The sequence below is a fragment of the Marmota monax genome, unplaced genomic scaffold (assembly GCF_021218885.2).
Source record: "Marmota monax isolate L192 unplaced genomic scaffold, Marmota_monax_Labrador192_F-V1.1 WCK01_AAM20220418_F8-fsc00047, whole genome shotgun sequence".
Classification (NCBI taxonomy): Eukaryota; Metazoa; Chordata; class Mammalia; order Rodentia; family Sciuridae; genus Marmota; species Marmota monax.
In genome coordinates, this window is record NW_026692072.1 from 10,116,156 (window position 1) to 10,186,039 (window position 69,884).

The window sequence follows — 69,884 nt, forward strand, 5'->3', positions numbered from 1 at the left end:
GAGAGAAAAGGTCAGAGACAGAGACCCAAAGAGAACACGGTGTGTGTGTGGGGGGGGACATTAACAGACAATAAAGGGAAAGACGGAGTCAGACAGGTTGCCGGGTGGACAGTGACGTAATCAGAGAGAAAGATAAAGAAGGTCCAAGAGACAATGACCCAGAAAGAAAGGAACGAGAAACAGGGGATAGGACAAGAGTCAAACGCAGTCAGAGGAAGACAGACAGAGACACAGAGCCACCTAGGACAGGAGGAAGGTGACCAAGCAGCCCAGAGAGAAGGGCTGGAGAGACAAGGCCAGGGTGCGCAGGAGGAGGAGAGGGCCGGGTGGGCTCGGTGGAGGCTGGCCTGGCACGCAGGAAGCCCTGGGTCCTGTCCCCAACACTGGAGAGTGACAGGGGACAGCAAGAACCAAAACGATGGAGAAAACTCAGCGGAAAGGCGCGTCGGCTACCCGGGGGGGGGGGGCCCTCTTGGGACCGGTGGCTTCTCTGTGAGGGCAGCACGGAGGCCAGGGGCAGTAGCTGAGGAGCTGAGCCCCACACGCCCCAGAGGGCTGCCGGGGGCCGGGGGCCGGGAGTGATCCAGCGATGGCAGGTCTCAGAGGGGGTGGCCGGACGGGAGCGAGAAACCCGCCGTCCTCTTGGTGAAACCAGAGTCATCCGTGTCCAGCTCAATCTCAGAATCAAGCGAGAGCCCCAGGCCGGCCGCACACGCTGGGGCATCGGGACACCGGGACAGACACACAGACCCGCTCAAGTTCAACTGTGGGAGGCGGGATGGCGCTGTGAGGCAGAATGGCTCCCAGGGGGGAAAGCTCGCGCCTCATGGGTGGAAAGACCCTGTATGTGTTCCAAGAGGCTCCTCTGGGGGAGGCGGGTGGAAGGGTGGAACGGCAGGTGTCACCCTAGAGGCTGAGCATGGAGCGAGGCTGGGTGGCTCCGGGCTGGCCGGCCTCTCAGCGCTTTGTCTTTTGCTGGTGATTCGCGTCCCTGCTTCTCTGGGTAGAATCTCGCCTTCCCTTCTGTGTGAGTCTTTGCCCTTGACTTTGGTCACAGATGACACTGTGTCTCCCTTACAAAGGTTCCCACCTGGCCTGGGGTAGAGCTTAGTGGAGAGCACAGGCGCAGTGTGCACCAGGCCCTGGGTTCCACCCGCAGCACTGAAAAATAAAAACATGAGCTTCACCTGGGAGTAACGGGCTGAGAAGCACAGTGTCATGGCAAAGGTCTGCAGTCCCCGCGGCTCAGGAGGCTGAGGCAGGAGGATGGCAAGTTTGAGGTCGGCCTCAGCCACTTAGCAAGGCCCTGTCTCAGAATAAAAACTATAAAGGGCTGGGGATTTGCTCAGTGGTTAAACGCCCCCTGGGTTCAATCCCCTGCAGTAAAAAGAAAAAGATAAATAAATAAAGGAAAACCCAGTTAATAGGAGCTTAAACTATAAAGTCATTTAATAATCTCTAATAAGAACAAAATCTAGAAGCAGAAATTTCTGACTTTCGTATGACAACTCAATAATGCCATCAAAGACGCAGATTTTTCTCATTCTGCTGGTGTTACCGGGCTGGTCTTTGCCTTTAGGCTTATTGCCTGATGGTGGCAAGATGGCTGCTGTGGCTTCTGTATCACGCATGCATTCAAATAAAAGGGATGTGAGAATCTTTCTTCGGGCCACCCTGGCTCCCAACAGAGAGAGAGAAACCTTCCAGAAGGCGCCAGCATACTTCCTCTCCCAGCTCGTGGGCGCTAACGGGAGTCCCAGGGCTGCTCCTAGCTCTGAGGGAAGCTGGAAAGTGGGTGTCTGACTTTTTCGGCCTTCCGCACGGGAGGTGGGTAAGGAAGAGGGGTGATGGCTAGGTAAGGAAGGCGTTTGCCTCAGAAGGACGCGGCCCGTCCAGTCTTCAGTGGTTGGTACAAAGAGCAATCGCAGGGCACCGGGTCCTGCCCAGGGGGCTGCAGGGTTGGACTCTGTCACTGAGGCCTTCTCCTTTCCCTAGGGCGTGGACTGAGTGGGTCTCCAGTGGGAGAGAAGGAGGCCAATACCAGGCGGAGCAGAGCAGGAGGCGGGGCTGGGGCGGGGCTGCCTACAGCGCTGAATTTCTCAATTTCCCTACAGAGCTTGGCCTTTGGATTTCCTGTGCTTTTCTTAAACACATTAGAGTTGAGTCTTTATTACTCCTCTGTGCCGGCCAGGCCCGCTGTAGCTCAGCTTCTTAAGCACAGGTAGCTTCTTGCTCCCACGGGCCACAAGACAGGGGTGGGCGTCTTCTGGGCTCTTCAGAAGCCCAGAAAAGGACTTGTGTTGAGAGCCACAGCCAAACGGGCCCCAGCAAACTTCCAGCTGCCGGCTGATGATTGGCTCACAGCGGCCCCAGCAACATCTAGCTGATTGGCTCCTCTGCGGTGATGCTCATTGGGCTGTTTCCCTGCCCTTTCAGACCACGGAGCTGCTCATTGGGGGACTTTTTTGGCTCCGCCCACGTGACCCAGCCAATCGGCCTCAAGAGCAGGAGGATTGTGGGAGGTGGAGAGAAGCTGGTGTGGGAGAGAGAGGCTTGTGGGAAGCGGGTGGTGGCAGTTGAGGCTCTGAGGGTTTTTCCTGAGAGGCTGTTTTGTTTGGCGTGTGTGGTTCTAAAAATGAAGTTAGTTTCTTTTGACAAGTGGCTCCTGATTGTGCCCAGCCAGACTGCGGCAGACTTGCCTGAGGCTTGAACCCACAGTCAGCCCAGCTCAAGCCTAGGAGCTGCTGCCTGACCCCTGTGGGGCCGGTCAGTTCCCAAGTGTGTCTTCTTAGGCCAGACGAGGTGTCCATTGCCAAGGTGATCTGGACAGTCTCAGAGTCCTGCTTGGTCCACCTTATGAGTAGAATAAAGCAGCTGGGTGCAGTAGCACACACCTATCACCCCAGCAGCTCAGGAGGCTGAGATAGGAGGATCGCGAGTTCAAAGCTGGCCTCAGCAACAGCGAGGTGCTAAGCAACTCATGAGAACCCGTCTCTAAATAAATACAAAATAGGGTTGGGGATGGGGCTCAGCGGTTGAGTGCCCCTGAGTTCAATCCCTGGTACCCCCCCCAACAAAAAAAATAAAGCCGACACTTAGAGCGTGGTTCCTAAATGCCACCTACCTTTATTCATTTGTTTAATTCTTACAATAGTTCCAGCCGGTGGCTGTCACGTTAACAAGGAAGAAATTAAGGCCCAGAGAGGTTGTCGAAGGTCAGCTCGGAACCTTTCTCAAGTCTTAATTACTTCAAGAGCTGTCTGTTTCTCCAAGCACTTGAAGCACATGTGTGAATTGCGTGTGTGTGTTCGTGTGTACAACTTGTCATACATAGTACTGTGTGTTGTGTATTTTCCGGGTTTCATAGCTCAACAACTGTAATCAACATCTACATGTCTGTCTAAACCACAGGTGCACAGGTGTTCCACCTGGACTCCTTATTTTTGACATGGAGAGTTATAGGTAAGAGTCCCGCAGCCCCTTGCCCATGGAGGAAATGAATTCTCCCAGAACCGTGTGTGTGTGGGGGGGGTGTCAAGAAGCCACGGGGCAGAAAAGGCCAAGAGCTGGGTGGCTTCTCTTAGAGAGCTTTTAAAATAGGATCGTGTTGGTTTCTGTTGCTGTGATACAAGTTCCACAAACTCCGTGGCTTAGATGATACTCAGGGGCCTCTCTCGGGGCTCCACGAGGCTCAGCCAGGAGAAAGGGGTGTGGCCGGAGCAGATGAGCTGGACTGGTGGTGAGCAATGACAGAAGATGGCAGAGACTCACGGGCCACAGATGGGCCTTGGTGACTGTAGAGTCTACCCGGCTCTGCCCCTCCTGAGAGCAAACCAGCAGGAGGGGACACCACAAGACACAACTTCTACTTAGTGGCTGTGGCCTTTGGTCAATGACCTGGACTCTCTGAGCCCCAGTTGACCAGCAGCCATCGGCTTCCTACCTGGTGCCAGGGGCCGGGCTCCATGCTGCGCAAAGAAGCATGGCGGGGCTTATGTTCCAGCCAGGGAAGTAGATTCCAGACAGGAGCACAAGTAAAAGAAGTTCAAATTATGACAAGGGCTAAGAGGGGATAAAAAACCAGGGTGCTGCTAGTGTGATTACAGGTGGGACTTACCTTGGCTAAGTTACAAGGCATCTCTGAGAAAAGTGTACCTAAATCATGACTCAGAAAGAAAAGCCGGTGTATTTCAAATGAGGAATGAAGAATTGAGAAGAGATTGGTTTACGACCGTGGGGCCTGGCACATAGGAAGGGCTTATCGGTGGGGGCTGTGGTTTGTATTGGATTCCACACTGGGTAGATGGTGACCTAGGAAGGTCAATGGCAACTGGCCACCCCACCCATTCCCAGCTGGGGGCAGGGAAGTGGACTTTAACCTGGACCATTTTGTTACTGAGTCTGTGTCCTTGTTGCTATGGTGACGGGCTTCATGGTCACAGGCTGGGCACCACAGGAACACAGTGGTGGCTTTGGTGGCTGGTGGCTGGGTGTTCCCTGGTTGCCTGTATGTCCCTCTCACTCCTCCTCAGTCCTCTCCTTTGGCCTCTGGAGCCTTCAGACTCCAGAAGGAGATAGAGCAGCAGATCACAAGGACACCCCCAGGCGAGCAGCACTTGACAGTTTATGAAGTCCCTTTGGGTCCCTCCGCCCACTGGATCTCAGACGGCTCCCAGGGAGAGGAGGGGGTGGTCTGCAGCCTCCCTCAGCACCCAGCTGGAATCAGCATCTCCAGAAGGCCAGGCCTGCCAGGTGCTCCCGTCAGAGGGTTGGTCCTCCTGGCCAAGGGGCCCAGGAGAGCCTCGTCCCCTCCATGGCTCAGGTGTGCTGAGGGCGGTGGTGAGTGCATGGGGGTGGACGGTGCCGAGGGCCGACACTGGAGAGCTCGGCCTCATGTGAACCAGCTGTGCTGGGCAGATCCCGGTGCCTGTCCCCTTGCCACCATCTGCAGGATGACAAGGACGTTCTTCCCCATGGATTACACACCGAGACAGGAAACCAAAGGGGTTTATGAGCTGACGCAGCAAGAGACACGGCTTGTAAACTGGCTCCTCGGGGTTCCCTGGAAGGCGGCGGGGAGTCTCTTCTCCAGTTCTGCTTCAGTCCTCTCCTGGTCAAGAATCCGGTGCCTTTGCCAAGCTCCTCGGGCTCCTCCGGGACCTTTCGCCCTTCCTCTCCTTCCCACGGGGGCAGCACTCAGGAACCTCATTCACTCCTTCATTTCTTCTTTCTTCCCTCCAGTTATCCATCCATTTACCCAGCCACCCATCTATACATCCATCATCCACCCACCCATCCACCCATCGATCGATCGATCCATCCATCCATCCACCCATCCACCCATCCATCTACCCATCCATCCGTCCATCTATCCACCCACCCATCCATCCACCCACCCACCCACCCATCCATCCATCCATCCACCCATCCACCCACCCACCCATCCACCCACCCACCATCCATCCATCCATCCACCCACCCACCCACCTACTCATCCACCTACCCATCTGCTGCAGTCCAGCTGCAGCAAAATAACCAGGGGGGGGGGTGACGAGCAACTTGTGTAGATTGATACAGCAGGAGTGGGAGCCGTTTATTGTAGGACAGGAGGGGTATATATACATTCCACACAGCTTATCTAATTAGCATAAACTAGATACAGCAGTCAACCAACAAGGAATCTCCACACTTAATGTCTCGCTGGTGTTACTTCACAAACCACTCCCTCTGGCAAAATGCCAGGCGCCATCTTGACTTGTTTACAGACCCTAACAGCCATCCACCTACTCATCCACCCACGAATCTACCCTTCCATCCATCCCTCCATCCATCCACCTATCACCCACCCACCCACCCAGGCATCCACCCATCCTTTGTCCTCAGGGCCATTCCTGTGTGCAAGGAGTCTCAGGGTGAGCGAGGCAGGCCCTGGCTCCACAGGCCGGGGATCCCGTGACTTGTCGAGTGTGGGAATGAGAGCAGGAAGCGTCGGGCAGAGAGGGCGATGGTGGTGGGAGAAGAGGCTTCGACGTTGGGCTTTGGGCTCAGTCTTTGCAGGAGGCACTGGAAGTGGAAAGGCAGGAACTCCCCCTGATGGTCCCGGGGATTGGCTAGGGTGTCCCAGACATCTCTTCTGAGCGGGCGCCTTTTCTCTAGAGAAGAGGGGTTGGACTTAGAGATGTTCTAGTGTCTTGGAAAAGGTGGGGCTGGTCTTTGGATATGACTCCTAACTAGCCTCTCTCTCATCATCTGTCCTCCTAAAAACAACCTTAAAACAACCCTCGAAGCAACCTCTGAGGGGTCTTTATGAAGCACGAGTCTGATCACCTCTCCTCTGCTCAGCGACTGTCTATGGAGCTGCACTCCGCGGCGAGTTTTTTTTTTTTCAGAGTAGAAATTAGAAGTTTATTAAAGGACAGCAGAGGAAGGAGGAAGAAGGGGACCCAAGAGGTGGAATCCTTTTTTTTTAAAAAAAACAGAGAGTGAGAGAGGGAGAGAGAGAATTTTAATATTTATTTTTTAGTTCTCGGGGGACACAACATCTTTGTTGGTTTGTGGTGCTGAGGCTGGAACCCGGGCCGCACGCACGCCAGGCGAGCCCGTGGTGAGTTTTCAGCCTCGTTTTCTGCCCACTTTCCTTAGACCCCTGTGTCCTATCAGCCCCCACAGCCCCCAGCCCCACACCTTGTCTCACTGTGTCCTGATGTAAGAAGTGTGCTGCTAAACTGTTTCCCTGGAAAGTGAAAATATAAAGGCCCTGAGTTGTGGCCTTCGCCAGTCTCTGTGGTGTAAAACTGTCCCCGTGGCCAGTTGCAAGCCCCCAGCTGGACAGGGCAGAGTTGGGGGGAGAGGCAGAGGGTGGCTCTGCCAGCCCCTCCCCTTTACCCGAGGAGCGGCGCTGCCAGCGCGTTCAGAGTGGCGAGGTGGGGCAGCCCCTCCCAGCCCCATCTCCCTTCTCCACGCTGGGGTGGGGGTGGGGTCACCTTTCTCATGGGACACTGTGACAATGGCATGAGAAGCTGCAGCCCGGGCCTGGCCGCGTGAGAGCGCCATCACCGTGGGCACCACCCTCCACCCCTGAGGCCCCTCCTGGCCTCCCCTCCATCCCACCCCCCCTGAGCCCTGGGGGCTCCTCCTCCCTGGGGGGGACTTTTCCCTTAATCGGGACCATTGGCTCTGAAGCCCCTGGTGGATCTGTGCCCGATTCCCGCCCGAGTCCTCAGAGCTGGGCAGAGAGCCTGGCCCGGCGCGTGTGCAGACCCTTCTCTAGGAGGGCGGTGAGCTCGGGCAGGAGGCAGGAGCAGCGGGAGGCCGAGCAATTGGAGGCCGAGCCATTGGAGGCCGAGCCTCGGGGGAGGGACGACACCTGGCCAGGTGTGCGCACCTGGAGGCCCAGGCGGCCCTCCTTCCTCCCGGCTGAGAAGTCGGGCCTGGCAGCCGCTCTGGGGACAGGCTTGCCTGCGGTGGCAAGGCCAGCCGGGTGGCCGCTAGGAAGGGCCTGCGGTGGGCTGGGCGTGGTGGAAAGGAGTCCCGCCGCCAGTCGCGGTTCCAGTCTGGGCGAGGTAACAGAGCGACTCCGGGGTGGTTTGGAGCCACCATGGAGGGGCCCGGAGGGAATTTTCTCATAAAACCTTAATCAGTGTTAGTCACTTCTAGTGATCATGGGGACTTAAAATAGCCACCGGCAGTGAGCCTAAATGACATGCCCGTGGCTGCTCTGTTTGTCCCTACAGGGATCGGAGCTTGTGACAGACACGCAGCCTCCTCCCTAGGCCTCGGGGACTCTGAGCTCACCGAGGGCGGAGGCTGGCCCCTCTGCGTGTGGGCAGGATGTCCCCGGGCCAGGCTTTGATTCTCATAACTGGGGCCACCACGGGGTGAGGGTGGAGTGGTACCAGCACCTAGCAGGTGGAGGTACGAGAGGGACAAGGAGGTCCCCACAACCAAGCCACCTCCAGCCCCAGGTGTCACCAGCGCTGGGATCGAGCGCCCCCCCTGGGCACGGGAGATTCTGAGTGCACCGGACACAAGGCCTATGGTTCTTTTCCGAGGCCGTGATCACACCTGGACTCCGGGTTGACAGACCCACCTCTGCCTTCTGCTGGGACAGCACTCACCTCATCCCCCGAGCTCCCAGGAGAAAGCTGGGCCTGGCGGGCGGGGCTGTGCCCGTGAGGATTCAAGGGACATTCGAGGAGGTGATTCTATGTCCAGGGGACCTCGGGGGTCATGCCTTAGGCCCTTCTTCTGCCAGCAGGTGGCTCCTGGCCACGTTCTTTCTGCCGCTTGCTCTCTGGCCGGTCAGGGCTCTGGAGAAGAGGCTCATGTGGTCAGGACACCAGGGCACCAGGAGCCCCGCCCTGGCCGCGGGACGGAAGGTCTGGAACTGCTGCACAGGGTCAAGGCCCGCTCAGCCCCTGGCCGCTTGAGTGAGCCTGGGTAACCACCCCGTGCCTCGGTTTCCCCCCAGGAACCTGCCGTGAGGATGAGATGACTGTGAAGAGGGCTGTGGTCAGACCTGGGCGTGGCATCAAAGAGACCTGGCTCTGCCTGCTCTCTGTGGCTTTTGAAAAGTCCCTGGGTGTCCTCACTTTCAGGTGTAGGGGGCTCCAATGGTACCCACGTCCGAGCGTCGTGCTGGGGACTGAGAGATGAGCCGTCTGAAAGAGCCCTGCCCAGCGCCTGGCACTCACAGCACCGCGAGACACCCTCCCCTCGAGGGTCAGTCGGAGCCTTGTTCTGCTCCCAGGGCCCAGCGGGGACCCCCGGGCAGAGCAGGTGGTGGGGGTGCTGCTGATTTCTTCCACCCTTGCCCTGGCCAGGCCCAGTCCCCCGGGGAGCCATTGGCCCTTGTGGGGACCTCTCTGTTTGTGCAGCCGGCCTCCCGCCCGCTGTTGCCTGGTTTTTGGTGAAAGGGCAGGGTCCCCAGGTCAGGGCAGGGCCTGCGGCAGGAGGGGCCTTGGCTCTCGTTTCTGCGCCCCCCTCCCCTTCTTCACCCGCGTCCCTCCTGCTTCCTGGCCGCCCGGCTCCTCCTCTTCCACTGTCGGGGTCCTGGGGTCCTCCCGACACCACACAAAGGCCCCTGTGACTCCAGACGGCCCCAGGGCCGGGTCTGTAATTCAATTATGGCGAGGGGCTTTCTCCTCCCCCTTCCTCTCCCTTCCTTTGTTTCTTTCTCTTTTCTTTTTTCCTCTTCTTTTTTTAAGATCAAAAAAGACACGACAGACCCTGTGACCTCAGAAGACGCCCTCTCACCTGGTGATGAAGCCCCGGGGGTCTCTCCCCCAACCCGGGAGCACCGTTTCGACGTGTTCTTTGTTGGGGACTCTTTTCTTGGGCCTCCCACCCGCTGCTGGGGACCCATGTAAGTTTCCTGCCCAAGACATAATGGCTGTCCCCTGTGTCCGTCCAGTCCAGCCCTGGGCGGCTGCTGGGTGGACGCCTGTCTCCAGCAAGGCCTTGCTCCATTTCTGAGCCTGAAATCTGCCGAGGAGTCGCTGGCTGGAAGACTGCAGGCCAGATGGGGACGGGGCAGTGGCTGGGGGCGAGAGCCCAGGTGGCATCTGGTGCTGGCCCTCTGCCCTGTTGGGGTGGAGCCCAGGCCCCTGGTGGGGTCTCGCTGGCCTGCACGTGACGGTTCTGTTTTTCAGGTGTCTTCCCTGAGTGTCCGCCAGGTGCCTGGGGCGCTCCTGGGCCTGTGGACAGACAGGGAGAGAATGTTCTCTGGGCTCCAGGGGCTTGGAGGAGGTGGTCTTGGATGCCACGGGAAGCCAGGTGGCAAGGGCAGATTTTTCTGTTACCTTTTTCGTGACTATTTTCAGAACAAATAGAGTCTTTGAGGCACAGACTCTGTCCTAACCCCAAAAAGCCCCTCAGGAACATGGGGGTAAAAGCTCCTCTCCCCAGGGGACGCAGAGCGCAGGGCCAGGCGTCGGCCTCCCACCCGATCCTCCAGCGACCCCGGAAGGCCCATCCCCCCCAGGACCTCACAGAGGCCGCCTCATCTCCAGGGGAGCACGGGATCCTGTGTCCGCAGGCTCTCCTTCCCCACCTAACCCCCGTCACCGTGGCCCTCAGTCCCCATTCCTGGGGTCCAAGAACGAGAAGAGGATGATGACGCGCTATGGAGCAGAGAGGGACACAGAGTGACACTGGAGAGCAAGAATGAACGACTGTGGGGTGGTCTAAAGGTCCAAAAGAAGGCTGGTGGCCCAGACGGGGACCTCGCTGGAAGTCCCTCAACAGCTCGGAGGACGGCAGAGAAGACGGGTGCTGTTCCCCCAGGCCCAGGGAAGAGAAGGTTCCAGAGACGGGGTGCTCTGCCTTCCCCACCTTCCTGCTTTTGCCCACGCCCCCCTTCCCCGAGTGCCCCCCAAGGCCCCACGCCCCCGGCCTGCCCATCCTTCACTACCCGGTCAAGGGCGGCTCCTCCATGAAGCCCTCCGGGTCCGTCGGCCCTGGGAGCTGCTTGCCCTCCTTCCCACCCCTGTGCACTGCCTGGTCTGCTCCTGGGAGGTGCAGGGCTGTCCCGCTCCGTGTGGGGACAGAAACACTGGCTCCCAAATCACTGGGTCAGGACTGACTTCTTTACTAGGGGACCCTCTGTACATAGCACCCAGCACCCACTGTACTTCCATGAGTGGAATGAACGAGCAGAGACCAACAGCAGTGGCCGGCCCCATGCTGGGGGCTTAAGTGCCTCGTGTCCTTAAATGAAGCCTCACAGAGCCGGGAATCGTTTTGCAGATGATGAAACAGAAGCCCAGAAAGTGCGGCTACCTCCCCGCAGTTGCAAAGCCCACTAATTGCAGATCTTTATCTTCTGGGTGCCCCTGAGCAGCGGGCCTTGCCTACGCGGCCAAAGCAGGGTGCTTTAAATGCTCGGTCCGCATACATCAGGGAGATATATATATATATATATATATATATATATATATATATATAGTATTGTCAGGGATCGAAACCAGAGCCTTGCCCACGCTAAGCAGGTGCTGTATCACTGAGCTACACCCCCAGCCCCTGCATGGAGGATGATTTAAAGACTTATAGTGGTCATCTATTTACATGTGGTAGAAAAAATACAATCCACACCGTCACCCTGTTATTTTATCAGTATTTTTGCATAACACAAGGCTAAAGAGGTATTTGAGTTTTTAAAAACATACCAGCACATTAATAGGAATGAACTTAAAGCAAATACTAATTAATAATACCCATTAAATAATCGTTTGCTAGACATTGCAAATGTGTTTCAGAGATGTCGGGGTATCTGGGCTGCACAGCTAGAATTTGAAGCTTGGTCCATCTGGGTCTGAAGCTGCGGCCGTCTTGACTGTCCCACGGCCCCTGCGGATTTGTGGTTTCATGTCACTTTGCTTTTGAGGTGCTGGGGATGGAACCCAGGGCCTTGCACACACTGGGCAAGTGCTCTATCAAGTTCCCTTGTAAGAGTGTCCTGGGGGTACACAGAGTGCCCCATGGCTAGATGGCAGAGTCTCGGATATATTGATAATTTACAGATGGAAAGCTCGGAGTTTTCCTGGTTTCAGTAGAGTCTGTGCAAGCTGATTTTAGCAAACTTTGTAGCAAGGTTAATACAAGTTTTATATATATATATCTTACATTTATATATAGTATATGCATATTTAATATAAGAATACATGGCTGACCTTAATAGCAATAATGAGAAGAAGACAAGCAAAGCAGACGCTGAGCATGTTCTCTCTTTACAACGACCCTTAGTGGCAGGAACCCTTCTTTTATCCACTTTGGAAATGAAGAAAATTGAGATTTGGATTGAGTAAAGGATTAGTCCAAGTTGATCCATCTTTGTATCACAGAAGGGTTTCCTAACAGCCAAGGCAAAAATGGAAACAGAAGGCCACATATGTCATTATCTGTTGAAAGGAAGCATGTTGACATTTGGTCTGGGGAAACGTCTGACTTCCCCAGCAAATTAAAGTTGTTCCACGGATCATTTTATAAGGAATCCTGTGGAGTGTGGGACTTTTATAAGATCTTTCATTTTGAAATGACCTCAAGGTTATGAAGAGTTGCAAGAATAGAACAAACAACTCCCGAATACCCTTCATTTGGATCTGCCTGGTGTCACATTGCTCTTGTTTTCTGACACTCTTTTTCCGTACACATGTGGCTGGTAGTTTTCTGAACTGCAGATGCTAGTCCTCATCCAGATTTCAACCAAGACTCTCACGTTACATTTAGTTGTAACACCCCTTCAATCCAGAATAGTTTCTCAGCTTTTCACTGATATTTTTTGAAAGTAGACGGCTTACTTGTAGATTGCCCCCAATTTATTTTCTTTTTATTTTTGTACCCAGGGTGCTTTACCACCGAGCCACATCCCCAGCCCTTTAAGTTGCTGAGGCTGGATTTGAACTCGTGGCCCTCCTGCCTTAGCCTCCCAAGCCGCTGGGGTCACAGGTGCTCGCCACCTCACCCAGAATCAATGTCTTTTTTCCTGGTGTTTCTCCCTCAAGCTCTGGGTCACACGCCCTGCACAGCAATATCTCCTGGGATGCGCATCCTTCTCTTTGCCTGTGTACCCATCACTGTGGGTGTTGATTTTTTGCTCTTGAGTAAGGGGGATCCCCGCCAGGTTACACCCATGTGAAGCTATTTTCCTTTGCAATCCATAAGTAACTGTGGGGAGATACGTCGAAACCGTGGAAACAGCCTATTAATCCTCAAACTTTTCCACACTAGCTTTAGTATCTGTGTCCTTAATACAAATTTTTCTAGCAGTGGCTTGATTCATGTTTTTAAAAAAAATCTTCCCAAGACAATTTCTTACGCAGAACCATCTGGAATATCACCTCTGCTCAGAGACATCACTTTCGACTCAAGACGGATGGAGGGTCCTCGATGAATCTTTCCTGCTTAGTTGACACAGAGGGAAGTGGGGGATACTGGGAAGCTTTGGGGGGGGTTCCCAGTATTTGGGGTGAGCAAAGGCTGCTCCTCTTACTGTTGGGAGAAACAGGAGACGGGGAGGGGAGGGTCACCCCTGGAGAGCCAGTCAGGTGCACTGGTCTGTTCAGGTTGCCATAGCAACACCTCTGTGGGTGGTTTTACTACAGACGACAGCTCCCCCGCCCCCATTTTTGGAGGCTGGAATTTCAGGATCAATGGCCCCCCTCCTCGGCTTGCAAAGGCCACCTTCTCCCCGTGTCCTGCCGTGGCCTTTTCTCTGCACCTCTTTTCTTCTAAGGCCCTCGGTCCTGTTGTATCAGGGCTCCTCCTCATGCAACCTTCAGGCCCACGGTCAAGACTCTGTCTTCAGGTACCGTCCCATTGGAGGCCAGGGCTTTGGGACATGGGAATCTGGGGGACTCAGTTCAGCCCATAACACCTGGTAGGGAAGGAATCAGGAAGGTGGGGGGGGGGCTGAGGATGCGCAGCTCCTGCCCAGCCCCTCCCCCCGGGGACCCAGGGGGCCACTTATGCCCACTGTGAACGAGCAGCCGCACCAGGACAGAGCTCCATGTCCCGTTCTCCAGAGACAGCGTCCCCAGAGCTGTGCAAACCCCTCCTGTCTCCTGACGCTGCTTTCCGGAAGGTTCTTCCATATCATTCTGGGTCTAGGAAGAGACATGACCGGGGGTCCCTCGAGGTGCCTTTCAAGGAAGCAAAGCCCTGGCCTGGGATCTGCGCCCCACGTCACCCGCTCAGCAGCTTGCTCAGACGTGCCCGGCGGGCCCAGCCGACAACATAGCAATCCTGAACCTACAGGGGCCGGTTCTCTGAGGGCTCCTTGGGACTTCCCTGTGCCACCGAGTCCCTTCTGCAGAGGAGAGGCCACCGACGCAGCCACAGGGCGCTTTATCCGTTGCTGGAAAGACCTTCTTCTCTAAGCTCCGTTCTCGAGGGCTCTCTTGGGCCACGCTGGGGAGGGTCCTCCCACATTGGTGGCTCCGTGAGCCTGAAGGGCCCCCGTCCCTCTGTCCTACTGTCTTGGGTTTCCCTTTCTCCCCCAATGACCTCAGTGGCAGCCACCTCCGGCCATTTTCCCTGCTTCCAAGTCCTGTGGTTCTTGCCTCGTCTTCGTGGAGTCTGACGCAGGAAGCCGGAAACCCACTTGGGAAGCGTCCCAGGAGCCTCTCTCTTCCAGACCCTCCAGGGTGGTGCCAAGTGGGCGGAGGGGGTGCCATTCTCCGCCTTCCTGCAACTCAGCAAATTGCAATTTATGAGCTTCAATCCACATGAAAGGGCCCCCGATGGAGTCTCTCTGGATTTATTTGGAATGTTGAATTAATTTGGAAAACAAGGGGAAAAACAACTTGGTTTCAGCCCAGCGAGGGACCATGACATTTTGCCCAGTCTGGTGGCAGTTTCTTCATGTCCGCCCTGAGTACCGCCCTCCAGACTAACCGCAGGTAGGTGGAGATGGGGATGGAGTTCTGTCCCCTCGCGAGGTCACGTGGTGGGGGTCATCGTCCACACGGGAGAGTGGAGAGAGGTCTGGGCTGGGTGCCAGGGACCGAGATTCCAATCTTGGTGTCACTGTCCCTTCCTCGGACTGATCAGGTGTGCGGGGTCTGAATCACTTCTGAGGCACCGCGAGCGAGCACGACAGCCGCGACCCACAATCCCTTTCTCCAGCCCCACCCCCTCTTGGAGTCCCGTACCCCGGTTGGTTCCCTGAGTGGCTGCTGTGTGATCTTCTGGAAACGCAATTCGGATTGTCATCCCACCCCGCTGCTGCACCCCTGGGCGACCCTTGTGGCCTGGGAGTCCCGGTGTGACCTGTCCTCTGTCCCCCTCTGCAGCCGCTTCCTGAGCCACACCCCTGGCCCTCTGCACACCAGGTCTCTGCATTCCGACACTCACAGGCTGACCCCAGTGTCGCGGGCTTGGCCGAGTCTGTGTCATTGGCCTGGACAGCACTTGGTGGTCCCTCGTTTTTGGGCACCTTGATGTCCATTCTCCCTTTAATCCTCAGCTCGGCGTCTGATTCCTTGGGGGGGCCTCTGGGGCCAACCCAGATGTTCCCTTTAGTCCTCCTCCTGGCGCCTTGAAGCGGTTTTTGGTTATCAGGAGAGCCATTCTGCATTTCTGTGTGGGACGTTAACTTCTGTCTCTTGCAAAGGCCGGGACCATGGTTTTGCTTTCGTCGTTGAATCCTGGTGTGAAATACAGCAGCGGAGCTCAGGAGGCCCTTGGGAATCAGTGGTGGCTGCATAAACGAATGGAAGAGCCCCAAAGCGTGGACACTGGTGTCCCTTGTTCCAGTCGTTGGTTGTGAATGACCGCGCACAGCTCTCTATCAAAGACGGGACGGGTCCTGCCCAAGCAAATGGGGGTTCCAAAGGCAGGTGGCTGTTTGCTCGGTGGGTTAGCAGCCGGGTCAATGCCATCTCCTGGGAACAGGATGCAAAGCCAAGACGAGGACCAGATCTTGCTCATGGGTCAGCTGGGGAATCTCAGAGTCCCCGTCCTGGGACTGCTGAGGAGATAGATGGGAAATGACGTGTCGACATTTACTCGTGCGCAGTTTGAGGAGTATCTGCTCTCAGCTTCTCCTCCCCCACGCTGACAGCTGGCTCATCCCTCCCCAATGTCCTGAGGCCAGGACCAAAGGCCTAAAGCCGCGTATCATTTCTTCTGTCCTGTGGGCTTTGTTAGCTGGGCTCTTTGGGGGTCACCATTCCTATTTGCAAAGCCTGCTGTGGGGTCCCGTCTTTTGTGTCCAGGTAACGGGGAGCATCACTCCAGATGAACAGGCAGGATGTGGCAGAGGGGGCTGAGCAGTGACTGGTGCATATCCCGGAGGCTGGGCCTCCATGTGTCTCTTCAGAGAGAAGGTGAGGCTCAGGAAGTAGGAAGTACATTTCCTGAGCATTGGCCTTGGTGATTGGAGTCGGGTGACAGAAGGTCCTCTGTGGGCACATCAGCCTCTGCTCGCTCACCTGGGTTCACATGATCTCTATCCAGTCCGGAGGCAATCACCACCGGCCACCGTAATCCTTCTCCCCGTTTCTCTGCCTTTTCTCCCCACGCCCTCGTCAGTTCTCGAGGCAGCAGAATGATGGCTGTATTTCTGTGTGGTGCTGAGGATGGAACCCAGGGCCTCGTGCATGCGAGGAGAGCGCTCTGCCCCTGAGCCCCAGCCCCAGCCCAGAAGGATCTCTCTAAAACGGAAATCAGAACACAGCTGCCCAGCTCCCCACACTAGGACACACCCCAAGTCCCCACCCTGGCCCTCCTGGGGGTAAGCCTGAGACCAGCCTCCTCCCTGGCCTCCTCCCCTCCCCACCCATCCCCCATCTTCCTGCTCCAAACTCTCCCCTTCCCTGTGCCCTTCAAACCCCAGACTCACTTACTATTTTCTGGAAACTCCCTCTGCCTTTACCTTCTGGGCATTTAGGTGTCAGCTCAAATGTCCCCTTTACAGAAAGACCCCCATCTGCCCATCATTCAAAGATGCCCTCCCCGCCCCTCCCCCGCCAGCCAGTTCTATTTCAGAGTAATTCACCCAGGTGATCTGCTCTGTCTCCTCGTTTCCCCTTCATCTCCGGCCTTCCCCGCTGGAAGAACACAGGATCCTTTTTGATCTTGACCACTCCCGCATCCCCAATGACTGGAAAGGCCCCTGTTGGCTCCACAAATGTTTGTGGAATGAATGAATGACCCAGGAGGGGCCAAGGGAGGGCAGCAAGGCCCTGCATCATGAACCTGGGGGGTACAGTCCAGCTGCTATAGCAAGGACACTCCCCAAACACAGTGGCTTCACACCTGCAGTTTCAGGATTTTCCCTGTAACAGTCCAGGGTGGGCAAAGCCGTCCCCAACAGAGGACGTGACTCCCAGGGGGCTCTAAAGTGGCTGTACCAGCTCCAGCCACCTTCCGGCCTATGGGGTGAAGCAGGGGCAGAGCCCGGGCCCAGGGCCCAGGCCTTTGGAGGAAGAGACTCTAAAGAGACTGTTCCCTTTTATTAATTCTTTAATTTAAAAATTTCCATTTTTAAAATTCGTTCTAATTAGTTATTCATGACAGCAGAAAGCATTTTGATTCATTGTACACAAATGCAGCACAACTTTTCATTTCTGTGGTTGTACATGATGTAGTGTTGCACCCTACGGGCAGTCATACGTGTGCCTAGGGTAATGATGTCCATCTCATCCCACCATCTTTCCCCGCCCCCTCCCTACCTCTCCCTCCCTTTGCCCAATCAAAGCTCATCCACTCTTCCCACAACCTCTGCCCCTCATTATGGGTCAGCATCCTCGTATCAGAGAGAACATTATAGCCTTTGTATTTTGGGGGGATTGGCTTACTTTGCTTAGCATGATATTCTCCAACTCCATCCATTTACCTGCAAGTGCCTTAATTTATTCTCTTTTAATGCTGAGTAATATTCCACTGTGTATATACACCACAGTTTCTTTATCCATTCATCTATTGATGGGCACCTGGGTTGGTTCCCTTGCTGTTGTGAACTGAGCTGCTATAAACATTGATGTGGCTGTGTCCCTGTAACATGTTGATCTTTCAGTCCTTTGGTTGTAAACCGAGGAGTGGGATAACTGGGTCCAGGGGTTCCGTTCCCAGTTTTCTGAGGACTCTCCATCTGCTTTCCACAGGGGCTGCACCAATTTGCAGTCCCACCGGCACCGTATGAGTGCGCCTTCCCCGCATCCTCGCCAGCACTGACTGCGGCCATTGTGACTGGGTTGAGATGGAACCTCAGAGTGGTTCTGATGTGCATTTCTCTAATGGCGACAGATGTGGAACATTTTCTCATGGAGGCAGGGGAGGGGGCGGAGGGCAGGAAAGATGGTGGAAGGAGACGGACATCGTCACCCCAGGTACATGTGTGACTGTACAAACGGTGCGACTCTACCTTGTGTGCAACCAGAGAAGTGAAAATCGGTGCTCCATCTGTATACAACGAATAGAGGTGCAGCCCGCTGCCGTGTATAACTCCTTAGAACAAAACAGAAAGCCCCCCTCCCTGACCTCCTCCGTGCTGGGAAGGAAGCCTGCGGCTGTGCTGCTGCATTGACCCGGCCTTGCTCACCACAGAGGGTGGATGGGCGCAGGAGTCCCTCGGCAGCATCTGCCAACCTGGAACTGTCCCCACCCTGGCCCCTCACTGTCCCCAGACCTATCTGAAGGGCGAGGAGCGGGAAGGACCCTGAGGCTGCCCCTCCCCGGGTTTGGCAGCCATGTGAGGTGGGGGCCCAGCCTCTGTCTGCAGGAAATGAATCCATGGAAAATCCCAGAGTGGTGTCCCCGCCTCCCGAGCCTCTGGGAGGCCGCAGCCGGGAGCCTCGAGGTGGGAGGCGGGAACTGGCGGTGGGACTGGAGCCGCTGGGATCAAACTGACTTTTTGACACATTTCTGTGGGAGGGCGTCCCCGAGTGTGAAGCCGGCCTCCGGAGCAGCCAGGGACCTTTCATGTGGTACAGGGTTGGTGCTGACCCCCTCCACAGGACGCCAGGGCCTGGGGGACATCAGACAGTGGGATGGCAGGAAGCCCCAGGCCCGGGCCACAGGGAAGAGCCAAGTCCTCAATGTTCACCTCCAGGAGGGAGGCTGCCTCCGGCGTCTCCAGGCTCCGGGACCACCGCACCTGAGGCAGGGCAGCCTGTGCCCCGGGCCAAACTCTGGTCCTGGCATTCACCGGCAGAGTCACCTGGTGAGCCAGTCAGCCCCTGAGCTTCGTCCTCATCCGTGGAACAAGGACCAGCAAAGATCAGCCAGTAGGTGAGAAAGCTGCTTACCCCCACCCCAGCAACACCCAGGCCCCTACAGATTCTGTCATCTCATTCAAATGTATTATTTTATGCAAAATGATTTTATTATTATTATTATTGAATCAAAATAATCCTGTGAGAGAAGAATTGTTAAGCCCATTTTATGGATGAGGAAACCGAGCCCGGGGCCCAAGGAATACCCAGACTCATTGGCGGACTTGAAGACACAGGGCGGTCAGCCTCCAAAGCCCACGTCCTTTCCCCTGGAAGGAGCCTCGGTTTGTCCTTAACACCATCCCTAGGAAGACTGCTTCCTGACCACCTGGAGCACACAGCACCCAGCACCCTCGAGGGCCGTCACTGGGGCCACAGGACACCCCATGCAAATGTCCGCATTTCACAAGGGACAGGGAGGCTCATGAGACTAGTAAAGGAGCCCAGGGAGGGAGGGTACGCGCGTGCCTTCGTGGGGGTGCAGTGTCCAGTTTCTTCTCTTCTGGGACCAATCTGGAGTGGCCGCCCTGCAGGTGCCCATGGCTGGCCGACCAGTCACACCCCCAAGGGCTTTCCCAGCTGCCCTCAGGTCTGCAGGGCATTCCCGCCAGCCTCTGCGGTTAGACGGGGCCGATGGTCACTTGTCCAGCCTGAGTGCAGGGAGCCAGGACGCAGGGTGGCCCGAGCAGCTCAGGTTGGAGTGTGGCCACCTCTGGGCCATCTGTCCTGGGGTCCCCAGACTGCTCTGTCAGAGCAGAGACGGACAAGCCAAGGCCCAGGGCTGCTGGGCAGGTGAGGACACTGCCCGGGGAGGTGACAGAACCGGCCTTGAATTCCAGTCCTGCCATTACCCGCTGTGTGGCCTTGGGGCGGGGGTGGGGGACACACCCTGACACTCAGCTGCTTCTTCTGAGAAAAGGGCCCACTATGAGGCCCCCTTCAGAGAGGCGTGGGAGAGCCCAAAGGAGGCACTGCTTGTCGTAGGCAGGGAGAGGGCTCAGCCGGCGGCAGACACGAGTCGGCTGCCACGTTATTGTTGATGTTGTTCTCATTCCAGCCCAAGTTCCAGAACCTTCTTCCAGCTGAAAGTCACACACCAAGGGGGGTGCCCAGGACTCATTTGATAAACGAGTGGGTCTGCAACCCCATGTTCACTGGGGGGTCGGGGGGTTCCTGATGGTCAGTTCTGCCAGCCTCTGTCCTTATCTGGACCTTGCTGACCTTGGCCTTGGGGGTCTGCCCTATGTTGATGGCCAGGCCTGGGTGGCGCTAATGGTCCATATCAGGGAGCTTTGCAGGAGGGTGGAGGGCTGGGGTGGACTTCCACTGGAGGCAGTTGGGATGGCAGTGCTGGCCAGCAAGACCCTGTCCTCCTGTCTGAGTCCCTTCCTCAGGGCAGAATGCCGGGGCCTGGTGCTCTCCAAGCCGAGGCCCTGTGATGGAGTTTTGGGGTTTGGGTTTCAAATTTTCTAACCTGTGTGGCCTTCTGCCTAATGGGTACACTGAGGCCACTTGGAGGTCATGGTCACTCCTCCTCCCCTCCGGGTGCTGGACTACTGTGGGGCTGACTCACAGGGGGTCTCGGCCCCCGGGGTGTGGGGGGGTCTCTTCAGAGCTCAGCGCTCCTCTCGGAGAAGAGGGTACAGAATTTCTGGTTTCCTTTGCTTCCTTGAAGAAGAGAAGAGGTCGCCGAGGCTGACCTTGGCTGGTAAGGGACCCGGAGGATCTCGGGACGAGCTCCTGGCTTCCCCCGAGCCACTCGGGACCCCCAGGGCTGCGTGCGCCGCAGCCTCGTCCACGCAGCTGAGGGTCAGCCACCAGCACGAGGCCTCTGCCGGAGCTCTGCACAGCTGCTGGAGGCCCCGCTGCCCAGGAGAGGCACGAGCCTTGATTAGAGTTGTCAGGGCCTGAGTCAAATCACCAGAGTCAATTTCCTCCCCTGGTTCTTGCTGTCAGAATAAATTGGACGCCATTGACTAACGCTCAGCCGCTTTCCCAGGGTTTATGGATGCTCGGGGCTGAGGGGGGACAAGGAGGGGCCTTCAGAGCCAGGGAGACGGGGACCTGCCTGCCACTGCGGCTTCAGGAAGTCTCAGACCATGACCCTGCCCACCCTGGTCATGTCCTCACCCAAAGGAGTTACTGGAGCATTTTGACCCAGCTGGAAGTCGGACGGTTCCCTGTTACCTCCATCTACTGGTGGCCACTCTCAGGGGCCTCCTGGTGGGGCAGCAACTGGAGTCTTCATGGTCCTCAGTTCCAGAGAGCCCGTTTCTCAGTCTGAAAAATGGGGACGAATCTATCAATTCTCTCTCTCTCTCTCTCTCTCTCGTATCCATCCACCTGCACACATAGTATATACATTTTAAAAGCTCAGTGGACGGTTGCTTTGGGGAGAACATGAAGGGAGAGGACAGAATGGGGCCTGGTAGCATTCAAAGTTGTCCCCATCCTTCGTCAATGTGTACATCGCACAGATTCACTGAGCTGCACGCTTAGGACTCGGGGACATTACTTCACGCACCTCACCAGTGGAGTGACCCGGAAGCAAGCCTCAGTTTGCTGATCTGTTCAATGGGATGTGGCTGCTTTGGACCCAGCCGCCCTCAAGACTCTCCCTAGGGACCACACCAGGGACTCTGGGCTCTTCGTGTCCAATCCCCAGGGCCTGGGACACAGCAAAGGATGGGGGCTTCATACCGACTTGTTAATACACCTGGGTGACCAGGGAAGTGCGGGAGAGCCCTCTGGGAACTCTGAGACGCGGCCCACGTTGAACGTTGTCCCCTTCCTCTCGAGCCGGTGGAATTGAGCTGGAACTTAACACAGATGGGCGCCCCCCTCTCAGTGGGTAGCGGGTATGGCTGGTGACCGGGCATCTCCCAGGCAGGAGGAACAGCGTAGCAAAACCCAGATGTGGGAAGGAAACCTCCTACAGTGGAGGGCGTGTGTGTGCTGTCACCTGCTCCGCTGAGCCCTGTCACAGCCGGGAGTCCAGCCGCCATGCGGCCACGGCCACACCCCTATTGCATCTGGGAGGCCCAGATGGCTGGTCTCGCTGAAGGTCCGACCCGTTCCCAGGGCTTCTCAGGATTGCCTAATCCCCCAACACAAGCAGCCTTTAATTTATGGGGACACAGTAGTGGCCCCGGGGCTTGAACTAGGAATCAAAGTGAGCGGGCATCACTTACCATAAACGGCCACTCCCAGCGGGTCCCGAGGCCCAGGCACAAGGAAGCCCCGAGATCCTCGGGCACTCACAATAGAAGCCACCAGCACGCTGGCCGCCGTCCAGGGCTCTGACCTCAAGGTCCCTCGGGCTCAGTCTTGGAGGAGCCTCTGAGGAGCTGGAGGGGGGTGGACAGCAGGGGGGGCCCTCAGGCTGGAAGGGAACAATGGGTCACGATGGGCTGGGGAGGTGCCTCAGCTGTCCCCGAGCAGACCTGGGGTCTGGGGAGGGAGGAAGTCCCACCAGGGAAGAGCCACCCTGAACCTCTCAAGAGGGTGGGTTCTGGCCTCGCTGAGCCCCCGTCCCAGTTCCCGGGGACCGTGATGGGCTCGTGATTGTGTGACGAGCAGCACTGGAGGGGACAGGGCTATCACATCGCAGGGCCTGCTGGCTCCCAAGGTGTCTGTGCTGCCTCCAGGGGCAGATCTCAAGCCACTGAGGTGACATCAGTGACGGCAGAGCTGCAAGAGGCGTGTGGCGCTTCCACTAGAGCGAGCCCTGGAGGTGAGTGACCCGGGCAGGACGGTCACGAGGCCTCGATGCCACGGACACATGAGCTTCGGGCTTGTTTGTGCTCCTTGTCATTTATGTAGTCGTGTGGCCACGTGACTTAATTTTTAATAACGGCTGTTAATCAACCGGCTCGTGATCAGATGTGACACATTGGTGTGAGCTGGCCCTGGCAGGGACACTGCCAACCACAGGGGACCCGAGTGGGGCCCCTCACGGCCTCCTCTGCACTCTCCGGCTGACCCTGGGCAGCTCATGGCCTTCCGAGAGCTTCAGCCCCACCAGCTGGTGGCACCTGGAGATAAGAGCGTGCCAGTTACCTGTCCCCAAGTGAGGTGGGGACACAGTGTGGGAAGAAGAAAGAGAGAAGCCGCAGGTGCCGCAACAAGGAGGGACATTGTCCCCAGTTCTCGGTGCCGGGCCTGCTGCCTCCCAGCGCCCAACCTTGACGCCCGATCCTCATGGCCCAGCCTTGGTTTCCCCTGCTGTGGAAGGTGGCGAGAGACAGTCCCCAACGTGGGGATGAGCGTTCATGGTCACAGATTGTCCTCATTAGTTTCAGGAGCCAGGTCACCTGGTCCCTGTCACCTCGGCCCCCATGGCACTGCGGAGCAGACTGCTTCTCCCAACTCTGCCAGCAGACCCCGCCCCCCACCCGGGGCCCAGGCCTGGCACGGCTCCCCGGCTCCTGGCCGCCTGGCTGTGCTCACGCTGAGGGCTCCTGAGCGCGCCCGCCCCGGCGGCTGCACATTCCCAGACGCGGCAGGGCCCCGGCTCTGCGTTGGATCACTGCAGAAGGCCTGACACACCCAATCCAGGTTTGGAGCCCGACACGGGAAAGATCCCCAAGATCAAGTATCAGGCCGGGCGCTGCTGCCGGGGACCCAGCCCGGCCCGGGAACAGGGCCAGCCTCCTGCGCCAGCCCGGGGCTACCCCACCGACACAAAGCAGGCCTGACAGTGGGTGAGGGTGGCCAGCAGGCCTGCCTGGCCGGGTGCCAGCGAGGCCCAGGGATCTCCTGGGCCACCCCAGGATCTCTGCCTCGCCCTGCCACCCTCTGCCTGTGAGGCCACATCTTTCAGTGATGGGAGCCCGGCCAGTGACAGAGACACCTCTCCCTTCCCCTCCTTGGCCAAAGAGTCTTGTGTCCCAGGAGCCGGAAAACTCCCTCTCGTAACTTCCTGTCCTCTCAAAGTCCTATCTGCCCCTGGATGGCTTTGTGACACTGGAGGTTGAGTTTGAGCCACCCACTTGGCCACCTTCAGGAGATGACTGGAGGGCCCACTTCACAGGTGGGAAAGTCGGGGCTCAAGGAGGCCCCGGGGGCTTGGCTGGCGGGGGCTCGGCCGTGGGCCCCCATCTCCGCTCTTGGTTGGGGTCTTCTGCACACTGGGGCTCTTCCTGCCCAGCCACCGTGGCTCCCATGAGCGTGACGGGTGTGTGGCATTGAGCAGAGGAAAATTCCTTCTGTCTCTTTTCCAGAGGGTCTGCGGCCACCCCAAGTCTGGCAGCTTTACAAAAACAGGCTTGTAAACTCAGCAACACCCCATAATCCTTTTTATGGGGCCTGCTGTGGTCATGGACACTCATGGGTTCTCCCAGGCTAAGCCGAGTGGGTGCTGAGGGTGAGCAGCCGTGGGAGCCGGGCCCCCCATAGACCCACCCAACCCTGCAAATGGCTCAGGGCAGAGGCAGGACCCCTGGCTTCTGAGCAATACCAGGACTACCGCCAGGGGGCGCTGTGTAGCCAGGGCGGGAGACTTAGGCCCTGGGCACAATGTCCCCCCATGGGCAGCTGCACCCCCAGGACCCCGGGGGGGTCCAAGAGGAGGGGAAATATTGTTTTGAAGTCCCAGGCGCCTCTCCAAACCTCGTGGGACTCGGAATCTCTGAAGAGGGACCAGGGAAGGGAAGTACCTGGGTGTGAGCGGGAACTTGCCCTGGCGGGAAGGGGGGAGGACTGGGACTCACTCACCACCCGAAACACCTGCAGAAGCCCCTGCTGTGGGACAGGGGGGCTGTCCTCAGCCTCCACAAGGAGAGGGTGACCCCAGACCCTTCCCTTCCCTCTGGTGGCTCTGTCAAATGAGACGACCGTCCCTCTGTCCCTAACCTTTTGTCCCTCTGTCCCTAACCAGGAGAGCCTGTTGTCCGTAGCATTCTGGGCTCCCAGAAAGTAGAGGGCAGGTCTTGTGGGGACCTTAGGAGTTGGCCCTGCGTCTGTTCACCTGCCAGGACAGAAAGAGCCTGGTGGTCCCTCGCTGTGCCCACGCTCAGTTTGAAAGGGCAAGCAACAGGGTCTGGACACTGAGTTCACCGTCACTTTGAGGCTCCTAAATGACAACGCTGCCTATTGGAACCTTGTTTGATTGTTGTTTTTTTTGGGTGGGGGGTTCTGATTTAGGTTTTTAACAGGTTGCTAAATCATGTGTACTATAAACACACACGTTTTTAAACTATGGATGAGTGTGTGTGTGTGTGTGTGCGCGCGCACGTGTGTGTGTCTGTGCACGTGCAGAATAAAAACCTAGCTGGATGCTTCTAAACTTAAAAGTAGGTCTCGCATTCCTAGTCGTGAAGTGGGAATGATAGAAGGACTTACCTCCTCCAAGACCTGTCGGGAGGATGAAGTGAAATAACCCACGTGTAGCCCTAGAACGGCGCCTGGCACTCAGCGCTCCACACCCGGGGCTATTTACAGGGCACTTTCAAAAGCTCCGCCACTCCTGAGATCTGTTTGTGTCATGATTTACTTAATGGAGCTCCTCGGATGCGCTTCTCCGATTCCTTTTCTACCTGAAGGAAAGGTCTTTGGAAGGGAAATGTTTCATCATCACTGTGAACAGAAGCTGGTCTCCACTGCACGAGGACACGCAGCAGTAAAAGATTTCACGAGGAAAACAAGACAATTCCTAAATCCCTAAAACGGAACCTCCTGGCTTGGATGTTGTGCTACACTTAAGTGAGATGTTGACGTCAGGGAGACGGGGTGAGGGCCACCCACGCGAGAACTCTCTGGAATATCTTTGCAAAAATACTCTATAATTATTTAGAAATAAAAAAGGTTTAAAAAGTCCTAAGGACACAGGGACTCTTTGCTCTAGCCCAGGAGGGGGCCTCTCTCTGCAGAGGGACTGGCACACGCTGCTGTCAGACATCTTAGCCCCGTGCCAAGACTTCTCCTCAGAAGGGAGGAAACGTTCTGAAGGGCACTCGGCTTTCGCGCTGTGGGAGTGGAAGTCAGGAATCACGACCATCCCCACAGGCTGTGCGTGGGGCGTGCCCAACTAGGACAACACCGTCCCTGGTGTGGCCCCTGTCATCGGCAGGTAGACCTGGAAAGTCCTTCTGGGTCACACTTTCTCCATTCGTCAAATGGGGGCCTATGAAATAGCATCAGGGGCGGGGCGCAGTGGCGCACACCTGTAATCCCTGGAGGCTGAGGCAGGAGGATCACAAGTTCAAAGTCAGCCAGGCACCAGGTCACCTCAGCAAAAGTGAGGAGCTAAGCAACTCAGTGAGACCCTGTCGAAAGTGAGACTAGATGTCGAAAACTTAGCGAGATAAAAAAGAACGTAGGAGAGTCACGTGCGTTTTCACGTTGGTCATCTACCGCAATGACAATACTTGAGCTATGACGGGTTACATAAAATATCCTTTAAATTCATTATGATTATTATTTCAGGGGAACGGGTACCGGGGATTGAACTTGGGGCACTCGACCACCGAGCCCCATCCCCAGCCCCATTGTGTATTTTATTTAGAGACAGGGTCTCACTGAGTTGCTTAGGGCCTCGCTGTTGCTGAGGCTGGCTTTGAACTTGCGATCCTCCTGCCTCAGCCTCCCAAGCCTCTGGGATGACAGGCGTGTGCCACCGTGCTCAGCTTAAGTTCATTATTACGAGGTCCTGGTTTCAACCCCCAGTACCACAAAAATAAAAAGTGAGTAAATAGATGAATGAAATCCATTTGTGACATTATATTTCTATTAGGTCACGCTGCTCTGGAGCCCTCAGCAGATTCCCAAGGGTGATCTGTGATCCCCAAAAATTCCAGCCCCGGCTCCCCAAATCCCTTCCACGTTGGTGACGGTACCTGGGAGCGTTTCTCGGTGGTGCCTGGACAGGTCTTCATGGAAGGTACTGGGGCACCCTTACCTGCAGGTATGGCCCCAGATGGCCCTGCCCTCCCCGTGACGCCCCGCCCCCATCCTGGTGCTGATGGGCTTCCTGAGAGGCTGGGCCTCCGCCCGCTCTGCGACATGTGATTTTCATTTGTCTAATTGAAGCTAATCTGATAAAGGCAGGAATTGCAGAGATGCGTTAAAGCCCCAGTGAGCGCAGGTCGAGGCCTCATGCAAAGAGGGGGCCTTTGTCTCCCAGCCCCCAGGCAGTGACCAGCCAGGCACCAGGTCACCCAGGGGAGTGGGCAGAGGCAAGACCAAGACGGGCTTCTCTTTGGACACGCTGGACTCCCATCACTGCCATGGCCGTTTGCAGACAGAGAAGCAGGACGATGGGAATGTCACACGTCCTGGGAAGAACGGGGTGGCCCCCAGAGCGCCTCCCAGGGTGGGGTCCTTTTGGCTGTCCCTTCGCCTGTCTCCTCTAGGCAGTAGCAGCTGGAGGAGAGAAGGGCAGGGTGACGGCCACTCCTCCAGGCAAGCAGAGGAGGCTCCTGAGCATGGACACTGGGCTTTCCCAGGGCCGTGGGGTCTCCCAAATCCACCTCCCAGGACGCCCCAGAGAGACCCTTCTTCAGGAGCTAGAACCCTGCCTAGCCCCGTCCCCGACGTGGGGCATGTGACCACCACACCCACTCCTTCCCTCGACTCGCTGGGGCTTCAGAGACAGCTGGACAGGGCTAGGATACCCAGGTTTTCCTGGATGTTTGTGCTCTTTAGTTTAAAACCCCTACTTCTTCTTAAGAGAGAGCCGGGCACGGTGGCGCACACCTGTGATCCCAGCGGCTCAGGAGGCTGAGGCAGGAGGATCAGCAACAGCGAGGCCCTGAGCAACTCAGTGAGACCCTGTCTCTAAATAAAACACAAAATAGGGCTGGGGATGGGGCTCAGTGGTCAAGCATTCCTGGGTTGAACCCTGGATACCCTAGAAAAAATAATTAACCTTAACTCCAGGGAGGTGGTTTAGGGGGAGAAGACGCTGCCGAAGAAACTGGCTTCCTCCAGAAGGTCCCACTCTCCTGGGGGAGGCCGAGCCCAAGTTCAAGGGCAACTAGAAAGTGATATGGAGCTTCTCAATTCTCACCCGAGCAGGGCACAGCCAGGGCTCTCAGAGACGAGAAGGGGGACCGAGCCAGGGGCCGCGGCATCGGGCGGAGGGGGAGCTCGGCTGGGCTCACGGAACGGACAAGGCTGTTGGAAAGGGACCCGAGGGCCCAGGGGAGCCGTGTTCTTCTTGGGCTTCTTACAGTGACGTGAACAACTGGACAACCCAACCCTGTCCCAGGGCTTGCCTTCCCCAGCCGTGCTACAGGGGAATGACCAGGTTGGCATCTGAAGCCTCAGAGCACACTGGGTGGGGGTTCCAGGTGTAGCGCAGTGACAGGGCGAGGCACAGACTTGTCCCGGAGGGAGTGTGGTCACCACGGTGGGAACGACTCCCCAGAGCTGAAGGAGTGACCCAGCGGCCTCCCTCACTCCAGCCTCCCAGGGCAAGGAGGCCTGTGGCCTCCGGGGTCCCAAACAAGTGAGTGCATTGTGTGTGCCCAGCTGGGTGCCGGCCAGGGAGGTGTCCTGGGAACTGCTCCTGCTTCTGGGGAGAGAAGCCTCTGGCCCTGGCCTCTCCTGGCGCCGCTGTTCTTGGCTAAAGGACTTGGGGCAGCTTCCCCAGGGCCCGCCCCTGGCCTGTCCAACATCTTCCCAAGGCCGCAGATGCCCAGACCAGCGCAGGCGGTGTGGGGAGGTGGGGAGGGGAGGGGAGTTCCAGAGAGAGCTCGGGGGGCGTCTGCCATGTGGGTCGCATCCGCATTGGAGCCCCGTCCCTCCGCGGCCTTGGCCACAGCAGCTCGGACCCGGCTTCCAGAAGCCTCCGAGGAAGCTCAGCCCTGGACACAGCCGTGGGTCTGTTTCCTGCTTGGCTCTTTCAAAGGCTGACCTGGAAGTGGTGGAGAGCGGCCGTTGGTGTGGGGCTGTGGCCGTGGTAAGCGAGGACAGCCCTCCCCGGATGGAGGAGGTCTAACCTTGACCTTCTCCGGGCCCATCTTCCGTGGAGGGCGCCTGGGGCAGCGTGTCCCCCTGTCTCCCAGCTGGATCTTCTCTGGACTCCTCACTATCCAATATCATCTCCCATGTCACCAGTGTCACCCCCCCCACACACTCAAATGCTAGCTCGTGACTCCCTGGGGAGTGGGGACACGGTCCCCACTGTTGACTGCGTGTCCCTGGCCCCTGGAGGGACGGCAGTGGACCCTGGTGAACGAGTGTGTGAGAAGGGCTGCTTCCACCCAGAACAGCTTGGCACGGGGGCAGGAAGGTGACCCTGCAGGGCCATTATTGGGGCTGGTGTCAGCCTCCCGGCAGGCCCTGGGAAGTGGGGCTCACCTACAAGGTGAACAGAGGAGTTTAATAAAGGACCATCAACAAAGGATGACCGGGGTCAAGGGAGATGGGGAAGGACAGAGAAGCACAGGCAGGGTCAGAGGAGTGTGTCACCCTCCTGGACCTCAAGGGCAGGGAGGGGGTAAATGCTGGGCTGGAAGGCAGGTCACCCAGCAGGGACGGCCTGGCAGGGGGCAGGGGCCTGGCAGGGAGGGACCCGGGAGTGAGTGAGTGCCCATCTCCCTCTCCTTCTCCCTCCCGCCTCCCTGCAGCGCCCCCTGTTGGCTGGACCCAACCAGAGCCTGGGCTGGGGGGGTACAGGGGAGAGGGTGGAGAAGGCCAGGTGTGTCCAGGCTGCCGAGGGACAGACGGATGAGCAGGCTCCCGGTCACCTCCCCGCAACGTCCCCGCAGGAGGAAGGGCCGTGGCGCTGCCCCCGTGGGCATCCTGGACCACGGAGAAAGGCCCAGAAGGCTCCTTGCTCAGGTCGGATGGACAGTTGGCCATGAAAAGCCAAAGGAGGGTGAGAAGGGAAAGGGCCAGCGCCCAGAGCTTCGCGGGAGCCGGCTCCGCCGCCATCGCACAATCGCACGCACCAGGTGCGCTGATAAGACCCCAGCGACGTAAGGACCCCACATCACAGATGGGCAGGCAGAGGCACAAAGCAGGCAGAGGACACGCAGATGGCAGAGCCCCGAATGGCACTGGGCGAAGCCAAGGGAGGCAGGGAGAGGCCAGAGAGCCCTGGGTGGAAGCAGAGGTTAGACTCCAAGACTGACAGGAGCCTGGGGGTCAGCGGGTCTGAGTAGGGGTTCTCAGCCCGCTGTCGCCAGGCCTTGCTGTGTCAGGGCTGGGACTGGTCTTCTGCTTGCGGCCTGCACCCTGGTGGGACACTCGGGGCGCTCATTCCATGCCCACTGCCCTGGGGAGGGTGGACACCTGCCCTGGGGAGGGGCACAGGAACCACTGAGATCCCAGGCTGCCCACGAGGCCTCCTCCCTGGCCTGGCCCTGCCCTGGCCTCCCGCTGGCCCAGCTGCACTCACCCCTTTGAGCCGAATGGACAAGGGGAGGGGACAGCAGGAGGGGACAGCAAGCCCCTGAGAGCACTTCTGGGTGGTTGGTGACGGGCACGTTCTTGCACTGGATCCTTCCCCAATCCAGGTGGCCTCGTCCCAGGCTCATGTCAGGTACCACCTGGTTCCTGCCACCATCTCCAGCCCTCCTTGCCGCGGCTCATCGCCGCTGTCTTCAACACCCACGTCACCAAATTCTGTCTTTATTGAGATTTTGCTGGTCTTGACTTTGGCTTGTTGGTTTAGTTATGGTAAAAGAGCCACGATATAAAATTGATCATCTTATACCTTTTGTGACTTTCAGTGGTGTCCACTCTGTTGAATTGTGAACAGCTCTCCAGAACTTTCTCACCTTACAAAGCTAAAACTCTGCCACCAAACAAAAACTCCTTTCTTCCTCCTCCCAATCCATGGCAATACCCACTTTACTCTGGGAACCTCACATAAATGGGACTGGATAGTATTTGTCCTTTTGTGATTGGCTCGTTTCACTCAGCAGAATGGTCTTAAGCTTCCTTCGTCCATGTATAGCGTGTGTCAGAATTTCTTTCCTTTTTCAAGGCTGAATAATATTTCATTTTGTGTGCATAGCACATCTTGTTTATCCATTCATCTGCCAACGGACACTTAGGTTACACCCACCTATCGGTTATTGGGAATCATGCTGAGAGAACTCAGCTTTGCACAGAAAAATGGATTTGTACTACAAGAAACCCAGGGAGACAAGGGCAGGGACCCAGAGAGCCCCTTGGAGAATTTTGCTAAGTGACTAAGAAGCAAAATTCTCATTTAGCAAAATGTATTCATCTCAAACCAGGTACTTTATATTATCGTCTAAAAGAGTATTATTATCTTTCATTTGCAATGGAGAAAATAGGAGCTCAAGAGGTTTATGTCACCCTCCTAAGCCCCACAGCCAATAAGTGAGAGAGCCTGGCTTTGAATTTGAATCTGTACCAAGTCCTGCATTTGGCCTCTGCCTTCTACTGCCTCCTTCTCTGGAGGTATTTGATTTCTCTCTCCTTGTGCAGGTGAGCTGTACCGGTTGTATGTGCCCCCCTCCAAGTGTAGCGGACAGAGCTCATGTGGGATAGGACAGCCTAGTGGTTAAGATCAAGGACTCTGAATCCAGGCTGCCGAAGTTCAGAAGGTGACTCCTCTCCTCTATCAGCAATCACTTAGCCTTTGGTGCCGTGGTTGATTAGCGATGTCTGCCCTGGGATCAGGACAGGGCACAGATGCCTGGATCTAATGAAGCCACACCCTGCCCCCCCCCTCCTTCCAGATTCTGATCTTGCAAACAATGTCTGCTAAGGAACTGCAGCTGTGGGGCGGGTGGAGGCTGGGGTCTGAGGCAGGAGCAGCTTTGGTTTCCTTCAGGACAGGAGCCCTCCTTGGCTCTCGGCCTATTTTCCAGAGGCAACAGGGTGCCGAGGTGTCCGCATTCCTAGCAAACAGCAGCAGCCACTGGTGGGTCCCTGGGCAGCGCTCCAGGTGGGGGGTCAGGTGGCGGGGCCTTGTCCTCACGCCATCCCTGCACAGACAGGGTCCAGCCGGGGTCCTGGCCTGCTGCTCCTTACCCGGGGCCTGCCCACATTTTGAATGCATTTCCGAGGTCCCTAGCGGCCCCTCTCCCCAGGGCTTCCGAGGCCCTGGACCCTCTCTGCGGCTTCTCCCGGCCAAGTTTCCATCTGAGATCCTGGGAAAATGGTGGGAGACCCTAGCCTGCTGTGTCCTGGGGCAGGACGTCCGTGACCCCAGGCTCCGTGTGTCAGAGCAGCGGGCTGGCCTGCGGCAGGGCTGGAGGTGGCACATCACCTTGTGGCCATGGTGACAAAGTGACAGCGAGCTGGAACATGGATGGGTGGTGGTGTGAGGGGCTGGGACGGGAGTGGCTGTGGGTGGTGGGGAGGGCGGTGGAGTGGGTGACCCTATAAACGTCACCGTGAGTAACCGACAGAGTGGGCAGGCGGGAACCCAGTGGGCGACGGTGCCAGCAAGGATACCCTGGGTGACAGGGCTGGTGGCGGGCAGGGGTGTCAGGCTGTAGGTAGAGGGGATGGTGGGGGGGGGTGACTCTGGGACCAGAGCTGGCCAGAGTCACTGGGGGGGCTCGGGGCTTGTCCCCTGGGGACGCGGTCCCCTCCGGGAGGGGAGGACGCGTGGGTTTTCTCTGCCAGGGGACACTGATTGCCAGCGAAGGCCTCGCCCGCGGCCGGGGAGCCGGCTCCGCGTGTCAGCGATGATCTTTCGCAGATGCCGCAGCGCGAGGAAGTGCAATTATGGGAAATTGCGCTCAGGCGAACGAGGAGCGCCGAGGGCTGCCGGGCCCCATTCCTCACCTGAGCCCCCTGATTGTGGCCGACAGCCCCACATCTGTATGTGCTTTGCAGCCCGAGGAGGGCCGAGCGGGGGAGCAACCCTGGCTCCGGGAGGAGGGGAGGGAGGGGACCTTCAGCTCCCCCTGCCCACTGCGCCCTGCGTCCCCCGGGAGGAGCTGGGGAGGCCGAGGCCTGGGGCACATTCCTGGGTTCTGGGGCGATGGGGGAGGTGGGGCTGGCTTGGGGGAGTCGGGGAGAGCGGAGGCTGCTTTTGCTCCTGCCTTCTCGCTTTCCGGGCAGGGAAACTGAGGTGGGTGACAGCTCAGGGCCACACGGTGAGTTCAAGCCCAGGCAGAAGGAGTGCCTCCGCCCTGACCCTGCAGGGCTCGGCCAGCACCCGGGGCAGCAGGTTGGAGGGCCGAGGTTCCACCTGGGGAGCAGTGGGGGCTCCTGCCTCCCCACCCCGTGGGCCTCTGCTCCCGCTCCAGGGTGGCTCTGTCCGCCTGCCCGGGGCTCCGAGGTCCTGGCATTCCTCCCTCATCTTCTCACTCTGGCTCCTGCCCTTGGCACCTCCCTGATGGGGGAGCAGGAAGCGCCCAGCAGACGGCCTCCAGGGCCTCTGCTATGGAGGCCGGCTGACTCCTCCGTGGGCCTCCTCAGGCTTCTCCTTCCTGCTCCTGGGGTCATCCCGGAGTGTGGGGCAACCCCCTCCTCTCCAAACCCTGCTGGCCTACATTGAGAGTACCATGATGCCCGCTGCTCCCGGCAGAAGGACCCAGCCCTCCTCCGCAGACACCCTTCTTCCCACCGGGCACGGTTTGCTCCATCCGTGTGTGAACAACTGCCCTGCCCCAGGGTCTCAGAAGCGGCACCGGCAGACACAGGTTGGGCCAGTTGTCTAAAGAGACAATTGTCCTCTTGGCTTCAACACTTGGGTCAGAGAAGCACGTGTGACACCCCTTCCCCCCTCAGGACCGGGCACTGTGGCTCAAGCCTGTAATCCCAGCTCCTGGGGAGGCTGAGGCAGGAGGATCACAAGTTCAAGGCCAGCCTGGGCACCTTAGTAGGACTCAGGCTGAAAATGGAAATGAACAAGGGCTAGAAGTCTAGCTCAGGGGGAGAGCCCTGCCGGTACAGTCCCCAGCCCTGGAAAGAATTAAAAAGACCCCAGGAGCTGGGAGCTGGCTTTGTCCCCAGGCAGGAGAGAGACTGGGAGGCTGTTGGCTTGGGAATTATCATACAGAGAAGCCCACCTGCAGGAGGGGAGCGCGAGGCCAAGCAGAGGCTTTGAGGTGACAGGGTGCAGGGAGAAATGGATCTGCAGCATCTCGTAACTCTCAGTTTAGTCCTGCCCCTTCTCCATGTTTCTATTCCATTAGCTGATGGTCCGACTCTGCTTGGATAACCAGGGTCCCGTCCCGTCCTGTCTGCCAGGCGTGCACGTGGGCCTCTGTCCCTGGCAGCCAGAACACCTGTTAACTATCGCTGCCTCCGAGCCAGGACGAGGGTATCCTGGGAAGAACGGGTGAGTGTGGCGGTCAGGGGGAGCAGCACCTGTGTCGGGGAGTCCGGTGTCCTCGCCGGCCGGGGATGGCTTGGTGGGAGCGGCGTGGCATGGAGAGCTGTGCCCAGGGGTGAGTGAGCACCAAAGATTTAACAGAAAACCCCAACGCGCAGTGAACGGTCAGGACCGAGGTCCAGCTGCAGCCACGGGGGGAGGCACGTCTGGGGAAAGGGGAGCACCCCGCGGCCTGGAGCAAAGGCCATCGGGGGTCCCAGGTGAGATGCAGCCGGGGCGAGCCTGGGGCAGAGGGGCGTGGAGGAGCTGGAGCCAAGTGGGCAGAGGGCAGCCCGGGGACACGGAGAGGCCCCCGGTGGGAAGCACCAGCCCGCAGCCCATGAGGCCCCTGAGCGACGCACTGTAGCCACTTTACCTTCCCCCAGGTGCCCCTCTGTGCCTTTTGGTGAACTGGCAGTCCCCAGGAGAGGTCTGCCTGAGGGCCCGGTGGGGGCTGGGGAGCCCGGCTTGGCCAGCTCAGGCTGGTGCTCAGTGGTGCTGGTTTGGTGTCGTCCGGCACCTGGCCCAGCCACGCCTCAAGGGATTCCTGTAACCCAAGGAGCTGCTCAGGCCACAGCCAACAAGGAGCGAGGGAGGGACCCCCAGAATGTGGCCTGCAGATCTCTGTACGGTGACCTCATTTCATTCACACGTCAGAGACTGTGCTCCTAAGCACCATCTCATAGATGGGAAAACTGAGGCTCAGAGGGATTAAGGGCTGGGCTCAAGAGCTTTGGGCGAGAAACCGAGTCTGTGCCTCCCAACCCCCAGGTCCCCCCATGCACTGGCTCTGGAGACCCCCCACACACATTGTGGAAGGACACGTGGAGATTCAACCCCTGCTCCAGAGTCAGGATCTGCAGAGCTGCCCTCTGTGGGGGTCTGGGATTGGCCCGTCCCCTTGCCCAGGGTCAGTGTGGTCCTTGGCGGGTCCTGCAGTCCCACCTGAGATCTGCACCCCACCTGCCAAGAGATCACTGGCTGCTGTTCCTCAGAATTCAGAGTCTCGGGGGAGGGGCTCCGCCCCAGGACACGATGGTGACAGCACTCACTCGGGCAGCTTCTGGTTTGCTCTTGCTGGGTCCCGCTGGGCAGCCGTGTTGCTGGCCGAGAGCTCTGGGCCCTCGGACTCCCTTCCCCGGCCTGCCGCATGCCCTGGGCTCCCCAGGGCGTAGGGCGAATGCTGACCCCCAGGAAGCCCCTCTTTGCCCCTCAGCCGTATGTGGCTCTGTTTACCCACTTTCCCGAGAATCACATCTTGTGACTTCCTTGCAGCCAGCTGCCACATCAGCTCCTGTGACCACATTGTCCCCCAGAGACTGCTCTCTCACTCAGGCCTGAAGTAGGCTGCCTGGACCCTGCCTGTCCCCTGCTGGCTTGTCCTGGGAGCCCCAACCGCGCTCTCCCCTGCTTTCCAGAGGAGGAGACGGCTACCCTGGGCCGGCTGCTCCCTGTGCTTGTCTAGGAGCGGGGGATTGCAGGCACAGAGCGCTCCAGCCCGGAGCCAAGCCCACACTGCTCGCACCCCTCCCACTTAGGTCCCTAGGGCCCGCCGTGTCCCCTGTGCCCCCTTGCTGTTGAGACTCCTCCACCCACTGTGACCATATTTGTGTTGCCTTGGTGGGTACTTTCTGCTCAGTATCTTGAGTCCCCCCCGCCCCGTAAACTTCAAAGGGACCATTAAAATCCATTTCATAGAAGAAGAAACTGAGGTTCCGAGGGGTGATGGGACTTTCTCATTATCCCACCAGCTAGTGACCAAGGCAGCCCTTGGCGCCAGGCCGGGGGGGGGGGGGGGGGCTCCGCATCCTCCAGCCACATTCCAGGCAGGCCTGAGTGGCCGGAGAGGCCCCCCTGCCTCCCCTGCCCTCCGCGGCTGCTCTGCATCCTGCTGGATTCCTGAGGTGTCAGGCCTCATTAGAGCCCCGCGGCCGGCGGGTGTGGAGAGGGAGTTGACAGGTATACAATCCACGCGGCTCCCTTCAAGTCATCAAGCTGTCTTCAGGAGAGCGTGCGGGGAGGGAAGCCGGGCAGAGCCTGGCGTGGAAGCCTAATCGGATGCACATTAAAACCATCCTTCGGTGCCTCCCCCTTGCTCACGCCGCTCTCTCGCTTCTCTCTTCCTCCCTCCAACAGGAGCTGACGCGGGTCGCGGGTCGTCAGCTGGGCCGACTCTGCAGTCCAAGCAGGGGCCACCAGGAACCCTTGACGTCTCGGTGTTGGGCCAGCATCTGAGTGCTTGTGACAGAGGACCGCAGCCTGGCGAGTCCCCCCGGGACCAGTAGCTCTGCCTCCCTCCGCAATCCTGGGGAATCAGAGAGCCGGACTCACGACACGGTCAGAGCTGGCCAGCAGGCGGGACGCGAGGGCGGGCACCTTGTTACCTTGGGGAAGACCCTGTACCGTGAGCTGCGTGCAGAAGGGGAGAAGAGCCACCTTCCCCCAGGCAGCTGAGAAAGCTTTGTCAGGGGCCCTGGCCACCAGAAGAGGCCATGTGACCAGGGCCAGCCAATCCAGTGCTCCTGCCCAGGCCTGGACTCAATCCTGGAGCAGGGGCCAGTGACCCAGGTAACAGGGGTCTCTGAGGGTGCCTGGGGCAGGAGGTGGCTCAGGGGAAGCTGCTGGGGACTCCATGGCACGGCTGGGGGTGGCTGCAGCTGCCGGTCCCCTCTCGCTCTGCATTTTCTCATCGTGGGCTTCTACCTTTCCTGGCCACTCTGTGCGCTGTGCCTTTTCTGCTGAAAGCAGCCAAAGACGGCGTCAGAGTTCTCCTTTTTAGCTACGAGCTTCTTCTAGAAGGTTCACAATGGCTGTCGGAGCCTTACAGCAACCCCTTGAGGGAACTTGGCTCCTTAGACCTATTTTACAGACGAGGAAACCGAGGCAAGGAGAGGTCCATGCACAAATCCCCCAAGTGTGAACACCGTGGAAAGGGGGGGTCTGCAGACGGAAGGCGAGGTACGGATCTTGAGATGGCCCAGGCGGGCTCCTACACAGGGGTCTTTATGAGGAGGCCAGAAGGGGGAAGAGCTTCAGAGCTGGCTCGAGGACAGAGGAGGGGCCAGGAGCTGAGGAACGCAGGCGGCTTCTGGGATCGCACAGCCAGGGGTGCGGATCTGCCCCTAGAGCCTCCCAAAGGACCGGCCTCTGATGCTGGACTCCTGACCTTCAGAACTGCAAGATTAATAAAATTTTTTTCAGCTGCTGCACTGCTGTGATTAGTCAGATGGGAGATGGGAAATCATACAGGCCCATAAAAGTTCACACCCTTTGTGATTCTCGAGGACGGCAGGCTGTGGAGAGGCGGGAACTCGAGAAAAGCTGTCACCATACCCCAGGGCCGAGCCGAGTGCACCTCAGGGTTGTTGCTCCACATACCTCCGTCCAATAAAAGCACCAAGGACAACGGGATCCCTGGTCCCCTGGAGCGCCTGGCAGCCAGGGAAGAGGGGGATTCAGCCTGCTAGCCCTGAGCCCAAGGAGGGGACCCAGGAAGCCCCAGAGGGTCATACAGGTGGAGCTGAGCCTGCAGCTGACCGAGTCACACCGTTCCCCTCCCTCAAACCACAGCACCCGCGGCCCCACTCCCACAGCAGGGGAGGCCAAGAGAAGAACCTGGCGTGAGCTGGCTGGGCCATGCCGCCGGTCCCCGGGCCGCGTCCCCGCTGGGATGGTGAACCTGGCGGCCAGGGTGTGGCGCCGGCTCCTGCGGAAGAGGTGGGTGCTGGCCCTGGTCTTCGGGCTCTCGCTGATCTACTTCCTCAGCAGCACCCTCAAGCACGAGGAGAGGGAGTGAGAGATCGGAATCTCCTCCAGGTTCAGGACCACGACCAACCCATTCCATGGAAGGTACAGTTCAACTTGGGCAATAGCAGCCGGCCAAGCAATCAGTGCCGGAACTCCATTCAAGGGAAGCACCTCATCACGGACGACCTGGGGTCTGCTGACCAACGGCTGCTGCAACGTCAGCGTCCCCAGCACAATGCAGTACTGCTGCGATGGCTGCCTGGCCAACGGCTGCGGCAGCGCCTACGAGCACCGTGTGTCCTGCTGCCTGCAGCCCAACAAGCAACTCCTCCTGCAGCGCTTCCTCAACCGGGCAGCGGTGGCATTCCGGAACCTCTTCATGGCGGTGGAAGATCACTTTGAACTGTGCTGGGCTGAGTGCAGGACCTCTTCCCAGAGTGTGCAGCACGAGAACACCTACCGGACCCCGAGGCCAAGTACTGCTACGGAGAGAGCCCGCCCCAGCTCTTCCCTGCATGACGGCCGCTGCAGCCTGGGCTCTGAGACGCTGCTGGAGGACGCGCGCCACCCAGGGCCAGACTTCAATGTCCCATCCAGTCCAGGGCAAGGAGACAAGATGGCATGGGGACACTTGACTGTGACCACTTCCTGTACTGTCCGCGGGCGCTGCCCACCATCGGGTGGCACCTGGCAGAGCTCCTCTATGAAGCGGACTGGAACCTCGGGCTGGGCCCAGGCAGGAAAGAACCGTGGGCTGAGCTGGGGGTGGTGCCGGCCTCCCTGGAGACTCAGCTCGGCACCCACACCGGGGCCTGTGGCTTGTGTCCATCAGGCTCCGGGTGTTCACTTCCATTTTGATCTGGGCTCTGCTCTGCAAAATTATTTATTAGACTCCTTTGGAATACTGGGAAAACCCTAGTGTTTTATGGAGGAAAATGCCTTACCATTCTAGTTGGATATATTCAGAGGAATTATTTTTGTTGTTGTCCTCGGGTCCTAGAGTTTCACGAGTTAAATTGTCCCTTCACCCAGATAAGATGGCTTGTCCCTTGGAATGTGGATCTTCTCTCTAGGGAGTTATTTTTTGGTTTTGACAATGTCTTTGAGAGTGGGTCTCAGATACAACGGAGGAGCCCTATCCCGGCTTTTAAAATCATCTGAACACTCGGAACTGCTGCGTTCTAACCTCGGGCAGCGCTGCCAGCAGGGGCCCTGAGTGCCCCGGGCCCCGTTCTGGGTTCCCATGTGCCATCTGCCTCAGGACTGTTCCAGCCACGGTGGTGACGTGTCCAGAGGCGGTCCTTCTCCCTTCCTGCACCACTGTCGAAGGACTGGGATCTGCTCCGTGTGGCACAAGGGGGCCTCCTCCCCTCTCCTGTCACAGAAGCCCTGTGCTGAGGCCCTTCCTGGGCACACAGCTGTTACTACTTCAGCGTTTTTGTAGCAGGTATAAATGTTCAGTTTTCCTATGATTTTTGGAGAAGAAAACCCAACTTTCTGAGAAAAAAAAAAAAGAACCTGGCGAGAAGCCCTCTTCAAACAGGAGACCAGGCTCACTGCTGCCCACTGGTCCCCTCCCAGGGCAGCCAAGAAACCAGCTTCAGAAGGTTCCAGCATCCGTCAACCCCACTGTTCCTCTAGCACGGGGGCCCGCCAACCTTCCAGGCAGCGCCGGGCTATGCTTCCTGCTCGCGGCCACTGGCCTGCGGGCTGCTGCCTCCCCCGGGCCACTGCCTCCCGCAGCCCACGGCAGGAGACGGGCCTGCAGGACACAGCAGCCCGTCTGTCCCTCACCCGCCTCTGCCCACCTCTGTCCTGTAGGTCGTGGTTCCGGGGACTCTTCCTGGGATCGGCCCAAATGACAAGCCTCCTTCCTGGCCCTCTGCCCTGTCCTGTCTCTGGGAAGCAGCTCCTCAGGCTCAGCCGGGAGCCTCCACCTGCCCCTGGTGCCCCGAGGCTCTCGTGCCTGGAGCTGCGACCCGGTGACCTCCTGTTCCTCCTTCAGAATCAAGATGGCCACAGACAGCCCGCAGCGGGAGGGTGCTGGAGGGGGCGCTGCTGGAGCCCAGGGAGGACCTAGTTCACAGGAGCCCTGCCCCTGTGGCGACCTCTGAGTTTTACATGTGGAGCGAGGTTACGTGGAGGCTGTGTTAGAGGAAAGCCGGGAGGGGCTTCTGGGGACCCCTGCACGACTTTGCGACTCGTCTGTTCACTTCAGATTACTTCCCCCAAAAGATTATAAAAAACAAAGTGAAACAAACGGCTCCCCTGCCGAGGCGCGCTCCTGGAAGCCACGGGCAGGCTAGGCCGGAGTCCCTGCCTCGGGTCCCTGTGGGTCCAGCTCGTGTCCCTGCTGGGGCTTGGCTTCTCCGAGCTGATGATCTTTCCCTCTAGACAGAAGTCCCCCGGGCAGGGACGGTGTCTCTCTGTGCCTTCTGCACCTGTCACAGTGGCTGTTCCAAACACGTCACACCCCTCCCTTGATGACAACCTTCAATCCTCAGGGCAACCCAGGAAGTTATGTCCCTGTCATTGAGGAGCAGACTGAGGCTCAGAGAGGTCAAGTGTCTGGACAAAAATCACAAAGTTAGCAGGTGGCAGGGCGCGGGCAGGATTTGAACAGCTCCAGCCGTGGGGCTTCAGAATCCACCTCCTGAACTCACTGCCCTGAGGAACACGTGAGGCCTGGGAGCTGAGCAGACTTTTAGCATCAGGTTAGCATCCAGCTCAGCCACTCGCTAGCTGTGTGACCCTGGGCAAGTTATCCAGCCTCTCTGAGCTTGATTTCCTCTTCTGATAAAGATGAAGAGAAGAACCATAAGTAACAAGACAAAGCTCGCAAAGTGCTTAGCACAGTGCCAGACGCAGGTCACCACGGTGCCCGAGGTACACGGCAACCCTGGGGAGAAGGATACAGGCGGTAGATAGTAACCATGGTAACGGTGCAGCAACTATGATGATAACAAAATGCTTGCACTGAGTGAAGGATGCACCAGGAAAGGGGAACGATCATCAGTTTCTGGAAGATTCTGCACGTGGCGAACCGGGTGCTGAGGAAGAGTAGATGGAGCAGTAGAGGAGAGGCCACCAATCTGGAAGCGGAGAGGACGGGGCGCGGAAGGAGCCAGGTGCGAGCGTGGGGAGGGCAGAGGACAGGGATGGGCCCCAGCCCAGGCACAGGGATGCTGGTGGCCCTTAGAGAAGGTGGGGATCCCCGCCCCCACCCACCTCCTGGACTGCTCCGAGCCTGAAGAGAATCCAGAGATCAGGGCCCAGGCCCCGCGGCTCCCCTCCTCCTGCCTGGGAAGGCCTGGTGCCCGTCTGCTCCACAGTTAGCAGCCGTCCCTCATCCGCCCCGGGGGGGGGGGGCTTTGTGTGGCAGGAGGAGGAAGGGCTGGTCGATGCCAGAGGAGCCCCCAGTGCCACATGCTCCGCGTCCCCCCAGCTTGCCTGCAGGGTGCAGGTGGGTGGGAGGCTGCTGAAGCCCCCGCCACCCACCGAGAGGCTCCCAGGGCTGGCACGGGGGCCAGGCACCGCCGGGAGGGGAGGGGCGCGGCTGTCAGCAGCCGGGAGCCATCCAAGGCCCAGGAATAACCCGACCGCAAGACAAGGAGGCGCCGTCTGGAACCTCGTCTTCCTCCCGTGGAGGCCACACGTGGGGGCCAAGGTGTCCTGGGAGTTCTGGGGGCAGGGCTGCTGCCCAGGTACCAGCCTTCCCCCTGCTCTGAGGGGCCTCCCCACAGGGGTCCACACCTGTGCTCCTTCCTGTCAGGACACGCGCAAGCGGATGTCCTTGATGAGACAGCACCCGCCAGACAGGGTCCAGGGCTTTATTGTGTATGTGAGACCCGGGCCTCAAAGAAATGTTGGCTGAGCCCAGATCCCACCACAAACCACGGGAAACACAGAGACTTCAGCTTTCCCCCCCCGCTCTGGACCCCCGGCTCTGGACCCTGCGCTTTCTGTTGTTTGCTTGGTAAATAACAGCCGAGGGCCAAGGTCAGGCGCGGTTCCGGGAATGGGCGCCAGGCCTCGATCTTGCACCTCGTTCCCGCCTTCGAGTCCACAGGCAGAAGAGCGACAGTGAGCAAGGACGTTCAGACCGACAGCAGGTTCTTGGGGACAGCAGTAAGTGACACGCAGACAACAAGCCTGGGATGGCAGCTGCCTCCGTGGGGCCGTCAGGGAGGCCTCTAGGAGGAGGGGACATCTGAGCAGGTCCCTTGGTGGGGACAGGCAGCCAGGGCAGAGAGCTGGGTGGGAGGGCCGCAAGCCTGGCTGGCCTCCAGGTGCAGAGGCCCAGGAGGACCCAGGGAGGGAGGGCACCGGCTGCAGGGGCACAGATGGGCAGGCGGGCGGGCGGCCAGGTGTGCAGACCAGGCGGAGCCCTTGTTAGGGAAGGGTTCTGGACTGGATTGTGGGTGGAAGGGGCCCAGGACGGGGAGACAGGCGGGCGTGACCTGCCGTGTTTGTGAAGCCCACTGCAGCAGCACGGCCTCTGGGTCCACTCCGCTCCGGCCAGACAGGAAGCCGGCTGGACAAGGGCCGACAGCAGTGGACGGGGTTCTGGGAGGGAGCTAATGTGGGCTGCTGATAGGAAAGAGTGACAGGTGGCCGGAAGGGGGGGACTGGGGACTGGGACTCGGGGCTGGGTGCCCCAGGGCACACCCACCATCCCAGCTGCGTGGGAGCATCGCAGGTTCAAGGCCAGCCTGGGTGACGTCACCCGACCCTGCCTCAATCAAAACAAGAACTGGGGGTTTGAGCACAAAAAGTAAAGACTCTGTGTCCCCATCAGAGTGGACGCTGTGAAGGAGTGGCCACGGGGAGGGAAGGGAGGAGGGAGGGACGTGGGATAATGGGACCCCCAAATCGAGTTCTAGAGCTCTGGAGTCTGGCAGGGGGGCTACCGTAAGGGGACGGAAATCCTCGTCACCTTGATTATCTGGCTATACCCTGTACAGGTCCCAAGTGATTGCACCAGACCCTATAGACAGGTACCATTTTAAAAATCAAAATAAGGATTAACCCCCCTCCCCAATAAAGAATGACTCTGTTCTACTTTGATGCCGAGTGCAGATTCAAAGAACTCTTCTTGTTTTTGTATCAGAGATTGAACTCAGGGGCACTTGACCCCTAAGCCACACCCCAGCCCTGTTTTGTGTTTTATTTAGAGACAGAGTCTCACCATTGCTGAGGCTGGCCTTGAACTCTCGATCCTCCTGCCTCAGCCTCCTGAGCTGCTGGGATTATAGGCGTGTGCCACCGTGTCCAGCAAAAGGAACTCTTGAGGTTGGTTTTAGGCCCATGAGTTTCTTGATAACTGTAACTTTTTTCAGTAGATCTGCAACACTGAGAAGTCCCTTGCCTGAGTTCTTACAAGGCTGTCACCTTTCCTTAATGCTTTGTCCCCGTTGATATAAAAATCCGATGGCCAAATGAATAGTTTATATGTTGAAACTAAGTATTGCTTCCTATCACCCGGCCGATGCTCTCTGCTTGAACGTCCTGTTCCAATTTGACCCACGGAAGAAATAGGAGCATCCCGGAGAACCATGATTCATTATCCGACACAACTGCATACGGCTTTCATTTTAGGAACACAGACTAAAGTAACCTTGTGGAGAGCAGAGAAACTTGTGGAATTACGTGGCTACGGTTCACTTGGGAAATCCTGTGGCCCTTATTTCCCCAGTAGCGGGAGTTGTAAGGGACGTGGGTGTTCCTGGCCTGCTGGTCTCTGCCAGGGTTCCCAGAGCAGGTCTCCACGGAGCCCCCGGGGGCGAGGAGCAGGCTGTGGGAAGGCCTCGGCCGCACCCCTCACTTCCCCAGAGCTGTTCCACTTTTATCTGCTTTGGGTTTTGAGGCTCTGGGCTAGCCTTCCTTGTAATAATAGAGCCTGTCCCTCAAAAACATTTTTAGAGTCCTGATGACTCCATGGTCTAGGTCACTGTCTTTGAAGAGGACAGTCGCGGGCTCTGTGCATTATCGCCTGAGACGCTCGGAAAACTACAGGCTCCTGTGTCCCACCCACAATTCCACTGCCCCAGATGCTTTGGAGTCTGTAGTTTTCCCATATAAAATACTCAGTTCAAGTCAAATTTTTCCAGTTGTCTCAAAAATGTTCTTTTATGCTGTTTTACCTAAATCCGGGTCCCAACAAGGTGACATGTTCCTTAGGGCTGTTTTGTCTCTTAAGTCTTCTCACCTTAAACTGTTCTCCCTTTTTTTTTTTCCTTTAATGACATCGTGCTGTGGTCTGAACGCCTGTGTCCCCACCCCCAGGTGTCGGCATCAGGAGGAGGCAGGCCTTAGAGAGGTGGTCAGGTCACGAGGCAGGAGCCCTCGTGAATGGGATTAGTGCCCTTCTACATGAGGGCCAAGAGACCCCTCACCTCCTCCACTGTGCGAGGACACAGTGAGGGGACAGCCGTCATGAACCAGGATGTGCGTCCTCACCAGACGTCAAATCAGCCGGTGCCTACTTATCAAACTTCCGGAACTGTGAGCGATAACTTTGTAAGCTACCCAGCCTCTGGTATTTTGTTATAGTCCAAGCAGGCCAGACGGACACTTGTGGATGAGGACAGCCAGCCACCCCACAGGAGGCCACCTCCCTCCTGCCTGGGGATTTGCTTCCTCTTGACATCAGTTCCCTGAAACCCTGCATTTCCCGTCAACTAGAAGCTAACTGTGAGGAGTTGATCAGATGCTGTGCCAACGCTCTTGGCAAGAAAAGTTCCCAGAGGTGATGAGTTCCTCTGACTCTATCATGTCATGTAGGATTTCTATTGTTTTAAAGCAAAACAATGGAGTAAGACAGGAAGAAAACCTAGCCCCATTCAGGGAAGAGGAGCTTGGTCAGATTCCAGTTGGTCTGGAATTTATTATCCATTACTGTAGTTCCAGAAACCCGACCAGTTGGAGACCCCCTTGGGGTGAATACATCCTCCTTTACAAAAGGCAAAGACTTCTCGGAACCTTGGGACTCTGGCAACCACTCACACCTTAGTGTGAACAAGCCCCGTCACCTCCTTTTCTTCCTAGGTACCTAATTAAAATGAGCATATCTGAGGAGAGGTCCTGGTGGTCCTCTGTGGCGTGCCACAAGGAAGACAATACCAGGCAGCATGAGAGCCCGGGGTCTGGAGAACGGGCCTTGGTAGTGACAGGCTCGGGTGACTGCAAGAGAGACCAGATCACGTGGGGTCTGGCAGCAGGAAGAAGGACGGTAGATGGTGGCTGGGAGTGGGACCAGTCCCAGTGATGGGCTCTCAGGGCAGAAGAGAGTCCCAGACCCTCTTAGAGAGGCCTCCCCCGAGAACAAGGCACACACAACGTGAGCATTCGCTGCACACTTGGAAATAAGGGAAAGGAAACGTGAGCCTCTAATCAAACCACCTGCTGAAGTCCCTGAAATTTGATCTTGGCATGGTTCGCTAAGGACAGCGAAGGGGACATCCTTGTCCCGCTCCTTCCTTCTTCCCACCTACAGATCCCTCCCAGCAGTGGTAGAGCTCATCTATGGGCGGGTCCTCTGTGGGCCAGCCTGGCCCTAACAACCATGGGCAATGTTATTTTTTTGAAATAATGGATTCCAAGTTCCTGCGTATAAGTGTTGGCTGATCCCGAGTCCTCCCTGTGGAAATGGGCAAGAAGGGATTTTGCGTGGTCATTCCACCATCTGCAAGGTGCAGTTTGAGGAATCGGGGACATGACGGTCAACCAGACAGACGAGGTCCTTCTCTTAGTGGGAGAAGTAAAAGGAAGATGGCGGCCAAGATGTCAAACCAGACGTGCATCTGAGCACTTCTGGGATGGACCTGTGAGTTCAAGATGGTCTGCTTCCTATTCTAGGACATTCTTACGTCCCCATCAACCTTCTCCCCACCTGCTAAGTTCGGGTCCCTCCCAAGGTTCCGTGATTCCCTTGTATTCTTCTTCAAGATGTTTTGGTGAGAAACTGGGTGGCTTCTGAGCCCACCCACAAGCTCACGCTCTGGAGCCGTGGACCAGCCTGCAGGGAAACGTCCTAAAGCCCGCGGAGTCCACCGTCTCATTAGGTGACAAGAGTGACATTCAGAGAGGGTTGGTGGCTTGGCCGAGACAACCCTGTTAGTGTAAGGGCTGGACGTAAATCCATGGTGACTGCTTCCAAACACCACGTCCTTCTGAGACGCTCACACGTCCCCTCCAAGTCCATTTTACAGATAAGGAAACTGAGGTTCATCTGCCCATGCATGGCCCTAAGCTGCTCGGCATCTTTATGGTAGAGCGTGGGCCCAGCTGAATTTCCAGTGCCACTTTTTTGTGGCGTGATTTTTGGTCGGTAATTGTGGGCTCCAGGTGCTGCTCAAGTTGAAGTCGCTCACCCTGGGCCTCCTGGTGTCCGGCCCAAGACTCGCTACCCTTCTCCGTGAAGGTGCCATGATGACTGCCTGAGGAGGCTGCCTTCCAGGGTGCAGGCTCCAGGGACCCACCCTGTCCTCCATCGACATGGCTCCAGGGACGGGGACATCTACACTCCAAGAAGAGGACGCTGGGTGGGGGTCCAGTGCCAGCCCTGTCTGTCTCCCCCTCCACGAACACCTTCAGGGGTTCCACGTTGCCAACCAAATGACGGCAAGCCCCTCACCCTGGTGTCCAAGGCTGCCCCGGGATGGCCGCACCTGTCCTCCCCGCCGTGCCCCTGGGTCTGGTCAGGCGGCGGTACTCTGCACCTTCTGTCCCTCCTCCCGCTACTCCCTGCCCACAATTCTCCATCACCTCTCCTCTGCAGGATTTCCATCCCTCCAAGTGAAGTTCGGGTTCAACATCCCCGGAGGTGCCTTCCGTGACCGTTCCGGCTGGACAAGACCTCTTCCTCGACCTCCTGGCATTGGTCAGGGACATTTTTGATAACAAGCCACAGAAATTCAGCTCATAGCGTCAACACCTAAAGGGGAATGATCGACCCATGTCATTGGGCAACCCGGGCATGGACCAGGTCACCTGACCCGTCCATGGTCTCTCTGGGGACCGCCCTCACCCTTCCCTACTGTGGATGGAGTGCACTGCGGTGGGAGGGCGAGGAAGGGGAGAAGGAAGTCAGTCAAGTTTGGCTGCAGCCTGGTGCAAACCCAGCTTCATGGGCATCTGCCCTGGTGGGAGGGATGAACCTGCCTGGTGTGGCATGGTGTGTGCCCTCCCAGAGCCGTCGCTGAGCCAGGAGAAGGGGGCACTGTTCTTGGTCAGCAGGCGTCATGAAATGACCTCATGGGCGGGAAACATGGGCTGTGATTGGCACCTGGCCAGTGATGTGGTGGTGATGGGGGAGCAGCCAAGGAAGGGGAGTGTGGCAGACGAAAGCAAGTGTCTGTCCTGCTACTCGATCTTGTGACGTGCGTGTTTTGTGTCTGTAACTCTCTTTGCACGAGACCATGAGCATCTGACTCACTGGACTTGACTTCCCTGGGGACAAGGGACTGTCTCATTTCTATCTGCAGCCCCCACCTGGCATGGGGTCTGGCCAGCCTTTCTAGTTGTGCATAGAATCATTTTCCTCTGGCATTGACCTTCCAAATTACTCCTGGGGGGGAGAAGAGAGATCGGGGAGAAGCGAGTTCTTCACCCGGTCCCTGGAGTTCTGAGATCCCTCCCGAGGACAGAGAACCATCAGGACACTGTGTCTTCCTACACCTGCCTTTATTTGTTTCCCATATATTGAGATTTCTTGTAGAAAATAACCCAAAGAATGTTTTCTGTAGCTTTTAAGAGTTAGAATACCCCTGGGCTAGGGGAGGGAGCCCCACAACCATGGGTTCTTTGAGCAGTTTGTCATTCAAGGGAGCCATGGTCAAATGAGTTAGGGACATTTTGCTGGCTCCAGCCCCTTCTAGGAGATGAAGAAGGTACTCGAGCCTTTTAAATGCTCTGAGAAGTCCTGTGGACAACACCTGCTTGAAGATGTTTGACTCCCTGATTCCCAAAATGGCTCCACCATAAATCTTTTTGCTATTAAGTACGATTAACACCCTGAAGAACCAATGTTCCGAGGGGCCCAGACTGTAAACCCCTAGACAGGGACCGCTGGCCCCTTCCAGCCCTGTTGGTATTGGAACTACATGGAAAATGGCTGAGGGACAGGGTTAGGCCCCAGGCAGGAGGACTGCAATCACGGAGCAGGTGACTTTTCTACAGTGGGTCCCAGACACTCAACCTGCTGTGGAAGGTGTGAATTGGGCTGATTTTTTATTTTATTCTATTTTATTTGTCAGGGATTAAACCCAGAGGTGCTTACCCCCTGAGCCCAATCCCCAGCCCTTTTTGTGTCTTATTGAGAGACAGGGTCTCACTGAGTTGCTTAGCACCTCGCTTTTGCTGAGGCTGGCTTTGAACTCTCAGTCCTCCTGCCTCAGCCTCCTGAGCTGCTGGGATGACAGGTGTGCGCCACCAGCAGTGCCCGATTTTTTACATCATATTAGCAACAGGTGTCTAAAATCCTAAAACGGTGTGCATCCTTTGCCCGCCCGGCAGTGCTATTTCTAAACTTTATCTGAAGGAAATTGTGACACAGATACCCAGAAAGAATGGACAGAGACATTCCTCAAGTCTTGATCATTATCCTGAAAACTGAAAACCATCTTGGTCTGAAAAAAAAAAATGGGGGGGGCACCCCTGCCATGGAAGTGAGGGTCCATTAACTACAACATGGTATAGCGAGGGAGACTGGGGACGCAGACTGGGCAGGAAGCAGGCCACACAATAGGACCTAGAGCTTTGGAAGTAGAGTCGATTCCATTTTTATTCCCATAAGATCTCTGTTAGGGCTCCCCAGAGGAGTCAGGCCGAATGACCGCTTTGCAACTTTTAATTCAATTGTAAGTTGATACTTTTGCGAAACATAATAAAAATGTGGAGGCCAGATCAAATTGCTGCAGAACCCTCTAATGCTGCTGGGCTTGGTGGTGCCCACCTGGGATCCCAGTGACGCGGGAGGATCCTGAGTTCAAAGCCAACCTCAGCAACTCAGTGAGGCCCTGTCGCTAAATGAAATATAAAAAGGGCTGGGCGTGTGGCCCAGTGGTTAGCTCCCCTGGCTGGATCCCCCTGGGTGAGGGGAGAAGTCTCTAAGCGCTGCCTCTCGTTTTCTGTACTTACCTCTCCGTATGCCGGGAGCAGACGGGGTGCAGACCTCAGCTGGGCTGGCCATTGTGGCGCCTTATTTTGTCTCTGTGTTTCTGCCGGGAAGCAACCAATGTCAAGAGTGATTTTCCTCCACGTGGTACCTTAGAGGAGCTCACTCTTCTAGCTTTTCTCACCTGTATTTCAACTTCTCCACAGCACAGTCACATCTCTTGGGTCAAAGGGAGCTGCCTGCTGGTGCCCTCGGTGACCAAGGAACGTTCTAGTTTCCAGCCAGGACCTCCGTCTGCCTTTGTGGGACCGAACACCGGTCAGCAGCTCCCTGCAGGCAGAGCTGGGCCTGGCGCCTCCGTCCCTTCCTCCGGCCAGCCTCACGCTGGTGGAAACACAGACGCTCAAGTGTGTCACCTGGAAAGTGCAGCCCCAGCCAGCACCAGGCCACCAGACGTCATGTCGGGATCTGGCGCTGAGCCGGAAGGCAGGCCCCAGCCAAGGCCCCGGGCACCGTCTGCGGGCTCCACAGCGGGCTCTGGGGGGTCTTCCCAGGGTCCCCCACCCCGCCAGGCCTGCGGGCAGGAGAGGGCCGTGGGGGCGGCCCCTGTGGTTGGCCGGGGAGGGCGGCCCCTGCCATTCCTGCGGTGGAGGCTGCCAGGGCTGGGCTGTGGCTGTGTGGAGAAGAAAGGGCAGGATGAGTGTCCCAGACACCAACAATGGGGAGGAATGCACGCCCTGCTGAGAGCACAGGCTGCTGTCTCTGTGTCCCCCAGCCCGGGCGGGCTTCTGGGGGCTGGGGCAGACCATGCCAGCATTCTGGCCCCAAGAGGGAGCATGGGTGACGCTAAGTGACTGTGGGTCCCCTGTGTCCTCCCAAGTCCAGGCGGGTCATGGGGCTCAGACATAGCTCTGGGGTGTAGCGGGTCTCTGAGTTCTGCACCAACCCATTTGCTTTACAAATGAGGACACTGAGTCTCACAGAAGTGAGGTGACAGGAGGGCTCGAGGCCACTCTCCAGGCCTGGGTGGGCTGTCCCCTAAGATGGCAAAGTGGGTGAGACGGAATCTCGATAGCACCCCACACACATTCAGGGAGCCTGGCCCGTCCAGGGGCCCTGACGCCTGGCCTGCCTACTGTGCTCACTCCCGGCCTTCATCCCCATGGAAGGTTCTAGAAAGGCAGGGTCACCAACGTGCTCAGTGCAGTTCTTTAGGAAACCTGTATTCCAGAAAGGTCAGCATCTTCAGAGGGGGGTCAGGGAAATCAAAGACCTTCAAGCTCAAAGGAATGGCTGTCTGGTGGGATTTCAGCCATGGTGGCATCTTTCTCTCCGAGGTTCTTCCTGGGGCTCTTTAAATTGTCCCCTGCCCTGGCCCCATGACCTGTCTTGAGCTAGGTCCTCCCCTGAGTTCTCATCCCCCATTAGCTGTGTGACATTGAAAAGTCACCTACCCTCTCTGGGCCTCAAGAGCTGAAGCAGGTGAAGCTTAAGGGGACCAAGGCCCACGGGAATCAGAATCACCTGTGGATGGTGTGGCCATAGCAGTCCATGTGCCCCCTCCCAGCCCCAGGCGAGGTCCCTCTCTGCAGGGTGGCACCTGGGCATCTGCCTTCTGAGTGGCCTCCCAGTGATCTGACCGTTGCTGGATGTGAGCAGCCACAGCAGGGAGGGCGTCCCGGTCCCAGGCAGGCTGTGTGTGTGACGGACAGGTGGGGACACCTTCCGTCTCTGTGTGCCTCCTGGGCCACTCCCCCAGCCCAAGCTCCGCAGCGAGGGAGACTTGGCCTGTGTGGCCCCGGACTGGGGGTCAAGGCCCCTCTCCAGCCGTGTCACCCCAGACATTCCTGCCTTAACACGGGGGTTTGGGGGACACCACGCAGCCAGACCACGACCGGCTCCATCCACTTGATAATTTACTAGAAAGACTCGGTGGCCGAGGGCCACTGTGGTTATGACTGAAGTTTTATTTTAACAAAAGGTCAGAAATGAGGAGAGAGAGACGGGCAGGGTAGAGTCTGAGGGTTTCGAAGGAGAAGTTTCCAGCACCATCAGGAAAGTTTGCCCTCGGAACAGCAGCCAGGAAACGTCCAGAGCTTCCGGCCCAGTGTTCACTGTGGCTTTGGTGGACACAGGCGTGACTGACTGAATCACGGGGCTGTGGTTGAACTTGGTCTCCAGGCCCCTCGGCTCCCCAGGGCCTGGGCTGGAATGAGGTCGCTCAGGCCCCAGTCCTTCGACCCCTTGGTGCTCCCCATCCTGAACCGTCCATTAGCATCAACTTGCCAGGGGACCACCATGCACCACCTCACGGCAGAAAGTGTCACGTGTGGTCGGAGGGTCCCACCGCAAGTGGCCCACACTGGGTTCCCTGGGGAAAGTCCAAGCATCTGAGGTCACCTCCCAGGGGCCGGGGACAAAGGCCAGCTAAACCCGTGATTACACAATATGCACGTGACATAGAAAAAGAAACGCTCCCGCCACATGTGAGTAGCGGTCCCCTGGGGACACTGGAGCGAGGGGAGGGGACATTGCAGTGAGGTCACCAGGACCCCTCCCGGTTCTTCCCGACATGTGCCAGGCTGCATCTCCAGCCTCCCCTGAAGTTGGCCGTGGCCGTGGATTTGGGATTGTGGCCAAGGGAAGGTGAGCAGAAATGAGGCTTGGCTCCTCCGCCCCGGCCAGAAAACACAGGCACCCCGCGATCTCCACCCTCCATCCCCACCCGCTGGCGGAAACAGCCCCTGTGGCCCCAGAAGATGAAGGAGCCACGGAGGGAGGCTCTGAGCTCCCGAATCATCAAGAGGAAGCCAAGTCCCAAACACCCTGCTCGCTCTTTTGCATGAGCAAAAATAATCTTCTAGATGTTAAGAAACTAAAATTTGAGCCGGGTGCAGAGGTGCACACCTGTCAGCCCAGGGGCCCGGGAGGCTGAGGCAGGAGGATCGTGAGTTCAGAGCCGACCTCAGCAGAAGCGAAGCCCTAAGCAACTCAGTGAGACCCTGTCTCTAAATATAAAGAGGGCTGGGGATGGGGCTCAGTGGTCGAGTGCCCCTGGGTTCAATCCCAGGTACCAAAAAGAAAGAAAGAAAGAAACCAAACTTTGGGGGTTGCTTCTGAACGGCAGGCAGTCCCCCTGAGCAGGGCAGGGAAAGTGCCCTCTGTCTTAACCGCCATTGTAAAGGCAGATTCTTGTCCTAGGAACACAAAGCAAACACTAAATGGTTTTTTTTTAAATGACAACACACACACACACACAAAATCAAATTGATGGCTCAAATAGAGGCCCCTGAATGATTAAAAAACTGCTTTGGGAGAAGATTTTAACAGAAGGACTTTGTAACCCCGGAGAAGCCGGCTCTGATGGAGCTCTTCTCCTGGGTCAGTGCTCCCCCAGCAGGACGGGAAGTGGCAGGTCTCCTGCCGGGGACAGGCCTGACCCCCAGGGGTGAGGACAAGCCCCGGGAGCTTCTCCCCAAGCCTGCTGCTTGGGTGGCATCCCTGGGGCTTCTCCCGCTCCCACAAGTCCCCGTGGCCTGGGTCAGCGTCCTGCCCAGCCCTTTCCCATTCCCCCGGGGGTCGGGAATCCCTGGCCTTCACTGTAGAGGTGGGGAGACTGAGGCCAGGGCTAAGGCACAGAGCCAGCAGGACCCCAGCCATGTCCCCATCCCCAGTGTCCCTCCCCAGGGCAGTGCTTGGACGGAAGGAAGTCTGGGTGTCACACATATGTCACCAACCTCATTGCCCTGTGACCTTCACGGGGAGGTCTGGGACACTTTGCCTAAAACAAACACTTGCTGAACACTGTGATATCTTCCCATCACCACCACCACCATCATCGTTCCTGCTCTAAACTGACCAAGTTCAGAGAGATTCAGGAACTTTTCCAAGATTGCACAGGGAGGAAAGAGAAGAAATTGGATTTGAACTCAGATCTGGAACCTGACTCGCACTTTCCATTGTGCCATCCTGCCTCTCTTCAGGCAAACACCAAACAGTGTTCAGAGTGATGAAGTACAGAAATGTTAACCCATTTCACCTCAGCACCTCCAATACCCCCATTTAATAGATGAAAAAATTAAGGCAGAGAGACACGGGATGACCAGGCACCACAGCGGAGCTGAGGTTTGAATCCAGGTCGTCAGGCCTCTGAAAAAATGTACAGAAACTTATCAAGTTCCATGTGTTAGTCAGTTTTCCATCTCTGTAACAAAACACCTGATATCGTCAACTTAGGAAAAGAAAAGGTTTGTTGTGTCTCACGGTATTTGGGGGTTTCGACCCTTAAGGGTTGGGTCTATTGCTTTGGGCCTGCGTGAGGCAGTGCATCATGGCGGAGTGCAGCAGACTGCCCACCCAGCACCAGGGAGCAAGACAGAGCGGGCCAGGGCTCAAAGGCACACCACCGCCACTGGAAGACACCCCCGACCCGTCCCACCTCCTGAGTCCCCACCAGTGCTTCTCGGGGGTCATGCCTTTCGCACGGAGGGCCTTTGGTGGCCTCTAGGAGCCACTGGGGATCCCCAGCCTGGCATCCCAGGGAGCTCAGCCTGTCGCCCACGTGCCCTGGGGCAGCTGTGGCCACACAGGGCTCTGCAGGGCTCTGCCTTTGCTCCTTCCGCTGGCCACAGTCACCTGTGCCATCTGCCCATCTTGCAGACAAAGACCTGATTGCTTAGGGCCCTGCCCTGAGGGACACCAAGGTGAGCGCTTGACAGGAGCCAGGCCGAGGCCCACACAGTGGCGTCCTGGGACCCCCAGCAGCCCCGGGGCAGGCACTTCCTCACCCCTACGACAGAGACGAGGCAAGAGAGGCTCGTGGCCACCAGGCAGCCCGGTCAAGGTGTGCAGCTGCTAAGTGTGGCTGTCCTGGCCGAGCCGAACGGCGGTCCTGCTGCTCAGTCCCCTAGCAGACAGGACGCAGGCCCCACCACGCGCTCGGCCTCAGACACACTGGGACCCCATGGGCACCAGGCGGGCCGCAGAGGCAGACCCCAACCGCCACTGTCCTGGGGCCACGCTGCGTCCCGGCCTGTCTTCCCCCAGCACCAGAGGGTCCGGCCTCCAGCCTTGGCCTCCTCGGGGGCCTCCAACTGAACCCTTCTTGTGAGGGACCTGAGATGGCTCTGGAGGCCCCCAGGGCCGGTTTGTAAAAAGGTCAGCCTTGACCCTCATGGAAACGGCACCCCAAACCCAGCAGGGCCACTGGTGACCCAGGTCCCAAGGTGCGCAGTGTTTATAGATGGCAGAGCCTACTAGATGCCACCGGAGTACCAGGACCTCCCCATGGCACCCCAGCCCTGGCCTTCCACCCCTTTCCCATCACCTCCCCAGGTCCTCCCCCAGGTCCTCCCCAGGTCCTCCCCCACGTCCTCCCCCACATACTCCCCAAGGTCCTCCCCATCACCTCCCCAGGTCCTCCCCAGGTCCTCCCCCAGGTCCTCCCCCACATACTCCCCAAGATCCTCCCCGATCACCTCCCCAGGTCCTCCCCAGGTCCTCCCCCATGTTCTCCCCAGGTCCTCCCCAGGTCCTCTCCAGGTCCTCCCCAGGTCCTCCCCAGGTCCTCTCCAGGTCCTCTCCAGATCCTCCCCAGCTACTCTCCAGGTCCTCCCCAGATCCTCCCCCAGGTCCTCCCCGATCACCTCTCCAGGTCCTCCCCAAGTCCTCCCCCAAGTCCTCCCCAGGTCCTCCTCCATCACCTCCCTAGATCCTCCCCAGGTCCTCCCACGGGTCCTCCCCAGGTCCTCCCCCAGGTCCTCCCTGACCCCTCCCGCCAACCCCAGCAGCCATCCCGGCTCTTGCTGGACCCTGAACGGCAGATGACCTGTTTAGGGAGGACATATCCAGTAAGATGAGCCCAGCAGGCTGCTCCCAGACAGGAGAGAGTGGGGGCCTGGCTTGGGGGCCTGGCTCAGAGACCTGGTGGTCTTAGCCAGAAATGTCCCCTAGGACTCAGGACAAGAGCAGAGCAGTTCAGAGTCACAGGAAGTCACAAGTGCCTTGCTCACCAGGTGGCAAGTCCTACTCAAGAAGTAGTCCATCTGAAGTTATTATTTATTTTTTTATCCCTTTGGGATTTTCAAAAATGTTCAATAATTTATCCAAGTGATCAGCTGTTGTTGAAAAGTAGGAAAATGTAGCCACAGTGGTTTGGAAATGTCCTCTTATTTATTGAGTTCTAATTATAAAGCTATTAAGGGGTTTATTTATTTATTGTTGTGGTATTAGGGGTTGGATTTGGGGGTTGCTCTACCACTGAACTACATCTCTAGCCCTTTTTATTTTTCTAAACTTTGAGATGGGGTCTTGCTAGGTCACTGAGGCTGGCCTCCAACTTCTGATCCTCCTGCCTGGGTCTCCTGAGTAGATGAGATTATAATTGTGTTACTAAGGAGTCTTAAGAGGGAAGAGCAGGTAGCCTTGGGTTCAAATCCCAGATCTGCCCTTCAGAAGCTGTGTGGGAGTCCCGTCCCTCTCCAAACCCTTCTGATTTGGAAAATGGAACTGCAGCATCCCTTTCAGTAGTATTGATGTGGAGTTCATGGAGATCTCAGCAGCAAACACCACGCACAGAGACTCAGCCAACTACAGTCAGAACCCGTTCCATCCTGGTATTTATTTATATTTTTTTCATCTTAAAAACTAGCCTCACCGTTTGTTTACTATCATTCAAGCCCAAACCCAGGAGTCACCTTGAACAGCTGCCTTCCTGCTCTCCCAGGGCAGAAGCATTTGCAGATGGCGCCACTTCCTGTGTCCTCCCTACGCCGCCATTTCTGGGCTCCCCACTTCCGTTCCCTCTTACTCGCGGTTGCCGCCTGCTGGGCTCCTGGCCCTGCTCCCTGAGTGGCCCCCAGCTCCCTGCTCCCCTCCACTGTCCACTCACCCCAGGGAGCCCGTCGGCCGCCTTCCCTGCTCAGAAGCCTCCAGTGGGGGCTTAAAACCCGAGTCCTGCCAGGGCCCCAAGGCCCTTCCTGGCTTTGCACGCTCTGCCCTCCGGGCCTCACCGCCTGCTCTTCCCTACACTGGGCAGAGCAGCTCTGGGTCATCGGAGGCCCCCTTGACCGCCTGGATGACCCCCTGCAGCCCTCACTCTCTGGCCCCTGGTCTGATCCACAGGGTTTTCAACTATCTGAAATTCCTATCCAATCATGGTTGTCAGGAGCCTGGAGCCCGAGTCCCTCCAGGGCGAGGACCATCTCTCTCCTCGGTCCTGGTTTTCCCAGCTCCTCTAAGGCTGCTCAATCAGCTGTGAATATGAAAGGAACTCGGAAACGTCGCTTCCCCCAGGAAGCCACCCTGGATTTCCCAGGGCGCCTGGTGCCCATGTGTGCTGGCTGGTGGGACCCACTTGAGCCTAATCGACTGAGGGTCTCCAAGAGGAGCTGTAGGGGAGGGTCTGCCCTGTGACCGCAGGGGCCTGGACCTCCTGCTCAGGAACAGGCCGGTTGGTGAACCAGCAAGAGGTCAGGGCCAAGAGTGAACCAATTCTCAAAATCGGGAAGAAATTCCAAGCCTGGACTCCGGTGTAGTGACAGGAGACCCGTCCAGCAAGAATCTGCATTGTAAACTCAGAGCTCCCGCAGGGCTGCTCACCAACCCAGCACCAGGTGGCTGCCCCGTAACCACCTGCCCTCCATCCTTGCAGCCTGCCAAATGGCTGGCCAATATCCTGGGGTCACCTGGGGAGGCAGGGGTCCCTGACCGCCAGGTGGCTGAGTCCAAGGAGGAACAAGAAGGAGAAGCCAAACCCTGGGGCTCCCCTGGACTGGGGTCCAGAGTCCACCCTGGAGCTCTGGGTAAAGAGCAGACTTGTACGAGAACGGTCCACCTGGCTCTCCTGGCTGTGGCCTTGGACTCCTGAGTCATGGGTTCAAATCTCGGCTCTACCTAGTCGCGGGGAAGCGAGCTTGGGCGAGTCACGGTGCCGTTCTGCGCCCGGCTTCTTCCTCTGTGGTGGGGATGTCGATGGTACCCATCCCAGGATGCTGGAGTGAAGCGGGGGCGGTCTGCCGAGCGCTGAGGACCTGGGACCCGCCCAGCAGGGAGCAGGAATGCCTGGGGCTTGTTTCCTGTCATCCATTCACATGGATTTCCCGTAGCTCAGCCTCGGGAGCAGATCATCACCACGGGCATCTTCAGGGGTTTGACCTCACTACCAATTCAAAAGGCGATGCTTCTAGACTCGGTCCGTCAACCAGAACATATTTAGTCCTGAGAGACAACAAGAAAGGAAGCATTTTGGGTAGGTGAGGCCAGCCAGAGCTCAGGCTTCATCCCATGCCCCTAACCCCCTCCAGTCTCTGTCCTGCCTCAAAGATAAACTTTCTTTCTTTGGTCCCAGGAATTGAAACCAGGGGCACTCAACCACTGAGCCCCACCCCCAGCCCTATTTTGTATTTTATTTAGAGACAGGGTCTCCCTGAGTGGCTTAGCACCTCGCCCCTTGCTGAGGCTGGCTTTGAACTGGCAATCCTCCTGCCTCTGTCGCCAGGAGGATGTCACCAGGTCACCATGAATCTCCTGTCCTGAAGAAGCCACCCTGGCTTGAAGGGGTGCAGAGGCCCCTAAATTCCAAGGTGACACCCCTCCCTTAGGACGTGCCCCTGCGTCTCTTCCTGTCCCTCGGAGTCACCCCGACGGTTGATCTGCAACGTGGCTCGGGCCCGGAGCTCTGGGCTTGCTGAGCGGGGACAGGGGCCACATCCCCAAGGAGTGTTGCCCACAGAATTGGTTCAGAGACGACGGTGGTCCTGGAGGCGAGAGGGTGGGCGACCGCAGAGGTGTCACTTAGTCTGTACGGTGAAAGGAAATGAAGACCAAGACGGAGAGCGGGCAGCCCAGTGTCTGACCCTGAGCCGGTTTCCAGACTTGGGACTCCCTGGCTGGGAGGGGCTGGGTCTCCAGGAGGAAGTCCAGCAGGTGGACAGGACGGGGATTGTCTGGCCCTGCCCCAAGAAACCCATCTCCACTGACTGGAGTGACTGCATTCCTGAGCACGCGAGGACCAGCAGACGCGGGCAGGAGTCCTCTGTGAGGGAGGAGCGGACGGGAGCCAGGTCCCGCTGAGGGTGGGTCCACTGGGTCCCTGGATGAACTCAGCACCGTTGCCTGACCCCCCAGTTTGCAGTGGGCCTGCTCAGGTGGCGCAGGGCTCAGAGTGTGCAGAGCACCCACACTGGTTCCTTAACAGTGTGCAGGATCCAGATGTCCAGATGTAGGCTTCTAAAACTGTCCCCTCTGCCCAGCTAAGAGTAAACAAAAGGACAACTCTGTATCCCAGGGAGGAGAGGGGATAGCAGCAATTAGTGCCACTTCTAAAGGATGCGGGGGCCGGGTGTCCCCATAACATTTCCCTTTAACTCACCAGCCTCACCAGCCCAGCCCCGGTGGAAGCCACAGAGGTCCCGCAGGGTGGCAACGGACCCCTCCTTGCACCCTTCCTCAGACGGTGGCTACGATTGCAGCTGTTGTGCCCGATGAGGTTCCTCTGCTGGACAAGATCACCATGACCATCAGGAAATGACCCGTGACCACGAATGTGTTCTTTTCTGTCTGTCCGTCAGGAGCAGTTTGCATTGACCTGGAAGGGTCAGCAGTGGACACTCACAGACTCGGCCCAGGGCTGCATTCCTTCTTCTACCTTCTGCCATAAACCAGTCCACGGATGACTGGCTGTCTGGACCTCTGCAGAGCGCGGCCTTGGTGTCTATGCCACATTAACGGACCAGAGGAGTGAGAGGCACACATCCACCAGGAGCCTGGGATCTGCCCGCTCGGAGGTGGCAGGCGAGTCCCGGGAGGTTCCAGAGCTGCACTCATGCGGCCTGAGAGCCCAGCCTAGTCCTGGTCTGGACATTCCTGCTAACGTCAAGGGGAAAGCACCACAGAGGCAGAAGGTCAGCGCCAGGCAGGGCTTTTCCGGTCCCAGAGGCAAGTGACGTGAAAAGCCATCTCTGAGTGGGGACCCAAGCAGGAAAGCAGCCAGGCCAGGCTGGGGTGCAGGAAGCCCCTCCGCTGCCCAGAGAGCCCCACGGGCCCTGTGGTCGGGCAGCTCTCCATGGTGGGAAAATGCTTCGTGGACTCAGGCAGATCCCAACAGAAGAATCTCAGCAGAGACCTCTGAAGGTCAGGGGCAAGGTCGTGCTCTCTGAGGTGGAAAAGCATACACCCTTCAAACAGCCTCTGGAGATAGAACCCGGCCACGGGACACCACTCTCCACACAGCCGGGGCTGCCCGTCACTGGCTGAATTCAGACACTGTCACATTTACAGAGCATTCACTGGGCATGACCCAGGTCCCACATCATCTGCCACCCTCATACTGTCACCTGTCCCTTGGCTTTCACCTGTGTCCATGCATCGGGTCCCTTATAACCAAATGACAGAGGGAAGCTCAGGATGGGTTGGCTTGCCACGTGTGAGCAGATGGCAGTGGGCGGGGGCTGCCCACTGCCCACTCGGGTTCGTCTTGAAAAACAGTGTCCAGGGGTCATTCTCCGGGTGGGTAGAGCTGTGGGCGGGAAGCTGGTCACCCACTCGGCGCAGAGGAAAAGTGGCCCAAGGTTAGAGTCCATACAGACTCCTGGACACTGGGGAATGGCTTGGCTGTTGTCCTGGGGACCAGAAGGAGAGAATTTGGAAGATTGAGAACAAAGTAGGGAAGAAACTCGTGAATAGATTTCCAAGTCAGTCGTGAAGCCCAGAACCCTTCTACTGCCTGTCAGTGGCCAGAAGGGACAGTCCACAACCACGCAGAGACAGCGGCTCAGCGGGGTTGCCAGCCAGCCTGTCCCCCGCCACCGCAGAGCCGGACTGGAACTTGGACCGAGCCGCCAGGGGCGGGTGGACCTCCTGCCGCCGAGTGAGTCACGCCGTTGCTCAACTCCCAGCTCCAGGAAGGAGGCCCGGCCGGGCCCTGCTGTGGCCTCTTCCCTCAGCTGGCCCAATGGCCACTTGGTGGGAAGTGATGGCCATGGACTCTTTCCACCCTGGAACCAGCAGAGATTTTTCTCGTCTAGAAGTGACCCATGGTCAAGGGGTGAGTTTCTGTTTTCTTCCCTCCCCCAGGGCCTCAGCCCATGTCACCTCCCCCCGAGAGGGAACAGTGCGTTCACCCACCACCCAGGGCACTGAAGAAGGCTGCCCGGGACCAAGGGACAGAGTAAAGGACGGACAGACCCCTTCCCCTATCTTCAGAGTGACCGTCCAACCCCTGCACCCCTCTCAAGGTTCCTCTCTGTCATCTTCTAAGGAGAATCTCCTGGGAGTCTGAGCCCCTTCAGATGACACGGGCTGGTCTCCTGTCCCAGAAGCCATAACTCAATTGCACCTTCAAAGTCCCTGGGGCCACGTAAGGTGACCACAGATCCCAGGGAGTTAAGATGCGGGCATCTCTGAGGGAAGGACACCCCCTGACGGCAGAGCCAAGCCCAGCCCGGCCACAGTGCTCACCCGGCTGAGCATCGAGCCCCCCGAGGTTCCTTCCCACGGGGGGGCTGGGCGGCCTGGTCTCGGCCAGGACAGAGAGCTGTCAAAGGCTCATGGCACGACACCTCTGGGTGGCCCACGGTCCACCTCCAGTGAGGAGGCCAGGCTCAGCGAGTACAGGGACACTGCTGCTTCTGAGGGCCGAGCTGCAGTAGGGGTCACCTCTCAGGGCCTCCTTCTTCAGCTGGACAATGGGGATGGTAGAGAGGACGCCTCCCTCACAGGGTGCCACATGGGGGCCTGCGTGGATGCTGGGTGCTGATGGTCACCTGGTGCCAGGCCCAGGGCAGTGCCCAGTGCGTGCTGGCCACTGAGGCTGAGAGGGCCATCCAAGGTGCTCGCTCCCCTCCCGAGGACAGAGCCCGTGCTGCAACAAACAGCCCCCAGCCACCGCCCGCCTCTCCCAGCCGCTCTGTGCCTGCGTGTGACCGCGTGACTGTCAGGCGACAGAGAGAAGTGATGGCGTTGGCCCTTCGACACCTCCCGCCACCTCCCAGTCCCCTCTCTCCTGTCTGCCGGCTGAATGACACACTCACCAACCCTCTGCTTTGGGGTCCCGTGTCCACAGCAGCAGAGAACCTGGCCTTCACTGACAGGGACGTGACGGCTCCTCAGCCACCCCCGCCCCCCGCCGAGGACCCAGCCCAAGGAACACCAGTGACATGAAGCCCAGAACGAGACTCCGCTAATCCTGGGGCCCTCAGGTCCCAGGGCTGACCCTGTTGGGACCGTTTGGGGCACACAGGCTGAGCGTGTACCTGGGACGAAAGGACCTATCAGTCACCGCAGCTACAGGTGGCTGGCGCGTCCCACGAGTGGACACGTCCTGTGCTCTATCTCACTGACCCCCATGAGGCGGGTGCCAAGTTCATTCCACTGGACCCAGGAGGGACCTCTGTAAAAACTTCACAGAGGTTTCAGGTTGGCCTAGGGCCACACAGCGACAGAGCAGAGGGACTCAAGTCTGGGGCGTCCAATGCCAAGCCACACGCTCAACCTGTGTGGCTTCTGTCCCCTGGAGGTGGCAGGAGCTAAGAGGGTTGCGGACCCGCAAAGGAGATTTTAATTTGAACAATGGACAGTTCCCTGGGACCTGGCTGACGCCTCCCATTAAGATGCTCTAGAATCAGATTTGCATAATGGGTCGAGAAGGTCGTTGGGAAAAGGGCCAAATCCATAACCCTGGGCCACGGAGTCCACAAGTGGGTTAGAAGACACAGAAAGGAGGCGACCTGACCTCTCTTCCGCTCTACCCTAGCCAGCGACAGCCCTCAAGTTTCTTGACCTCCAACAAAACAAAACCACAAAACTTACCTATTCCAGATTTGAGGATTTATGGGTTCACAGTTAAATGATCTGATAGATATTAAGAAAACTGGGAATGTCTTTGGGTCCCAGATCCCCTTCGAGCCATCTAGAAGGGTCTGTGTTTCTTAGCAAGCCTCAGTAACGTGGCCTACTAAGATCTGCCTCCACTTCCTGTTGCCACGACACAGCTCAGGGACTGTGTGGCCTTGAACAAGCAGTGAACAGATTTGGTTCAACTGTCTGCGGGGTTCTGCGATCTGGTTTGGGTTCGGCCGACCTCGGCTGGACTGGCTCGTGCATCTTCAGTCAGTTGTGGGTTGTGTGGACGTCCTGCTGACCTTGACTGGGCTCACACCCGTGTCTAGTGTCTCAGTTGGTCTGGGATGGCCTTGTCCAAGGTCACTGGGCAGTTGGGTCTGGGTGCTAGTCTCATTCTCCAACAGGACAGCCTGAGCACATTCTCAAGGCAGGTTAATCTATACATTAAGTGTTGTAAGAGATGAACAATAATAACTAAAAATAAAAGAGAGCAATTTTAACAATTGCTCCTGTGTTTTGAGACCATTTTTGAAGTGAAGTAAGGATTACTTGAACACAGCACAGCAACACCATGACAGTTAATCTACTAACGGAGATGGCTGCTAAGTGACTAACGGGAGGGTAGTATACACAGCATGGATACACTGAACAAAGGTCTGATGTATGTCTTGGGTGGAACAGAAGGGGACGGCATGAGATTTCATCATACTACTGAGGACAGCATCAATTTCAGACTTATGAATTGTTTATTTCTGGAATTTTCCATTTAATATTTTCAGCCTGTATTTGACCATAGGTAAATGAAACCATTGATAGTAAAATCGTGGATTAGGAGGGGGCTACTGTGTCATCTTGAATCCTCCAGCACATTTTCATCCTGTCCCTGATTTAGAACCTCAGAGAGGTAAAGTCATTTACAGAAAGTCACACAGTGGGTAAACATCAAGAGCTAAGATTAGAATTTCCTGACAGCTGAGTGCATTAGGCAATCTTTCTATACTAGCACGTGGCTTGACGTGCAGCAAATATTCTTATGACTCATTTTGAGAATGTATCATAACAATCGTAGACGGTTTGGGATTTTGATAGTTTGTTAGTGTGAACATTTTAAATATAAAATTTTGATAAAATCGATCATCCCCACATAACAATAATCACAGTACTACTAATAATAACTTATCAAAAACACCACGTGACAAGCACTGTGCTAAGAGCATAGTTACGTTGGGCACAGTGGCACATACCTGGGGGCTGAGGCGTGTTCAAGGCCACCCTGGGCAACTTAGTGAGACCCTATCTCAAAATGATAAGGGCCTGGGCGGCAGCTCAGTGTAAGGTGCTCACCTACATGTGCAGGGCTCTGGGCTCCCTCCTCAGTGCTGCAGAAAAACCGACCCCAGCTCCCACCAGCCTCACAGCTCATTTATCTCATAAGCAACCGTCCTGTGAGATGGGCGCGATTTCCCCTGTTTTATGGATGACCTGGGAGGAGGCTGACCTGGGCTCTAGCCAGAACTCATGCTTCCAATCATCCTGCTAAACCGTCCCCCTTCTTTGCTGTGAAATAGAATTGGATGTGTTTGGGGGGCACCCTGGGGATGGCCAGCCGTGCCCCCAGGAGCCCCCCATCCCTTTCATCTCCTCGGTCAGGTGTGGGAGCCCCTCGGCGGGATGGATGGGGGGGCGGGGCGCGAGGGTCTGGTGCACGGCGAGGCTCTGAGGCTGCAGCAGGAAATCATGCCGGGGAGGTGGGGGCTCCTCGCTGAGAGCAGGCACTGGCCGTGGGGACCGGCTTCTTGGCAGTGCAGCCTCCAAGATGGATGGCCGTGGCCTTCAGGGCTGGACAACCACTTCTCAGGCCTTTGATGCTGAAAGCAGAACAAATGGGCGCCGGCCGCCCGGCCGCAGCTGCCTCTCATTAGGGCCCGCTTCCTCCAGCCCAGGACAAGGGGAGCCCTCGGGGGACGCCAGGGCAAACGCCAGATGTGTCCGCCACAGCTGGCTGCAAAACCTTGCTCTCCACTTCTCTCCCCAGCCGCTTCCCAGCCCCCACCCGACGTCCCCGGGTTGTCGGAATCTGAAGCCACCTTGGTCCCCGTCTCATCCATCAACAAATCCCATCGGCTCCGATTCCCAGTCCCCTCTTCTCCACCGAAGTCCCCGAGTCCAGGCCACATTGGGTCCCCCCAGGCAAGGGCAGAGCCTCCATTCGCAGGTAGAAGTCCTGCCTCCCCCTACTGCAGGGCGGACCTCGTAGGGATAGGCTCACTGCAGTTGGCCAAGGTGAGTCCCATGACTAAACCCATGTGACCCGTGTGACAGCTGAAAGGGGAGATGGAGGGGAAGCCGAGCGGAGGGTGCCCGCTGGTCCCAGCCCGCGGGAGGCTGAGGCAGGAAGATGGCTGGAGCCTCTGGGGTTGGGCATCACAGGGAGACCCCAGCTTGACAGACAAAACAAAGAGATGGGGAGCGGTGGGGTCGAGGCCTCCAAGGGACAAGGAATGCCAAAGATGGCCCGCACCGCAGGGGAGGGGGGGCCAGGTGTCGACGGATTCTCCCTCCTGGCCCCTGGGAGGAACCAGCACTGCTGGCTCCTTGAGCTTGATTTCTGGCCCCCAGAAGCGTGAGCCAATGAGTTTCAGGTGCTCTAGCCATGCGGTCGGGAGTGCTTGTTACAGCAGCCGTAGGCAACTCGTACGCCTCCAACCGCAGTCTCCGACTCCACTCAGGCCCCTCCCACCTCACGACCCTCCCCAGAATGTCCTTCTCTGTTTGAGGCTCCGCCCAAGCTTCCCGGGGCCTCCCAGCCATGCTCCCAGCCATGCTCTCCAGCTGACACCACTGGTGGGGGACAGGAAGGGGATATAGATGACAGGAAAGGACAAGGAAAGGCTAGGAACTTGTGCCCAGCTCTGAGAGGAGGGGACAGTCCCCCAGGGCTCTGAGGTTTGGGTGTGACAGCCCAGACTCTCACCCCGTTCTTCCCCAGGGCCTTGGGTGACCTCCAGCGCGTCTCGGGGATGGTGACGTGGGCCTCAGCCTGCCCCTCAGGGAGGGGTCAGTACCTGACCTCATCTAACCTTCCCGTCCCTGAGGTAGGTGTCGTCCCCAGGTCAGGTGCTGAGAGGGCAGATGGGCTGGGGGTGGAGTTCCGTCCAGGGCCAGCCAGCGCCCAGGGCCAGCCAGCGCCAGACGGCAGAGCCTCGCGCCAGCTCTCTGGCTCTAGAATTCACGTCTGAGGCCACGGTGTCTCCGAGGGCCTGAGAAGCTGCCCCAGGGACAGTCCATGTCCCCACAAAAAGGAGAGCAAGGCAGTTGTCCGTGGAGCAGCGTCAGGAGACCCCAAGTCCCTGTGCGGCGCGATTCCACGGAACCTTTCCAAATGGCACCGTCCACCGTCTTCCCATGGGTGGGAAAAGCCGCATAAGCACTCACAGTATGTGGCCGCGTCACAGGTCCCCTGCTCTGTGGCTTCCACAGGAGAAACTGCAGCCACACTAGCTACCTGCCATAGCCTTTGGGCTGTCCCCAGAGGCAATGCCCCTGTTCTTGGGGAGGGGGAGAAACAGCTGGGGTGACTGTGGACTTGGTTGTCCCTGTGGAGATGCCCTCCCCTGAACAGGGCTCTGTGATTTCAACTTCATAGCAGCCGAAAGGTTAGAAAAACAAAAATAAAAAGTACAAAAGGTTAATAAGCAATATCACATACTCAATATGACTGGAGCAAAGCGTTTTAAACAGTTTATAATTGGTTTAGCCTAAATTTTTTTTCTTTTTTTACAGGGACTGAGCCCAGGGGTGCTTAACCACTGAGCCACATCCTCAGCCCTGTTTTTGATAGGACAGGGGGCGGGGGAGTACCTGGGATTGAACTCAGGGGCACTGGACCACTGAGCCACATCCCCAACCAAATTTTGTATTTTTATTAGAGACAGGGTCTCACTGAGTTGCTTAGGGGCCTCACTAAGTTGCTGAGGCTGGCTTTGAACTCACGATCCTCCTGCCTCAGCCTCCCGAGCCGCTGGGATGACAGGTGTGCGCCACCATACCTGCAACATCACAGCTTTTAGACATTAATTCCTAATGGAGGCTACAGGTGATTAATGGGAAATCTCCAAATACCGATTCCCTGTCACCTCAGAATAACGATTACTGTGGGGCACCAGGCCCGGGGACCCAGATTCTTAAGCATCTGCTTCTCTTTAGCTCTTGAACAACCCGCGTGGTAGGTGGGAGCAGTTCCTTCCCGTTTTACAGAGAAGAGAACTGAGCCTGGTGGCGAGGTGAGCCAGGGACTCGGGCCAGGTCTGCAGACCGCGCCATCCATCACGCTGGGCCTTGACAAGCTGATAAGTGACCTCTTCATGAATATGTTTCTCGGTCACTTTCTCAGCCCTTTGACATTTCCCGCCTCTCACCAGCAGGGACTGTGGCCCCACCTTTAAATGGCTCTCATTGCTCTGGGAGGGGCCTGTCACTGGGTGCGAGTCTGAGCCGTCTGGGAAGAGGCTCTTGAACTTGGACTGCAGAGCTGGGGGCGCAGCGGGAAACTTTGTCCTGGATGGGGACTCTCTGGGGTCCCATCTGATGGCCCTTTGTGCTGGGTTGGGGCTGCAGAAGGACATGTCCTGCTTCCCAAGGAGAGGGTGAGGAGCAGCCTGCTGTCCCAGCAAGGTGACAAGAAGGGGTGCCCCAGTGCCGTCAGCAGGGTGGAGACCCCTGCAGAGGGCGGGGGGTGGCAGGCACTCTGGGAGTGCTGAGACCCCTCCTGCCCCACAGCCTAGGGGACCCTGGACTCAAGTGGGCCCAAAGACAGGGAGGCAGGGCCAGGTGGGAAGGGGAGAGTCCAGCTGCCGGGAGCCCCAGGAGGCCCAGCTGCTGACCCTGACCCTGAGTGGAGGCCGAGAAACTCGCAGCCCTGGGGTGACTGAGGTGTGCGGCACCAGCAAAAACAGGGGTCCACCTAGAACGTCACAGAGAAAAGTTTTAAAAAGTTACATCTATTTCCAACCTGAGTTTCACAGCTCGTGACACTTAGACCCGCCTCACTCCCCCTCTGCCTTGTGCTAGCTGCTTCCTGCCAGAAGGTCAAATCCACGCACACGCACCCATACACACGCACACGTGCACGCACACACCCTCCATGTACAACGTCTATGGCTCGGGGGTCTCTCTGACCCGGCACCCCCCCCCGAGGTATGCACATGTCCTTGTCCTTAGAACACGTAGCAGGGCAGAAGGAAGGTTCGTCTTGGTCGGGTTGCGCTGCTATAACAAAACGCCCGAGACCCCGCGGCTTAAACAAGGGACATTTATTTCTCACTGCTCCGGAGGTTGGAAGTCCAAGATCCAGGCCCCGTAGGGCTGGTGTCTGCTGAGGACCCCCTTCCTGCCCGGAGCTGGGGGGTGGGGGTGCCGGGGGCTGTCTTGGGGCTGTGGCTGAGGAGGAGAGGGTGGCACCTTCTTCTCATGAGGCCACTAATCCCTTCCCCGGGTTCCCAGCCTAGGGACCCCAGGGGGACACACAGAGTCCATGGCATGGTCACAGGTGGAGTTAAGGTGGTCCCTCACCTTGAATTGGGAGAGGGTTCTGGGTCCCCGGGGAGGTGGGGGGAGCAAAGTAACCACAGGGTCCCTTCAGGTAAAGAGGGGGTGGAGGGGTCAGTTTGGGGTCACTGCCTTTGAATGCAGGAAGGAGCTGGTGCCCAGGGCTGGGTGGCCTGGGAGCTGGACCAGAGGAGGATAGTTTCTTTGGGGTCTCTGGAGGAATGTGGCCCGTCCTCTCCTGGTTTCAGCCCAGACGAACCCACCTGGGGCTTCTGACCCGCAAACCACAGGTGGTCAGTGTGCTGTGGCCCCTCTGTACCTCCTCCCTGGTCACCTGGTTCCCCCAGGGCAGATCCTTCCCCAGTCCAGCCTGGGGACCCTGTATCTTTTTTCCTGGTGTGGGGCCTGGAGATGGGCAGGGCAGGGCCAGGTCTGGGGGAGGCCGGGTCTGGGGGAGGCTGGGCACCTGCCCTACTTGGCCACATCCCAGGCAGGGCCCCCCCCAGGGGCCAAGGGTAGGAGTGGGGGAGGGGCAGGAAAGGGGTGGGGAAGCGGCTTTAGGGGGGACCTTCTCCCTCAGAGGAGCCCAGTGAATGGCACCTCGGAAAATAGTGCGAAGCCGCGCAGCCGCGGGGACTTTCATCTCCTGTCAATAAAGCGCTATCGGCTCCGAGGCCCGCAGCTCTTCATTCCCGATGTGGCCACGTCCCGGCCCCCCCTTCCCCGTCCCCTCCCCACGCAGGCCATTCAGGTTTGCAAAACGCGGGGCCACGTGAAGGTGGGCCCACCAGGGACGCCTGAGTGGCCCCTCAGAACTGTGTCTTGGGGACACCAGCACGAGGCCACTCTGGAGGAGGTGACTCTGCCCCCGGAGAAGCCTGGACCTGCCGGCACTGTCCTTGACCCAGTTGGCCATCTTGGGCAAGTCGATCCCCTTTTCTGGCCTCAGAAGTCCCAACAGAAGGAGGAACCTGCCGAGCATCTTGGTGAACTCGGGGGTGAGCGCCATCAAGGGCGGGGGCTTCTGTCTCGCCCCGGGAGGCCCCTGTGCAGGGTCGCCTTCTCTGAAGGGACGTTTGAGCTGAACCAAACAGGACGACGCGGTGAAAGAACATTCCACGCAGAAGGAGCAGCGAGCGTGAAGTCTGCGAGTGCATTAGCGCATTAGAGGACGGGGACGGTGGCTGTAGCCAGGAGAAGGGTCAGAGAGGGAGGGAGAGGACACTCCAGACATCAGGACTTGAGGGATTGATTTGCACCACGTCAGGAACTTGGCAAAGAAGTCGGGAGGTGGATTTTTGGAGCTGGTGTGACACTCCAGAGGGTCAGTGCCCGGCTCCTTCCATTGCTAGTCCATATCCTTGGCATGGGGCTACTCCTCCTGCTCCAAGATGGCTGCTTGATCTCCAGACATCAAGGCCACTTTCCAGTTACCCAGAAGAAGGCCAGCAAAAAGGGAAGTCAGGCTTCCTCCTTCTGCAGCAAAGCCCAGCAGGTGAAGACAGTATTTCTGCTCACATCTTGTTATCAAGAATGCTTGAAAGGTACTCATTGTTCCCGTGTGTGTTCAGCTAACGGTCAGGGGTTATGTTACTCAGGGGGCAGAGAAGAGGTACTGGGGTGGACACCGGCAACTCTGCCTCCGGCCTACAAGGAAGGGGACCCACTGCCCAGCCTCCCCTGCCGCTCCCGCCACTCAAACCTCCGTCCCATTGTAAGTGAATCAGCCTCTTCCCTGCACCAGGGGTCAGGAGCGCCAGGCAGTCCGTTGCCCAGTCAGGAGGTGACGGCCCCTGTGTCCCCACCAAGACCCTCATGCAGTGGCCTTACTCACGCCCGCCCAGTCGGCTCCCACGTGCATCCTGAGCCTGTCCTCCCTCCCCATCGCTCCTGCCAGCCGCGTCTTCCTGCTCCCCGACCAGCTCTATGCAGAGCAGCCGCCATCGTCAACCCAAGGCTGCAATCGGGAGTCCCCGGGTGGCTTTCAGGTTAAAATAATAAAATCCCAAATCCATGCCGTGGCCCTGCAAGGACCCCTCTGCCTTGGCCCTGTCTCTAACTGTGCAACTCTGGAGAGAGACCTCTCTCTCCTTCCCTCTGCCAAAGCCATCAACCTCGCCCAGCTCCCTCCTGCCACAGGGCCTTTGCACATGCAGCTCTGGGCCTCTCCCCTCTCCCCTGACCAAGTCCCATTTCAGAGGAGTGTCCCAACCTGCCACCTCCACCCTAGATGAGGTCAGTGCTCCCACACTACTCAATATCTCAACACGATTTTGTCACTATTGCAATCGATGAATTCTTTTGCCCATATGCCCCTGGGGCAGAGCCCGCCTCTGGCTTCGGTGACAGGGTCAGATGTCACCAGAGACCTCCAGCAGGTGGGGTTCCCGAAGGCAAGAGGGCAAGGGTGGCAGGCTGGAGGGGGGAGGGGGTCTCTGCAGTGAGGTGCTCAGAGTCGAGCAGGACATGGCATCAGTCTTGTCCCCCAGTAAGACGTCTGCTTAGGCATCTCTTGAGGAGCGAGTCTTGAACGTCAGGAATATTTTTCACGGGAACATATACTTGACCTGTGTGGGCGTCGTGGGCCGCGGGTCAGGAACCCCCAGCTGTGGATTCACCTGTGTCCCTCTAGACATTGGGCTTGTTGCTTCCACTCTCTTGGCTTTTC

General features: G+C 57.8%; 2 long non-coding RNA genes and 1 pseudogene across 2 annotated transcripts; all 3 read left to right on the plus strand.

Annotated features, from left to right (window-relative positions):
* The first annotated feature begins 37,627 nt into the window (after positions 1-37,627).
* On the plus strand, positions 37,628-38,836 carry LOC124100813 (SREBP regulating gene protein-like; annotated as a pseudogene).
* Positions 38,837-41,728: 2,892 nt separating this feature from the next.
* On the plus strand, positions 41,729-48,623 carry LOC124100817 (uncharacterized). Its single transcript, XR_006854422.2, has 2 exons — positions 41,729-41,841; positions 43,999-48,623. It is a non-coding gene; the product is annotated as an uncharacterized LOC124100817 (long non-coding RNA).
* A 10,749-nt stretch (positions 48,624-59,372) lies between these two features.
* On the plus strand, positions 59,373-62,194 carry LOC124099690 (uncharacterized). The gene is made up of 2 exons (XR_006854047.2): positions 59,373-59,873; positions 60,891-62,194. It is a non-coding gene; the product is annotated as an uncharacterized LOC124099690 (long non-coding RNA).
* The last annotated feature ends 7,690 nt before the right edge of the window (positions 62,195-69,884 follow it).